Genomic DNA, 72,089 nt, shown 5'->3' with positions numbered 1-72,089 from the left:
TTTGAAATTTTCCATATGTGAAAAACATCTATATTATTTATAAAATAAATACAATTCCTGTCCTCGAGAGTGATCATGGTTTTGTTTAGTACATAAATATTAATGCATTTGGAGACAATAATTTAAAAAAATATATACTGCTAAAACGTCCAATATTTTTTAAAATCTACTAGAAGAAAGAGAGTAATGATGATTAGCGCGCTAAAATAGCGATAACTTAGAGGCGTTTATTTTTAAAAGTAAGCCTTTAAGGGTTTGGACAGAACAGCTCTGAAAATTGGATTTGTTTATAAAATTATTATCCACAATATAATCAAAATTTATAACATCTTTATTTTTCTCCAAAGAAGAAGAAGGGTTGTGAAAGTGATTATATAGTATATTCATATGGAATAAAAGAAATAATCGGATATGTTTTTAGAAAAATTTTATAACTACTTGAATCATTTACGGCGCATTTTTTTTTAAACGTATATAAAAACATGACTTTGCCCAAAATCGTATTATAACATATCTTGTAAATTTCAGAGAATTTTTCTAGCCAACTAGCTTTAAATTATTCTTTTTTATTATAAATTCGCAAAAATAAATGACGTGATTGTCAAAAAAATTTCAACCTTGCTAGGCCCATTCAAAAAAGAATAACGAATCGAATGATGAACCTTTCTATCGTCGACGTAACTTCCTGTAATCGAATCACATTTTACTATTAGTTAGGAATACGAATAGCCGATTATTCTTTTATTACAAAAGAAACAAATACGAATAATTTATTATTGTGTTCATATCCGTTTTTGATTAGATGTGCTCTTTGCCTGCTCGAACCAGATTTCGGCAAAATGCTCCTTTTAAAATTTTTTTAAAAAAAGGCTTACTAGAAATGGTTTAGGTCATAAGGATCTTCACTGTTTTCCAGAAGAAAAAAAAATTTCTCTAAGTCATTCATTCAAAGAAATTTCTTTCCTGTATAGTATTGTTATACGGCACGATTTGAGCCGATTTTTAAAAATGGCTAACACAATATTTTGCCTATGCTTCGAGATTTAACTAATAGATGTCCAACCCTTTGTGTCATATATGAGCAAAATCTTTTAGGCCAGCATAATATTTATCTGCATAAAATATTGAACACTCTATCTATCGTTATTTTTATGGTAATTTAAAAAAAATTATATTAACGTTGATGTTTTAAATACATATTTATTTTTTCTCCTTAATCAATGATTTATGGGAAATGACGATAATAATTCAGTTTACGATTAGTTTTCTCATATAAAAATATATTAAATATTAAAAAAAAACTTGGAGCAAAACATTTTAATAAATATAAGTGCTGCAAAGTAACGTCGATAAATACTCTTTTTTGAGGAAAAGGATCGCCATTCGTTACTTATTTCAAAAGGTAATAAGTTACTAGTTTCTTTATTTTTGGGTAGCGGTAACGCAAAAAATGTTACTCGTTAACTTTAAATTGTTTCTTAAAAAAAATATGGAAAAAATTTATTTTATTTTATCATTAATATTACATTTTTTTTTAAATTTTATACATAAAGTAAGCTTACTTTTTAATTTCAAGATAAACCAATCTTCATTTTTAATTTATTTATTAATTTTTATAGTTGAAATTTATACAAGTCAAAGTTTGTTATTCGGATTAATATTGAATCGATCAAGATATTTTAATTTATATTCTCTAATATTGTTAAAAAATAATAATATATCACCATAGAACCTATTTCTTCAGATGGAAATGATTTAATAATGAAAAAAATTAAGGGTACTAAATTTCACTTTGTAAGTGTAGATCGTGTCCTATTCAGATTTTTTTTAAAAATTGTTGGGGATCTGAATGAAGATTCTTGTGAAGATGATCTAATAAGTTTTTTTTTAAAAAGTAAAGATCATTATTTAAATATTTTTAATAAATTCCCTCAATTAATTTATATTAAATATAAAACAACCCTCCCATTCTCTCCGCATGTTGAACGCGAGTTTAGCACAGAACGCTGCATTGAGAATCAAGCGTTCTTGTTTATCGGATCAAAATTTTGAAATTCAATTGCGTATTTTATTTTTGAATAATTTTATTATAATTATCTATGGGGAAGAATTTAACTAGAGAATAACGCGTTCCTGTTTTTCCACATTGTAGCGAGTAATGGTAACGCTTTCTCAAATGTAACGAATAACGTGTTTCTTTTTTGAAGAAGTAACATTTACAGCACTAGTAAATATCATACACGAAAATAAATCGTTTATTTTCAAATTATGGCTAAAGTTCTTTATTTATTATATTTTTATCGTAAAAAATGAAGAGTTTGAAAAATAAAAATCTTTCTTTTTTTTTATATTGATTTCATAAGATTTTTTATGCGTGAAAATTACAAAAGATATATTTATAAAAAGATATATTTAAAAAAGATTTTGGCATTTTTAGTTAAAATTTAATCAAAAAAAAAACTGTTCTTCAAAAAAAATCTTCAAATTTTTTTTTTTTTCAAACTCGGTATCTTAACTATATATATATACATCGATATTTTTAAGATTTTTATCGCATAAAAAAATAAATCATCAACTTCGGCGATGGATTGATTTTATAAGATGGAAACAGTGAGATATACTTACTTATTTCATAAATAAATTTATTTTTTATAAACATAAGTACAAATTATTTCATAAATAATTAATTGTGTAATATAGTGTGTAATTCTTAATTTTAATATCTTTTTTTTCGGTCTTGCCAAATTATGCTCTCTTATCAACTGTATTCCCTAAACCTATTTTTTTTGTCAAAATCTAATCATCTACCATATAAAGGTATCTAATATTTAATTGTTATTTATCTGGAGTGCTATCTTTATTTAAAATGCATAATTGATGTTGATATGATTAATAACTAAAAAATAATAAGAAGAAGAAAAAAAAATCATCCCTTTCCCGTCAATTAATGACATTTATATCTAGATAATTTAATTATCAAATTTTGCGAAAAGATTTTTTAATTTTTTATTACCGCGTCAACCTCTAGTATCTTTAATAGTCTCCCTAAAAAACCTTTGTCATTCAGAATTTCGCTAAAATTTATCGGGGTTGCTCTATTTCACGATTTCGTGATCCTGACTTTGATGCCTCATTTTTGCCTTTCTCGAGTTTTTTTTTCACACCTCACTCTCTTCCCACCTTTTTACAAAAAAAAAATTGATAAAGTAAACATTTTTTTTAATATCTGAAAACATTTTTTCTCAAAAATACAAATAATAATTTTTAATTATTTTATGTAAAAAAAAAGTAATAAATTTTAATAAAATTTCTAAATATTTTATAGAAATTTGTTACCTAACAACTAATCAAAAAATCACTAATCACATTTAAATTATTTAAAGGGTAAAGGGGGAGGGTGTGAGGGAAGTATTTAATACACCTAAAATCTTTTTATTTTTGACCATTTTTTTAAAGATTAGACCAATTCAAAATCGCTAAAACATTTATTACCACTTGTTAATCATAACAAAAATGATTTTTAAAAAACTTAGCTTTTAAGTAGAAGCATAATAGGACTACCTCACAATTCCTTTTGCAGAAGGGTAGGTGCCATGAGAATTAAAATTTTGTATTTTGCCTTTACTTTTGTAAACTAATAAATTAAGATTTTAACTAATGACACCCGTGATTTATATTACAAAAAATGTACCAATACTGATATAAATATTTTTATTGCGCCGGTTAAATTACTTATATAAGAATCTATAAAATATATATATTTTTAATAGCTGAAAGAAAATTGTTTATATAAAATGGTAAAGATTTTTTGATAAGTTTAAATTTTTTGATATAAACAAATCGAACAAGATATTATTTTGATTGGTAAAAAGAATTTCAAGAAAAATCTCAATTATCGGTAGCGTCACTAGAGAGAGAGGGCGCACAGGAGCGCGAGCCTCCTGAAAGGTTAGGGTTTTAAAAAATTATACCAAAAAAAGGGTCAATTTAAAAATATTTTTTAAAAATTTTTGAGCCCCCTGAGATTGTAAAGACTAGTGGTACCCCTGTCAATTATGATATTGAACTAATGTATTTAAATATAATTACTAATCTGAAAATATATAATGTTTAAGGACATACCCCTGACCGAAAGGTCGCATGTGGTAGAGGTCTGCAACATTTCGTAATATTGCATTGCATACTTTATAAGTTCAAAATTCGAATACAATACGTAAAAGTCGAACAAACCAAATCATTTTTAAGCATTGGGTGAGTTGGGCTAGTGGGTCAAACAAAACTTTTAATAGGGCGGGTTTTTTTAATAAAAATTTAATTTCAGACCTATAATATTGAAGCCTTCTATAAATAAATTTACTTTTTGAATTAAAAACATTTAGACAAGCCTAATTGATACTCCTTTTTGATGAACGGAGAATTATTTATTTCATTCTTCATTTTCTTTATTCTTCCCTTTCTTTCTTTCTCTTCTTTCTTTCTTTCTTTCTTTCTTTCTTTCTTTCTTTCTTTCTTTCTTTCTTTCTTTCTTTCTTTCTTTCTTTCTTTCTTTCTTTCTTTCTTTCTTTCTTTCTTTCTTTCTTTCTTTCTTTCTTTCTTTCTTTCTTTCTTTCTAAAACTTTTAAATTTTAAATTCTAATTTAAAATATTTTAAGTAAAATATATTGTATCATAATCATATATCTGCTGACTTTCTATATGCACAGATTGATATCTAGCTCGATCCAAAGAATTAATGAATTATTTAGAATTGTAATATTTTGAAAAATGTTGAATTTCTTAGAAATTCTTTTTTTTTTAATTAAAATATAAATTAGGCTTTAACAAGAATTATATAGAAATTTATATAAATATGACATTTATAAAAAAAAATTATTGTTATCGTTTTAATAAAAAATAATAATTTTTAAATATTTAAAAAATATATATAAAATATAAAATACAAAAATTCATAATTTTTTATTGGATTTTTAATTTTTCCATAAATTTTTATTTTGTTATTTATTTATTTTTTGTATAATATATATTTTTTAAATAAATTTAATTTAATATAACAATAAAAAGATAATTTGGCAATTATAATAATTATAAATCTGAAAATCAAAACTTTTTAATAACTTCAAAAAAAAAACTTTTAATGATTGTGGATGAAAGGTGATTCTTTAAGCTTTAAAAGGGGAGAGAGGGGGGGGGGGGGGAGTGAGATTTTTAAAAGCAATAATTTCTTTGCCTATAGAAATTGGGGCAACGAGATAAGATATCTTCTTTGGTTATCAGCATAAGATAATATAATAATCTCTAAAATAAATTTTTAGTCATGACAATCAATATTTTTTTTAATTGCAAATACTTTTTAATTACAATACTTTTTAATTAGTAATTTTGGGAGATAATTTTTTTAAAATTCTTCTAAATAATAGTAATTTCTAAGTCGTTTTATATATAATAAATGTTCGAAGAATAAGTTAAAGACAAATGGGGAAAAAAGTAAACCATTTTTCATTTTAAAACATCATTTCTTAATATTTTTTTAAAAAAAATAAATTTAAGTGTAAAGTTTAAGAGTATATTTTATTCATCTATGAAATAAAGTAAAAAAATTGTAATGTTTTTTATAATAAAAAGGGGGGGGGGGGGGGGGGGGGTATTTTTGATTAATAAATTTAAATTAAATATTATAACAAAATAAAATAAATTAGCAAAATGTTATTATTAAAATTCCCTATTTATAAAGTTTTATAAATTTAAATAATTACAACTTACGAATTACAAACAAGTCTCCAATTTGTCACATATTTTCTTAAAAGGTTTCCCCATCCATTTATATAGGAAAAAATAAAATTTGAAAGAAAGAAATAAAAATTATGAATAAAATATAAACGTTTTAATTCTAAAGGCGTTTAAAAAAAATAACTTTACTCTTGGGAATAAATCGATAAGTTAGCAGCAGTACTACTAATATAACAAATCATAATTTTTAAATATTATAATATAATTTCAGGATAGTACACTTTTGGGTGGCTTTTTCCTCCATAAACTTTATCGGTTTTAAAATTATATTTTTATGACTTTCCATCTCAATCCCATTATAAATAAATTACAATTGCTGTATTATCAAAAAATAATTAAATCGTAATAACGTGTTTTTCATTCAATGCTTTTTTTTTTAAATTTTCCGCTGCATTTTATAAGTTAATAATTTCAATTCAAAATACTTTTCAATTTGAATGTCAATATTCAATCTCTTAATCTAGCCCTTTGAAGGTCAGGATCGTTTTTTTTTACATATTCTATATTTTATAAAAATTTCTTTCATCAAGATATAGTATTTTAAAATATAAATAACAACCAAAAATATTTTTAATTTAATGTAATTTAGTGTATGTTTCAACATTAAAATGTTTTAGCATGGATAAGCTTAAGTTATCAGTATCGGTACATCTCTGACTGACACTGCGTTCATAGTTAGTGCGAATTTCGCAGCGAAGTACTCGTGCCAACCCGTTTCAGCTCATCAATAATTTTTTACAAAATTCCCAGATCCGGCCAGGCTTGTTAAATTTTTTTTTTCCTTTACCCGGTAGGGTCCGTTAAAATTTTTAAAAAGTTGTACAAATTTTCCGGCCATCACAATTTTAACATCTATATATCTAAATTTTTTTCTAATGACAATTAAGACTTTTATATCTCTTCCCTCTAAGACTATCGATCTCTTTTAACAACCTTACTTTTTATAAATAAGAATATATCATAAATAATTTGTTTAATTTTTTAAGAATTTACTATAATATTTATAAATTTCGTATTTTAGATTAGCTGTTAAAACACAAAAATTCTAACAACCGGCTCTAAAGTTAGGCACATTCAAAGTTAAGCAGACATAATTCGAACCTTATAACATGTAAAAATTCATATTTTATTTTCTATTAAACTTTACATTCAAGCAGCGATTATTTTTAAAAAAAATTGTAATCAGCAAAGATAATCTGAGGTTAATTAAAATCTTAAGACAATAAAAATATTACAGAGAAAGGTTTTTGAAGGAATTTCTTAACTTACCAGAAACTGGTAAATCGCATCTTGAATCTATTGATTGCAAAAATTGATGTTTCCGGATCAGCAGAAAAGCGGTATGATGGTGAGCGTACTATGGAAAGTGTTAATTCTGTTGAAATAGTCTTATTGAGCAAAGAAGGCCGACTTGGCACCCACAGAACAATTAGTAAAATATCTCGAGAAATTAGTATTTTGTAAACTTCAATTGCTTTCGGATTATCCACAAAGGTCTTCAGCTGACGTGTTTAAGAAGGAAACAAGCCCAGAACCTAATCGATGCCAATAAGATTGCTCATCTGGTGCTAACAAACTACTTCTATGAAAATATCCTCAGTTTTAGTTCCTTTCATATAACTCACGAATGTAAGGCTGTTTACAGTAACTCCACTGGTAAATCTGCAAAACGATATATATGTTGCAGTTTTAATGAGTTAAGTTGCAGCCAATCGATTGGTATACAACATTTGACTCAATTAATTTTAACTGTTGATGGTTTCATGTATTTGTAGAATTGTCAAGTTTAAAAAAAAAAAATTTTTTTAAATGAATTATTTTGGAAAGTTCCAATTTTGTTTATCCAACCTAGAATGAGCATAACCTAGGACCCTGTTAATAGAATTCAATGAAATTTGCAGAACATTAATAATTTATCTAACTCTCAATCTATAGAATTTTATTTAATTATTTTTAGAATTGACAGACATATTGCTAAAACAAAAATAATATCCGTTCAATTAGAACTCTGTGTATAAACATGTATAACGAAAAATTTTTGTATACTAAAAATAAAATAATGGTGAAATATATAAAATATCGTTAAATATAATATACATGCCCATACTTCCTTATCTTAAAACTCTTCCCATAAATTCAAAGTTTTATAGCGAGAAGTTAAAGATACCTAAATACTGAAGTATTATTGCATAAGAGTGGATAAACCTTATATGAATATTTATGTTACATCATTGAAGAATATTTTAAAAAGATTTAAAAAAATTTTAAAGAGGCAAATCTGTTTTGGCATGCCAAAAGTAACAAAATTAAAGGGCAAACTTTATTGATTAATAATAAATAAAGCTTTAAAAAACCCAATAAGGGATTTTAAAAAAGTTCAAAATTTTTTTAATCTGACATTTTTTAAAAATTATAAAACAAAAATTATTATTGATACAAATGGCATTTATAAAATTAGAAGGAATGTTGATGGTAGGTCCCGAAGTAAGATGATTCTATTAATTCATATTTATATCTTATTTTGATTATAACAAACATGCAAATAATTTTAAATGAATATATTTATCAATTTAAAATTTTTTTATATTCCTAAATTTAAATTAATGATTTATTTAAATTGGAGCAATCTAATCTTTCCAGCATATATAGAGTACTTATCTGTAAAATTTCTCGTGAAATTTTGAGCTAATCATAATTTATATTAATTTTTATATTATAGATCTTTCATCTAAATTTATAAAAAAAAACTTAGGCAAAATAATACTGTGTAGACATGCTGGAATTTATTTTTGGTAAAATCAGATTTTTCCAAAATTTATAAATTGCCTTCAAGTAAATTAAAAATGAGATTCCAAATCACAACGGGAGATTTCCTTATTAGTATAAACCTATTCCAGATCAATGATGCATATATCCTACTAGATAGGGCGATTCATTAATTAAAAGTGTCTAAGTACAGGAGTCAGCTGTAGCGCCATTTTGTGGTTTACACTTCGATTATTGTCTTTATTTATAATTAAATGAATGCCCATAGTGTAATTTAATCGACACACAAACCATAAAATGGCGCTACAGCTTACTTTCTATGTATGGACATTTTTAAAGGCATTTAATAAATGAATAGCCAATCTAGTAATATATACACCATTGTTCCAGATTAACTTGCCACATATCTATCCCTCAAACCTGGAATAATCGCGGTTAGTAAAGTTATATATCCATTGAGATCCTATATTGACCCCTGTAATATTTTTATAATATAGTTAGTTTTTAAACAAATAAGAATAGTAAGTCATATCGGTAGAAAATGTCTGAACAGATATATATAACTATATAATATAAATATAAAATAATTAGAATTTTAATTTTAATTAAAATATTCCTTCTTTTTTTTCATTGCTATCATTTTGAATCTCCCTATGAAAATTAATAAGACACTTCCTAGAAGGAATTTATAATTCGGTAAGATAATGTCTAGACTGTAGATACATAACCTATATATTCCTTAAAAACTCAATCCCGGATAGTAAAGTCATCTAACCATTGAGATCCAATATTGATACCTGTAAAATTTTTTATGATATACTTATAGATTTTACTTGTTTTAAAAAATAAGAATCTGAAGCCGTATTGGTCAAAAATGTCTGAGCAAATATATACTAAGAGGTCTGCATTGTGCCGATCTTTAGCCCGCCCGCCTACTCCCGCCCATACTTTGGGTGAGCGTAGTCGGGTTTTCTAAAATATTTTTAACAATGGGCGGGTGACGGGGGGGGGGTTAGAAAAATTTTAGGTAGTGGGCGGGCTTGGGCAGGTAAATTTTTAATAATTTTCAGGCGAAATGAGCAGAACAGACTTCAATTTATTAAAAATAATAGTTTCATTTCATGTTATTGCATATAATATATGTTTAATTAAAACATTAATATAAATAAATAAAGAGTTGCCAGCCATTAAAATAAGTTTTAAACATTGGGCGGAAGGGTTAAAAAAAATTTTCTAACAACGAGTGGGCGGGCTTTTTAGCTAAAAATCCCCCCATTGCAGTATATACTATAACATATAAATAAAAAATAATTATAATTAAAATGTTCTTCCTTTTTTTCCATTTCTATCATTTTTAATCTCCCAAATAATAATTTTTCTAAAAGGAATTTAATTCGGTAAGATAATGTCTAGACTCTATATGTATATATAAATTAAATTTAACAAAAAAAAGGCGATTAATCTTAGAATTGGGTAGAAATATTTTGAACCATTTAGCTTCTTATTTTATTCTTCATCTGAATAGTTTCCTATCATAATTGTTTCTCCATCTACTTTCCTTTATCTTACGAGGCACATAGATAGAAATACTATATTAACTAATTGATCATTTTTTTAAAAAATTGAATTTATTTTTTATTATTATTTTATCTATTATACAAAAAATTTTTTAAAGGATTATAAGTCTCATGGATACTAGAAAAATAAAGTATTAACAATAGGAATAAGACCTAGTAAAATCTAATACTTTGATATTAGATGCAAACAAAATAAGAATATTATATTTAATTATTTTTAAATAATATTTAAATCAAATTATTCGAAAATAATGATAAATTTAATATATCCATATTAATTTATAAATAATTTCGTAACATCTTTAATTTTGAAAGGAAATTTTATAGATTTATAATTAATTAGCAAGCTTTATTGTTTAGATTTATAAATCTAACTTTAAAAATCCCTAAATAATTTGTAGGAAAGTTGTAACCTTATTTTTTTTAATCTAACAATTTTTCAGAATTATAAAACATTAATTAATTTGATTGCAGACGCGTACGCAGGAATTCGCTATAGAGAAGGTAAAGGAGGGGGGGGGGAATAATTAAATTTTTTAGAATTAATCAGAAGTTATTTAAGAATATCTTAAGTTTCAGAAATTTATTGAGAGTAACTATAAAATATTCACAATTTCTAATACACAAATTCCAATATAAATTTATGATAAATAGGGGAGACTGGTGATAATGTAATTAGGGGCAGGTAATTTATTCTCAAATAATTTTAAAACGAATAATTATTGATATTTGAAATTGCTCATAAAGTTTTAAACGCACATTTAAATTTTAACACGTTTAAAGTAACTTTTTTCTTTACCTTTTTACAAATATATATTTTTACATTAATTTTACTCAGCTAAATATTAATTTTAAATGATAAAATAAATCTATTTTCTTTTCATCATGGGTATGTTAAATTTTAATATATTGTGAAAATCTGAGGCATGTTTTGGAAAGGTACTTATTAAATTTTTAAGCAGAGATAATTTTGAATAAAAAAAATCAACTAAATTTATAAGAATATAAGAAGTCACTAGTTTGTCTCGGGACACCAATGATAATATGAAGATGATTGACTTGACAATTTATTTACTCAGAATTAAAATTTATATATATATATATAATTAAATATAGAAATAAAGAAGCGCTATGACACGCAATGCGAAAGGATAATAGGTACCCCGATTTTTTTCATAATTCTTAATTTTCTTTTTTAAATTTTACATTACAAAGAATAAACCTAGCAATTCAAATTTTATAGACAATATAATTCCAGTCTCCCCTATATATAATCGACGTATGAATCACTATAAAATAAATGCTTCGAAAAATAAGTTTCTATAAAAATATAAATTTTTTTAAGTATTATAAATATATATAAAATAAATATAAATTATATTTTAAAAATAAATGTTTAAAATATAAATTAATGCACAAAAATATTCTTATTAATTATTGCATGTTACAAAGTATTCATGAAAAAAATATGGTGTATAAAAAAATTGGAAAAAATATAATTAAAAAACATTAAAAATTTATAATGTGAAATAAATTTATCTTCTTTAGGATTAAGCTAATTTTTTAATAATTCAGTACTTGGTGTCAACCAACTCCCTATGTATATTAAGAAAAGCTATCAATCTATTTTCAGAGGTAGAACTTAACTCAGTCGTGATGTTAGGTTCTATTTGAGCCTATTTTGAAAAACGGCTAATTCAATATTTTATTCAGAAAAGTGTTACGCAAGCCTGAAGATTTTGCTCATAGATAGCACAATTTTGGACACTTATTAGCAAAATTTCACTAGCAAAAATGTTGAGGCATTTTTTTTAAGTTAGCTTAAATCTAGCAATTTAATAACATTACTTCTCAATGATGTTTTTACTCTTGTTAATGAAGGAATTCTTTCATTGGTAGAAATATGATTGCCAAAATTATGATACTTTTAATATATTAGGGAAATAGTCTAAAATATGTTTAAAATTATGCGAAGCATCTATAGCATTTTATGGAACTATCAACCATATTTAACCTTTTATACTATAGGTTACTTTTAACTATAAATGCTCTTGGGATATTTTACTATAAATATCTGCCAAATATTTATTTTTTCTATATCAAAATTTGAAATAGATAAGTTGCGGTTTTAATTTTGCAGATATCTATGTGCTGCCTGATTAATCACAAGAGGGGAATAAAGAGATTTATTTCATAGTGTTTTACGACTGACCCTATATTAATATTGGAATGATGGTGTTGCCTTGCTGCGGGTCGAGGTAGGCAAATATTAAATTCATATAAATCTGCCAACAATAACGTAATATTTATGAAATTTATCATCTACTACATTTGCCCTAATTTCCATAAGTTCAATATGATGCGTTCAGTTTTTCTCATAGTCTCAATCAAAATCGATGTTTTTTCGAAATATTTTACTTTAATTTTTGCAGTAAAAAAAATAATTTCAAATGATTTCTGGGAAAATTTTAAAAATGGTAGATAAATATGATCCAAGGAAAATTTGAAATCGATATTAATCCATAGAATAAATTAGCAGAGTATTCTGCTGTGAATGTGAGGAATAAATGAAAAATTGGAATATATATGCGATAAGCGATAGGAATTTATAAATTATTAATCATAACACAGTAATATTTTTAAAAAATATTTAAACGGCATCTGATTTTCTAAAAACCTATAAATTAAATGTCATCTACTTAATTAATGTGTATCATGATATTACTATAAAGCTTCTAGTCTTATAACATAATAGATCAAATAAAATATTTAATTTTATGTTAGAACCACTTACCACGCTATGAGATACGTTTGTTCAAAAAATCTAAATATATATATATATTAACTATTTTAATGAATTCAGAATATCTTATATTTATCCAGATTGGTTTAATAGTATGGAACTTATATCGTGTGATTGAATAGTATCCACCTTTCCCAGGTCTCCCCTATATTATTATTAATATTGGGGAGAAAAGGGAAATCAAACAATTCAAATATTCGTTACTATTCCTTACTTACTTCCTTCTTCTCTAACAAAAGGTCGCTTTAAAGAAATTAAACAATAATAAAATATATAGCAATAAACCGCCTTAAGGTGAGTAATATAATAAGGTTAAAAAGGGAATTATATCGTTCAAACTTCCACAAAATATATCTTTTTGAAATTTTTCACTAAAATTTAAAAATACCGAAATACGATTCCTTCTGGCAAAATAAGATCTTTCGTACGCGCGCTATATAAATGATTTATATTTTAAAGAGATTTTCAAATAATCATGGTCATTGATTCAATCAAACTCCCTAACTCAACAAAGAATATTTAATATATTTATATTTGAATTATTCTTCTTTTTATCAACACCCATTTTCTTTAATTATCCCATAAAGACGTAAATTTCAAAAAAGAAATGACAATTTAATTGAAATTATTTTTACAGTTAGATTTATTTGAAAAATATGAGTTACGACAAAAAAAATTGACAAAAAAATACTTTTGTTTGAAAATAATTTTTTTTAAAAAAAAATCTGACGTGCTTAATTTCAAATGTATATTTGTTTTCTTTTCCCAAATAAGGGTTCACATTGCATCATTATTACCCTGCATTCCTAGTTAGCGCTAATTCGCGCCGAAGTATATAAAATCTACGCGGAATAGTAAGTATACATGAAATACGCTAACTGTGAATATGCAGATTAATACATCCTTAGAACCCATAACGTGATAAATTGTTTAAATAAAATTATATGTCAATAGTATTGGAGCATTATTTATACAGTTAAGGGGAATAAACACTACTCAAACATTAGGTCTAAAATATATATCAACTATGTTCCAATTAAATTGATACCCTTTCTGTTTTATAATAAATCTAATTATTTTAAAAATAATTTCAACAAAATTTTATAGATTGAGAGAAGGATAAATTATAAATTTTTTCTGCAAATTTTATCAAATTCTATCAACAGGGTCTAAGGTTACGCTGCTTTTATAGTAAACGCCTTATCTAAGCATAGCGTTATTACAGCTGATTCAGTTTTAACTAATTTAAGATAAAGTTAAAATAGAGATAATTATTTTATATAAAAGAAAAATTATATATACATTTTATTCGTATTATTTATATAAACGTATCGCTTATTTTTATCAACGCATCCCAACATATGTTTTTTAAATTTTATCATAGCCTTATCTTTAAAACGCTAACGCTCCTTATTTAAAATTTATACCTATTTGTTACTTAATTTTGTAATAACGCAATGCTTGAACAAAACGCGTTTACTATAAATGTGGCCTATGCACATTCAAAGTTGGATAAACAAAATTTAAACTTTCTAACATGTAAAAATTATTTTTTATTAATTTTACATTTAAGCAGACGATATACTATTTGTAAATTTATCGTCTGCTTTATCTGTAATTAATATACTTCTCTTTATAATAACTAATACTCCCAATTTCTTTAATTTTAATATCAGTGACGCATTTTTTATATAACTTAAAATAGAAGTAATAACTTTAATGGAACCCCGCTATATATCTATGTTCTAGCAGTCTATGCTGATTCACAAGAAAGATCTCAAATAACATATATGTGAATCGACATGAAAAAGGATGGTTCAAAATGTATTTAATGAACTATTGAATAATGACATAAAATTCTATAAATATAGGAAGATGATTATTTCACCTGAATGCATTATTTATGCAATAAATCTATACTCTATGCAATCAAGAAAGTCTAGATATTACTCGGTATTTTTAATGTAAATTAGTGTAATTTTTCTTTAGATATTTAGGTACAGGATTATTCTTCCATTACATATCGCAAAATTTTCATGCATCATGCAATATAATTTGGCAAGAGGCAAAAAATACATTTAAAGATGCCAACTTTGCATGTTTTCTAATCTAAATATAATTTAAATAAAATAAAATATTTACCTCGTATTCTATATTGTATTGTAAAATTTTATTTAAAAATTAAACGAGTAGCATGCTTAAAATCTTAATTGCCTTTTACCCTTTTGGCTGTCTAGTAGATAGTAAAAAGCCGGTTAAACTGCGGATGTTTAGTAGGGCCAGGACACAGCCTTATTATTTAACACTCATACTAGATATATTGCAGCCTGCCCAAAAATTGGTGAATGATTCTTCATATTTCAACTCTTTAAAATTTTACCCAGTTTGATGGACATGAGAGGAGTCAAGGGTAGCTCTGTTGTTTTTAACAACAGAGCGAAGCGCTTAAAAAATGACGACTTTAAAAACTCTTTTTATTACGATTTTAAATGATAAAAAGCGTACAACTGCTTAACTATTGTCTGAATTTAGTGTTGTTAAACAGCTCGATTTGAGCCTATTTTTAACGAAGAGCTCAATATTTTATCCAGAAAAATATTAGCAAACCTGAAGATTTTGCTCATAGATGGCACAAAGGTCAACATCTATTAGCAAAATCTCAAAGCTTATATTTCGTAATACTTTTCTGGCTATGATATTGAATTAGCCGTTTTTGAAAATTGGCTCAAAACGAGCCGTTTAATAACATTATCTGAAACAAAATAATTCGAAAATTTTTGCGCCTATACAAATATTTTTTTGTTTATAAATGGAATTAAATATGTTATCATAAAACTTAAAATCATATGTTAAAAATACAATTTTTTATTTTTGTAATTCCTTATTTTCTAGTTTATATAATTTGGTTATAAAAATCATATAATTATTTAAAAACACATTTATTAAAATCTGATCTCAAAATTATGAATTCTATAATGCTGGACTATTTTTTGATTTTGATCCCCCTCCCCCACCCTTCACTATTGAATATTAATATTACTGTTTATAATATAGGATGCCAATTGTATGCATCATTTTAAAAATATTCTCAAAATTCTTGCATCATTTGCCTTTCTGCATAATCATCAGCCATTGAATTCACAAGCTAACGTTTCCATAATTGGATTAAGTTAAGTAGATCTATATTAATTTTTTTTGAGTTAAAATAATTGGGGTCATAGGGAGATATTATTTTAAAGCAGAAAAAATTTGCAATTATTACCGAAAAAAAAATGTTTTAAAAAAAAGTGTTTTAAATAGAAAAAAATCAATAATTTTATAAAAGCCTACTTCTTAGGGTTTTTCAATCAAATATAATCTTACTGAAGATAATTTTAGAGTAGATCAGTCGTAAATAAATTATAATCTCTAAAATAATTTTGAAAAATTATATAAATTAATTGCACTTGAATAAAAGTCTAAAACTAGAAGCTTACACTGAGTAAATTACAATAAAATATCAACCAAAAAATTATCAAGAATCGGAGATGTTTTCTAGAAGAACCGGTTTTATCTCTGATCTGAATCGAGTAAGTGAGTTAGTTACTGGTCTAATTTCTGGTCATGTTAAATAGTCGAAAAAAAAGTGCATAACGTGTTAGCAAAATTAAAAAAGCCAAGAACTACAAGTAGGAAGAAGGGGGGAAGTGGCATAACTGTCCATGATTTACCATTTGTTAAAAATAATGGTTAATAATTGGGTTTAATAGAACATATTTAATATCAATAGTAACATCCAATCCTAATAAAAATTAGATTTGAATCATAACTAAAGAGCTTTTGCAAGAGTTTGCGTGAAGGTTTTGTTTGGGATAGTTAAAACCTGGCATGCTTTGATTGGCCATATACCCTATATTAACTGGTTATCATATCTAAATGTGAAATATTACAATATAGAATTATGTGTATAAGAAGCTAACGTTATTCAAATATTCAAAAATTATTATATACTCATCTATTATTATAAAATCTCAGTTTATGATCAGATCCTGTTATTTATAGTTACTTAGATACCTGTTAAATTTGCATAGTTTAATATAAATTTAACCTGACATCTATTTACCGATAATTTTTTATGATCATTTTGAACCGGCCAGATAATAATTACTTATGTATATTGTTATGTATATAATGCTAAACAAGATTTGTAAGTTCTCATTTTATTTGTGTGAATTATGTTTAAAAAATCCTAACTATAATATGCATAAAAAAAAGACAGGGTTTAACAAATTTAATTTCATTTATTCTTCATTATTTAGATAGACCACATTTGGTTATAATATATATTTAAAATATCGTAATTTTAGGAAAGTGTCTGTGACCTAGTCTATAAGAGATGGCCTGCCAATCCGATAGTTGTGGGTTCAAATCCAACAAGGATCTTATCTTTCTCTGAAGCCAACTTGGTAGCTCTGTCACATATCATAAATATACACAGTTTGAGCAATTTTAAAAATAATTGGTACATAGCTAAAAGTTTAAAGGGGGTGGCCAGTCTATGCCCATGACCGTTTAAGGGGCATCTCCCTTAAATTTTTAGGATGATTTTAAATAGAACGCAACTTTTAATTAAAGCCAAAGTGTCAAAGAGACCTAATTAAAATTTCAAAAACAGGATGTATATGTCGAGGAAACTTTTTTATCTATTAGTTATCAGGAGAGGACTAGGAGTACTGGGTCTCGTGGGCAATTTTATTATTACTGCCTCATTTACAAGAGGGTTACCCCCATACTTATCATATTGCAAGCCTACAATCCGCCTTTACCGGGTTTTCTACCGAGTTTCCTTTGAAGGCTTATTCTTATTAAATGATTTTTATATTTCTTATATTTTTGACAAAAACTTGGCCAAAAAGATAGGTTTTTACATTTATATTGCATCTATTATCTTTTTAATAAAATGAAAAAGACTAGTATAACACGATATATCAGATATATTATTTCAAGATAATGTTGCACATATAAAATAATACTTTACTTATTATCAGAACCAATTATTCAGTGCCTCAATAATTTAAGCATAATGCTAATTTTTTCTTATTTTGCCGATAATGTATTTTTTAAAAATTTTCCAAATAGGTCACCGCCCTAAAATGCAATAAAATAGACACTATTTATTGGTATATGTTTTAATACTTAATGTTTGGTGTGTCACCATGGTATTTTCCTTATAATTTTGTCCTTTTTGTGGTTAGCTCTATTGACTTTGGAATTGATAAGTACGAATCAGACGTATTAACACAAACCAGATATTTTATGCTTTTATTTCCGTACTTGTATGATGCCAATTTTAGTTTTTTTCTAAAAGTTTTCTATAGATAAGGTTTCCAATCGTCCTGTCAACTTCATGAAATTTTATATTTAAAAAAGAATAAAATAAAAAAAATAAAAATTATAACAACTCCTTTATCCAATTTTGGATATTATGAATATGATAAATGAATTTAAAAAATGGATTTTGCCAATAAAACGAAAGTATGTTACTAAGTGCTTTACATCCCTCCTTCTTCTTTTTTTAAATTCTAATTTCATTAAACCATTTACCTTACATTATAAATCTTACAAATATACAATGGAGGAATGGACAATTTTAAAAGTTCATATTTTAACTTACAATCACACATGGACCGAATTGTAAATCATAATGGGGCTAGGGGAGGGGGCTATAATTTGTTTTTAGTTAAGTGTCTTGAGATGGTGTAGGCCAGTGATTCCACTTCATCTGATTAAATTAATATAATTTTAACCTGGGGCTGTATATGAAAATATCATCTTTCATGAACATTTACCCTAACTCACAAAATTTTCGCCCTGAGTAAATTTGAATAAAAATATATTATTTTAATAAAATTAGCCACTTTAAAAATGTAGTCAAATGTAGCGTGATCATGTGCCACGAAATCAAGTATCACGTTAGCACGTGTCATGTGACGAAATGTCTATAACTTTATATATATTAGCATCAATGTGTTTTTGGTCAATATGTTATTTTTCCAATTTTAAATCATTTTTAAGACAATTTAGAGTTAAAATTATCATATTGACTAAAAAAAAGGAATTGAAGCTAACATACACAAAATAATTAGGAAATGAACAATAGATTTAAATTATAAGTATCCGATTTTGTACACAATGAATCAAAATGTGAACCTCTCCTAGTCAAGATTTTACTAGGGGGAAGGTACTATTTCCCCAAAATTTTTATTGGAGTCCACATATGCAGACATTTGGCCAGATTACATTAAAGAAATAAGATCTTTGGCTTTATTAGCCTTATTTTCCTAAAAATTTTGAATTATAGACAAGACATTCTTTTAGAAATTTACTAATTTATTCATCTTCTAAAGTATTCTTTATAGCGACATATTGGGCATCTTTTTGAAAAAAAGAGCGTACGAGGAAAGGGTAATTTTAAACAGACAAACTCTTTATTTCGTTTTGAAACCTTTATCTATAGTGACCCCCAAATTCTTCTCCCATAGTTACGTCTCTGGGTAAGTAGAGAGATTTGCAATTATATATAATATATCTTATATTTTAGTTTAAAATATATTATAATTATAAAAATTAATTATATAATAAATCACTATTTCAGAATAATTTTATTTTACGTAAATATAATTATAAAGAAGTCGTTTTTATATTATTTATATAATTAATTAGAGTAAAATAAAGGTTTGTGCATATTTATATATGTAATTCTATAATCAGAAGATTGTGGTAAAAATGGTGGACGCGTTATAATTATTTTTGTCATTAATTTGACTCAATTTTTTTTAAGACAATTTTTGTGTCAAATGAATTGACTTTCTAAGCTAGTAAAATAAATATATAATAAAATTTCCAATAAAATAAGGTATTTTCTTTAATATTTTTACTTTAAGAAAAAATTATGGTAATTATACAAAAAAAAAATATAGTAATGGATGAAGATTAATAAAAAAGGTTTTGAAAAAATTTATTTCGTTTATACAATTTGATTCTGAAAGCGCTCTAGATTTAAAAACAATTCGTGTCTAAATTTATTTTATTTTTTAATTATATTTTGTCTCCCAGTTGTCACCAATACTCTTGGTGTTTCTGGTGAGTAATTTCTAAAATTCATCCCATTATTAGGTAGAAAATTAAGCGAGAAAAGCGATGATCGTAAACTTTTTTAGCGGGATAAAAATGGGTTGGAATGGATAAAAATGGGGAATTTCTTTCCACTATCCCCTTATTCATAAATAATTGATTTGAAACATTTAGGAATAGAAAGAGAAACGCTAAAAAACGGTAATAAAATTCCTTACCTTGAATTCACAGCTAGCGCCAATTCCCATCGAAGTATACAATTAATATAAAATTATATTATATATTTATATCAAATTTTGTATACTCCCCCGCAAATTCGCGCTATGAATTCAGGGTTACTCGCCAAATAAATATATAAAAAAAATTAGGCTCCTCAATAATAGATTCAAATATTTTTAAAAAAATAGATTCATCATTTAAAAAATAAAATGGCTTGTTTTTTAAAAAAAACTGCCGATTTCAAAAAAATTTATTCCTAATTTAAACTTCTTTTTATGAATAAATTTCTCTCGATGATGTATAAATAAATATGAAAATTGAAGTTTTGATAAACATTATATATTTTATTTTTTATTAATAATTTTGTCATATAATAAAAAAATAATCTTAGGATGAAAATTGAAATAAATTATATAGATAAAGACCTAGGCCACGAAAATAATACTATATAGTCAAATACGACACATGAGCTTAAAAATAAAAAGCCTGGCTTTATTTTTTACCTGCAGAGATCACCCGTTGTATTAAATCTAGATTTGAGGGAGGGGTTCAACCCGAACCTGAAGAGACCGGTAGCCGTTATTATTTACCGATTCTGAACTATTTAAAGTCACCCGAACCTGAATTGAACCTTTAAAAATTCAAGTGAGCAGGATTAAATCTTTTGATCTTTTAACTCTTTTAAAGGTGATTAATAATCAATTTTAACTGATAAGTATTAATAATTATATTTAGATATTTTTCTATATTGCTTTTTTGACAATGCTGAATTTTGCCAGTAACAATATATATTATTAATTTTTCAATATTTAAAAAATCATTTATTTTATGTGGAATTGATATTTATTAAAGAAATAAATTTAAATCATGTGCGAACAGCTCCAGGAGGACAAATTTTAAAGGGATCATTATAAAATTAATATAATCTTTTACAAAAAAAAGGGGGAAAGAGTGGCATCTAATATCAAGTCCTTTTAGCAAGAAAAAATTATTCTTAAGTTTTGGATCAAACTAGCAGTTAAATGTGGCCCTCTTTGAGCCACCGTATCCAAAAAAAAGTGAATGTGTATATGTCGTAACGGGATGATTCGGTCTCTCAATTTTAAGTAGAGTATTTAAGGCAAATTTTAAATTATCTGATTTGACCGGACGGTACATTTTCAATTATTTTGCGAGCTTTTGACTCCTCCTAATTTATATCTGGGAGAATTTCCGAGCTCTGGTTTTAATTTCAAACTTTAGGAACCGCCAAATCGCGCCAACTCTAAGAACCGACATAACCCAGAATTTCATTTTTAGGAACCGGAAAAAAAACCGGCATCTTAAAAATATTCGGGACTAAAACATTTTTTTATTCCAAATTCCAAACGTCCTATTTATATTTATTTAAAATCAACCAAAGAAGATTATTTACAAGTTGTAAGTTGACAAATCTAAACAAATTTAAATATTTTTTTTTAAAGGAAGTAAGGAAGAGTTTAATATGATAATTTTCAAAATTGAAAATTAAAACTATATTTTACTTCCTAAACAAAGATTTAAATTACATTAGTTATGTCCAAAAAAAAATAATAATATAATATACTAATGAATAAAATATACGTTGGTGATATTTCTTTTCTCTTCAAAAAATCGATATGACTGAATAATTAATTCTTAAAGTGAGAAGAAGAAAAAAGTTTAAATAATAATAATTTAAATATTTTATTTTTTTTCAAGAAAAATAAGATATTATTTTAATAAAAATTTATTAAAAATTCTCTTTTTAATCGGAAATTTCAAAATTACTTTTATAGTATTAAAAATAATATCTTAAATCCTTTTTGTTGCTCTTTACTCCTTATAAAATATTTAAAAAATATATATATTAAAAAATCCTTTTAAAATAATATATTTAGGGGAAAAATATATAAAATTAAAAAATAAAAATTACAAAATCCCCGCGAAATTGACATGTCATTTTTGTTTCTAATTTTTTTTTGACTGGTGGTTGGTTTCTTTATTTGAATTATTGCTGATCACTAAGTAATGGCGTATGATTATTATTTTTTTAAGTTAAAATTATAGAAGGTGAAAAATATAAAAAATAAAATTTAGGAGAAAGGATAAGGTATTAGCGGATGTCTAAAAAAGAAAATAGTGAATAAAAACTAGGAAGATAAGGAAAGAAAGATAGCATAGTGATGGAAGATTATTCGATGGAAGAGATAAAACTTAGATAGCTAAAGCGAATGGTGAAGCAAGTCTTTCCTGTAAGAAAATGGATTCCATAGACTGATTAGTTTTTCACGAATCCGTCTCTCAATTCTTTGAAAAAGCATTGAGCTTTGCTACCGAAGGTGGTGAGAATGAAGCAGGCTATGGGATGAAGAAAATAGAACCTTAATTATTTTTAAATTGCTTTACTATAAAATTACAAAAAGTGAAAATGGAATAATTTAATTCTCAGACGATGACATTCTGAAATTGACCAAAATTAAAATACGAGCGAAATGATTAAAGTTCAACTCGGATCAGTGAAGCCTAGTCCTGAATTTATTAAACCCCTACGACCATTTAGCTTAATTATCTCGAGGTACAATAATGTTAGAATAATGATTTAAGTTTATTTAGTTACATAAATTTTAGAAGGAAATAAATTAATTTAAAACAAAAATCCGGAAGTAGAAAAACAAAGTGTTTACAAAACTGAAAATGGTGCATTACATTTGTATTAAATCGTAGACGGGAGTGAGCATGAGAAAGGATGCCCTAGGCATTGGAAATGGTTAAAATCTCAAATTTAACATAAAAATCATTCATTTTTTATTTTTAGATATATTGCATTTTTTAGTTTGATTTATAGATCTGAAAACGTAGATATATGCCCTAAAATATCATTTTTAGTTTCTGGTCGTCCGCTTGTTCGTACTCGTGGATACAAAAATAACCTTCAAAATGGTCAATAATTTTTTATGAATGATTTTATTAGGTTATAAAAATCCAAAATGGGACTCAGTTCAATATTTGATAAATTTACACTAACAATATTAACTCCCATCAAATTTTAATTGTAAAAAATTTATTTCAATATTCAGAATTTTTAATATGATGAAATTTCTAAATAAAAAATTGTACTAACAATATGATATCATATTACATGTGTATAGATATATCTAAACCATTGATTTAAACACACTTAAAATATTTTCTTAAAAAATACATCAATTAAAATATTATTTAACATTTTTAGCTTTTTTTTCTTTCATAGTTATTTAATATGATGATCGATATAATACACTAACTTAAGCTTAGACATATAATAAAGTAATTAATATCCGAATTTTTAAAATGGTTACACATTATTAGTGGTGTTGAAAACATAAACGTATTTAAAAGCCATAATAATGATAGTAAAAATATTATACATTCAATTAAAATTGACTTATGTTTAAAGTATAATATATATGTCTTTTTGTAAAACTTTTGAATTATTTTTATACATTTTATATTTATAAGAAGTTATATTTCGTGGAAATGAACAATTATTGATTAATTATATCATTTATATTTATATAGTATAGTAGCAACTGAACATACAAAATTTGTTTTATATTTCTACCAAAGAGTTTAAAATATATTTTTATAAAATTGAAATTTGATGTATTATTGGTTTAGGTGTGATATACACATACAATACCCAATAAAGTGTATTAAAAATATAAATAATATATTTTTAAAATAAAGTAAAAACTAACTAGTAGATCTAGATCCAATTAATTATTACGATATCAAGAGAATTTTAAAGAATTACATCATGCGAATAAAGAGTTATCTTTAGGTTTGTTTATAGTTTCAATCATCGTTTCTTAAAATTAATATAGTTATCCATTTTTATATAATAGAATTTTTATAATTATTATCTTTCATACAGAATTTGTGATCTCACGAAGTGGAGAAAGCAGTGTTGTTATATAAAGCCCGATTTGGGTCGATTTTTTAAAACGGCCCGATTGAGATTTTAGCTAAAATAATAATATGTAAGCATCGAGATTTGGCAAATAAATGTCCAAGCATTTCTGCCAACTGTGAGCAAAATTTTAAGTCATATTTTTTAGTCGGACCGTTTTTTTAAAATCGACCCGAATCAAGCTCTTTAGCAGCACTAAGAAAAAGGTTTTAATTTCAAAATTAGGTTATAGTAGTTCTAAGATATCTTCGAATAGAGAGACAAAAATAAATAAGTAGAGACTAAAATATATATGTAAAGACATTTAATCTCTGGATGAGAAATGGCAATACGAAAAAGAATTTAATTTTTCGATGGAAGGAACAACTCTTATATATAATTATATAAATGTAAGATGCATTGTGTAGGAAACCTTTCCATCAACAAGGTAGTCGATTTGAAACTCACTTTGTTCACTCCATATATAAATATATACTAATATTTACAAGATGAATATAATAATATAAAAACAGGATGTAAAGTTATATTTTAAAAGCGTTTCATTGCTTCATTATTAATTTAGGGTTAGTTAAATAAAAAAAATAAGCAATTAAGAAGTGATAGACAGGTTCAATCAATGTTACATTCTTTCTTTCTTTCTTTCTTTCTTTCTTTCTTTCTTTCTTTCTTTGGGGTTCAGACCCGGGGTCCAGACCCGGGGTAATAAAATTATAGGTTTCTTATTAAGGCATTTTAAATTATTTTTTAAAAAGTGGTGGGGAAGGGGACATTTGTATCGTATATTTTTACACATAAGACTAATCGTTTATATGAATAAAATATTTGAGAATCCTTGTATATCTTGTTTTGATATTTTCAGTTTCATATAAATAAAATTGAAAACTATCTCAAGAAGGCAAATTAAATTTTATAAAATTAAATGCTATCTGAGGGTTTAAAAATCAATTAAAATTTATCATATTTTTTAGACTTAAATTTTTCATAAACTTTAATAATTATTGCATCAAATTTCTTATTGCATATGGTATATTTGATTTTATAACACACATACAATTTATGATTAGGTATAAATTGGATATTTTGAGTTGATCGTATTGCTAATTGAAAATGAAGAGACTAGGTAACTTGTAGCTAGTTAATGTAACTAGGTGACTTGGAGCTAATTAATATAATTAGTTAACTTATAAAACTAGTTAACCTGTAATTATTCTTTTTCTTTGTTTTATATTAAAACATATATTTGTTTTAAATTAAAATAATCATAGCATTAAAATACTAATATATAATTGCGACTAATAGAATATATAAATGAATATATATTAAATATTAATTTTTTTAATTATCAGTCGATAAGGAGATTTTTTTTAAAAAAAAGCAATGTCATTCAAGTTTTCGTCCTTATAAGGCAATGGCCATGAATCTTGAATAATTTAAAAAAGAGATTGCCTCAAAGCTTTTTTTTTGTTTAATTTTAAGTGATCCTGAAACAGTGGATATAGGGCTCATTGACTTATAACTTTTAAAATGCATTTGGCCACATTTCCTAAAGAACGACAAGTTGATAAACTAATCCGCTTTTATTAAACTTTACATCCTCTTTAATTTATAAATTCACAAGGTTGTTAATTATATGAACGCTTGCTGAAATTATAATTGATGCTATGGGTGTTAGGTAGTTAACCTCACCCAATATTATATTAATCATAAATATATATAATCATTATAACCATATCTAATTAACGAATATAATGATTCATGATGTATAAATAGCATATTACAATATATTCCTACATCACTACAATTGATACTGCTAATGGGATGAATATTTTATTAACAGGTATGTTGGAATATTTTAGGTTTCTTCTCTCAACAATTTCAAGTGGATCTTAATTACTATGAGGAGAGGCATAAATATATATAAAAGAAAAGCCCAATATATATGGTTGTCTCGTTGTAGAGTAATTTGATTCTTCTGTTACATAAGCTCATCATCTAAACCAGAGAAAAGTTACTTGAGGCAAACCCCTCTCCAAAACCTATATCTATCTGCTTAAAATTAATTATTGAACTTTTAATTATAATAGCTTAAATATCAACCTCCTAACTGCATTTAGGCAAATACTATATATTAATATCAACATAGGGATTATTATAATTATAATATATATTAATCAGAGAATTATTATAATAGTTGTTGGTCTTGTAGTATAAAGGTTTATAAGTAATTTGATATTAATTTTATTAATTTATATGTTTGGCGGGAAATTTTTTATTTTAAATGGATATGATTGTATGTATGCAATATATAAACTTGTTCAATGTTTAATAATCTATATATATTGATCAGTGAACTATTATAAAGAATAGTTGATGGTCTTGTAGTATAATTAGTTTTGGAAATATTTTAATATTAATTTTATTAAAATATTGATCTATACGTTTGGCGGAAAGCTTTTTATTATAAATGGCTATGATTGTATACATGCAATATATAGAGCTTGTTTAATAATTAGTAACCCATATATATTATAATAGATCTATTTAAATAAATTTTTATAGCAATATATTTTGCCTTATTTCATCCAAAAATGTAAATGGTAACCCCAATAAATTTAAACCATTAAATGTCTACCCCCCTTTAAAAAAATTTATAACAACTGCTCCTAATCCCCCCCCTACACAATTTTTGACGCTGCTTATTAATAGAAAATGATAAGAATAATGGGTTATCCATAATTATGGCTTGATTTTAATTTCGTTATTTTGGAGAATTTCTGGAAATACGTATAAAATCTTGGGAATATTTAGTAAGTTTTAAATCATATAATAGGCTTAATATGAAGGCAACAGCCTAAGTATATTTTACTATGTATTATGATTATTAAGGTTCCTTTCTAAGAATGTTTGGATAATGGTTTGGTCATTTAAAGTTAATTTGTAACTAGTTAATTTATAACTAGTTAACTTAAGGTTAATTTGTAACTAGTTAACTTGTATTGAATACTGGGGTAGTTAATTTGAAGCTAGTTAATTTGTAACTAGTTAATATATAACTAGTTAACTTGCAGCTAATTAACTTATAGCTAGTTAACTTTTAACTAGTTCACTTATAACTAGTTAACTTGTAACTAGTTAACTCATAACTAGTTAACTTGTAACTAGTTAACTTATAACTAGTTAACTTATAACAGGTTAAATTGTAACTAGTTAACTTGTATTGTAACTAGTTAACTTGTATTGTAACTAGTTAACTTGTATTGTAACTAGTTAACTTGTATTGTAACTAGTTAACTTGTATTGTAACTAGTTAACTTGTATTGTAACTAGTTAACTTGTATTGTAACTAGCAGCGTCTACATGAGCGGGAGGGGTAGGAACAGTTTGCATCCTATTTTTTTGAGGGGGTAGGGGGTAAGCTGCTTTAATGGGGGAGAATAAATTTGGGGGGGGGGGGGGTTATCTATTAAATTTCGAGATGAAATAGGACAAAATTTATTGCTGTAAAAATTAATACTTTTATTATAGAATTATTATAATACAATTATCGACCATATCTATATATTGCAAACAATCATACACATTGTTTTCCAAATAAAACTTTCATTTAAAAGGTATAGATATATCATCAAGCTCATAATGCCATAATAATTAATTCATTGTAATTAATGGAGGTTTCGATTGAATTTATTATCTAAAATATATATTCTTTATAATCACAAAATATCGATAGTTGGTAGTAGAGCTAGAGATAGATTAATTTAAGTTATCTTTATAAATTCTCTGAAAAGAGTATCAATATAATTATAAAGGTCAAAATGCGGGGATTTTTTAGGGGGGTAGGCAAAGGTTTTTGAAGGGGGTTTGCATCCAATGAAAATCCTGTCTTGTAGACACTGGTATCTAAACTTGTATTGTAACTAGTTAACTTGTAACTAGTTAACTTGTAACTAACTAGTTAACTTGTAACTAGTTAACTTGTAACTAACTAGTTAACTTGTAACTAGTTAACTTGTAACTAACTAGTTAACTTGTAACTAACTAGTTAACTTGTAACTAGTTAACTTGTAACTAGTTAACCTTCTAACTAGTTCACTTATAACAACTTATAACTAATTAAGGTGTTATCTTGTAATTAGTTCACCGTTACATAGGCATGTCCAATTATAAAAATATAATATAATCAAAATCCTAAAATAAATCCTAAAGACCTCCAAAAATTTATGGCGAACTCCGTCTCATAGTGCTCTTCTCTATAGGAAAATCTTGGATATTTGGGGGAGGGGGGGGGGGGGGTAAGGGGTTTATTTGCTTAAAATGATATAAGTAAGCAGGCAAATTTGCGATGGGAGAGGAAATCCCCCCCCTTCCCATGGTTACGCCTCTGTTCTTGTAGCTAGTTAACTTAGTATCTTGTAACTATGTAATTTTATCTCTAACTAATTGTTACTTATAACTATTTAATTAATTACTTATCAATATATAATTATTTACCAGTAACTATCTAATGAGTTACCACTAACTATCTAATTAGACCAGGCGCCCAGGTTGGCCAGTCCTATAGAAAAAGAATCTAGATACAGATACAAATTCTTTATATATCAAAAAGATACATGTATCTTTTGCTTAATGCAAATTTCCTCTAACTAATCTTATAACTATTTAATTAATTACTTATCAATATATAATTATTTACCAGTAACTATCTAATAAGTTACCATTAACTATGTAATTAGACCAGGCGCCCAGGTTGGCCAGTCCTACAGAAAAAGAATCTAGATACAGATACAAATTCTTTATATATCAAAAAGAAAGATACATGTATCTTTTGCTTAATGAAAGTATTTCAAATACAAGATCCTTTTATAACATTATAACTAGAAATTAGAATAGTTTTTAAAATACTAAGCCCTTTGATCTTGGACAACTTCTAATACAGGTAGACAATCAAACTTGAATTTTTAAGTGTACTTAAGTCCCATTTAACTACAAATAATAAGGACACTGATTCAGCATAAAATGTACTACTCTGCCTTTGTAGTTTGTCTAATGCAATTGCTACAGGGTTTAAAACCTTACAATATTCCTCAATATAAACAATATCCGCTTATTTAAAAATGGGACAATCAATTGTTTAAAATAATACATTTAAATCTACTTACATTTTAGCAGTAAAGATACTATCGTTAGGCTACCTGGTTCCATAATTTTCTACATTTTCCCATTACTTACTTCTGAGTTTGATATAATAGAAAGAATAACTTTGTGACAATAAAGAAAGAAAGAAAGAAAGTAAGAAAGAAAGTAAGAAAGAAAGTAAGAAAGAAAGAAAGAAAGAAAGAAAGAAAGAAAGAAAGAAAGAAAGAAAGAAAGAAAGAAAGAAAGAAAGAAAGAAAGAAAGAAAGAAAGAAAGAAAGAAAGAAAGAAAGAAAGAAAGAAAGAAAGAAAGAAAGAAAGAAAGAAAGAAAGAAAGAAAGAAAGAAAGAAAGAAAGAAAGAAAGAAAGAAAGAAAGAAAGAAAGAAAGGATAAAGTGTGGCACGCAAGCATGATGTATCTGGGTAATATTATTTGGTTTATTTAGTCTATAGATAAACATTTAGAAAAATTTTGTATTAACGATCATTGATTTCATTAAATTCTAATGGTTATCCTCAAAATATTTGTTAAGATCATTTAATTTTACTATATTATATTTAGTAAATGACTTGAGAAAATTGGATGCATTATCCTTAACAGTAGCAATTAATTTATTAGAAATCCCATACTCTATAGACTTCCTCCAATAACTCTGCAATTTTATCAAATAAATGTATTCCTGCCAAGGTTCTTGATTGCCTTTCAATGATTTCTCGTGTAATCTTTAAAAATTATTTTAAAAAGATATATTACTAGTGAGCTGTTATTCACATAAAATTACGCGATTTTATATGGATCACAAATCAGCCCTGGTGCAGATATATGATTGAGCCATTAATTTTTTTAAAGTATCTACTTGATTCTCATAAATTTTCTCTATTCTTTTTTGCAAATACCTCATTGAAATTTTCTTAAATGATTCAACATAAAAATGTCTAGAATATCATTATCCATATATAAATTATAAATCCTTCCATTATTATAATAAATTCAGGCTGTTCAACTAGGCTCAAAGGGTGTAAACTCTTGACAATAAATAGGCATCTCAACTTATCAATTATATTTTGTTTAATTATTGGTTTAATTTTATTAATGGTAATAATGAAGCTGATATTACCGGGTTGAATCATTTTTTTAAGTTTGCTGGTTTTCTATGTTCTTTTGGATATAAATATTGGGCCTAAATACCTAAATGGCATCCCTAATTTTTAAAAAAATATATATATAATTACATTATAACATAAATAATATAATTAATAGGATTAACAAAAAAATGTAGAAGAGTTTGCTGAACATTTATCATTTTTTTGTTTGTGTACGTTTGATATTCAACCTGCACTGCACATTGTATTTTTTGACTTAAATTATTTTAAAAAAAATTCCATCTAAAATTTATAGATTGGAATTTGATTCAGGGAAATTCATTTCTATAATTTCATTTTCACTCTTGCTTCTTCATTACCATTAGTGTTAATCATCCTACAAATTAAAAAATATTATATAAAATTGGTATTCTATCGAGTTACATTTATATATAAAATATAATCTTTACGTATTTCGTGTTGTTGTTGTATTTTTTAATCTTAATGTGAGTTATTAATTTTCCAGCTAATTCTGGTTGTCAATATATTTAAAATATGGCGGCAAATAAGTAAATTAATACAACACGAAGAAAACAAGGTTATATTCAGTGACATGTAAATTTTTTTTTTATACATGAATATTAAAGAATCTGTATGTGCATCTTTTGTCAGGAAAATGAAAAAGATATATAAGATTTTTTTCAGAATAAAGAATCTTAGATACAGATACTAGTATCTTATTTAAGATGTCAAAAAGATGCTGAGTACAAGATACAAAAGGATCATATAATGTTAGATACAAGTATTCGCAGTACTACCCAACTCTGACACGGGCGTAGCCAAGAATTTTCTATGGGGGGGGGGGGGGGGGTAATTTTTTTTGGAGCATTAAAAATTTATAAGAACTAATCATCATATAAAATTTATTAGACCAATCATATTTGAAACTATGATAATTTCTAATATAAATAATAAAATATTGGAAAAAATATTAAAAGCGAATATAATACGGTTAAAAAATATTATAGCTATATAAACCGGAATGTAGATCACAAAAAAATATAAAATTAAATATTTTATAATGATTTAAAAAGTTAGTCAAATATCGTCCATAACTGAAAATTTATTCTTCTTTGCGATTGCGCCAATTTTTTAACAATTTGTTTTATGTTGGGGAATCTCGATAAGTAAAGCTAGTCTATTCAATTAATTTTAAGATGTTATACTTTTGATATAGGTTTTTATTCTCTGTAATGAAGAAAAGGTCCACTCATTTATCTTTGTGCTAATGGTATCATTGACAAAATATATAGTAATTTTGATATATTTAAAAAAAAATTGCAATGCTTCCACTTTATTTCTTGGAAGATTATCTATTAAAATGAATCTTTCATACCTTTTAAATTCTGAAAATAATTAACCTTCAGATACATTGATACCTTCTGAATAAAATTTAGCTAAATATTTTATTTTTCAATATCAAAATTTGATTATCCTCAGATCAGAAGGAGTTATGAGATATTGTATTTGTAAATTGGATAGAGCCATTAGATAAATCACAAATCTTTCTGGATTCGAGTCAAAATTAAATTCAAAAGTGGAATAAAAACGATTTTATAATGATCCTCTCAATTGAGTCAACAGTAATATTGGAAACGATTTGCTTGTCGGTAAAGTCGAAGCTTGTGAATCTCAGATATATATATATTGCGCTTTCACCTCAATAATCACCTAAACTTATTTTTAAGGATATGTCAAATTCCTCTTGTAACTAGTCACTTGTGACTAGGAATGGGCACAATTTCTTTAAAATACAATTAATTTCCTTGTTTAAAACAGCTAGTTTCAATTCCAATATGAAAGAGTTACTGATTAAATTTTTCAAAACTCTAATTATATTATCTATCCGGGTTGTCAAAGGAGTGGGTTCAAAGGATTCGCGATCCTAGACGAACCCAATATTCCCTGGATCAACGTCGATAAAATATGAATCATATTAATAAATGATGTTACCTCCTTTAAAAAAGAGCATATCCTTTTACATAAGAAGAATCTTTTTTCAAAAAAATCAAAGTGAAATGTTATTTAAAATTTTAAAACAAAATCTGAGAACTGTTTAATAAATTAATATTATATTTTATCAATTGCTTATTTTTTGGGATCAGAAATTGAGATCGGTTTTCAATACTCAAAATTTTATTTAGACTTTTAGAAAGCTTCATTGAAAAAAATATATATGGGTTTATTCCGTTAATTCAATATTTAAAAAACAACAAATTTACTGACGAACCCTTTCATTTCCGATAAAAATATATAAAGATAATATATGGGTTATACATAAAATATATATAAAATTTGAGCTTTATCACTTTTTTATATACCATAGTGGTTAAAAGTGCAAAAAATACGCCATTTTTACCTCTTCCGCGTATTGAATAATTAGTTATTAATTAAAACTATAACAATTTTCGTTAAACTAATTCTCTTATGCCCATTAGAAAATTGAAACTTTTGTTTTCAAAATGACAATGACCACCATTTTTTTTTTTTAAATTGATTGCTTATATTAAAAAATTACCGAATATTTTCTTTAATGATTTAAGCCGAAAACGAATGACAACAAAAAATAAGGCAAATAATATGTCCAAAAAAAATAAACTTATTTTCAATGCAATAGAGTATTTTTAAACAATTTTACCAATTTAATCAATTGCTAATAAATATCATTAAGTATACTGATAAAAAAAGTTATTAGTACAGAACAAATTAATTATATAATTTATCAATTGCATAGCATACCTTGTTTCTAAACAATGCAATCACTGCCCTTGAAACCATTAAATATAAATGCCATATATTTTTTATACATCTTAATTGCGTAAATTTTGGTTTATCGCGAAAATTATTGAAGGAAACCTTAGGTAACAATTAATAAACAATTATAAAATTGTAAGACATTGTTCTTTTAATATTTTTTTTAATGGAAATGACTGGTAAATTTGGATATTTAGATCCAAACACCCCCTCCCCAATTATTAATCCGTTTTTAAAATAAAATTCTAAATATCTAAATATTCCTAGGTAATATAAACTAGAGTTCCAATTTAAACTATGTTCTACTAATTACATATATAAATCTTCACACGAATTTTTATCCGAATTAAAAGGAATGTGTCTGTTTTGTATGTAGTACCATAAAAGTATCGGGATCCTATTTTCAAACAACATTTTGATCCTGCGATCCTTTTTAAAAAGATTGATTAATAAGCCTCTGTTATTTATTGACCTTCAAATGATTAGAAATAATATTTTTGATTGAATAAATTCATTTAATTTCGCATTTTCGCCATAAAAATAAATATCACAAAAAAACAAGGTAAAAAATAGCTCAAGGTGAAGAAAAACAAAAAAAAAAAATTTATTTTCTTCTTAATATTTTAAAATTTTTTCATTAAGTAAAAAATAATATTTATTAATTAACGACAAAGGTAAAATTTAAAATTACAGATATCAACTTTTTCTTTTTATTTCTTTCAAATTTTAGTGTATAAATAGTAGTATATGTAATATATTACATACAAACAACTAAAATTACAATAGAGTTTATATAAGCGAAGCGAAAAATTTACTTCACTTTACATATAGTTTTGTACATAATTATGTAGATTTGTGTCATCAATATAATACTTAATTTGTTATTCTTAAATTTATTAGTGTAAAGTGTATAATAAATTTTTATTTTTTTAAAAAAAAAACAATTTTAATGATCTTTAAATTAATGAATATTAAATTATAATTTTTAATATTCTTTTAATAAATAAATATACGACATTAATATTTTGTAAAAAAAATTAATTAAAAAAACTATTAAAAAAATGCATCATTATTTTTTTTTATAAAGTGATGGAAAAAGATATATTAATGAATTTTACATTTTCTGACTCAATCATATGACTCACCTGTGATAGGGTTGTACATACCTGTCGTATTTTAATTTTTAAAAAAAATATAGATATATATAAATGTTTAAAATTAAAATATAATAAAGATTCTTGAATGTAATGTTTTAAATTAAATACGACTTTTAAAAACGGCTAACCCCAATATTTTAGCCCAAAAAAATATTATCCAACTCTGGAGATTTTGCTCATAGATGACAACAAAAGATTTGAACATATATTATCAAAATCTCGCGACCTGCGTAATACTATTTTGGTTAAAATCTTAATTCAAAATTGGCTAATTCTAGAACACTCAATACCCCTTCCCAAAACTATATAATGCATTTTTCTATACTGTTTCTTCTCAATCTTATATGGATCATGGCATATAAATATACCTCTTTGGTTTCTCTTGTAGTTGCGTTCGGAGTCAGCACCGCCCCTGTTCACATATTTTGTCGGAAAATTTTCTTCTTCCCTCTCACCCGAATAAAAGATCGAAGATTCGTGCTTATAGTGGTGATTTATTTCCTCGGTAATAGTTGAATCTGTTTCATCATCAGCCGAATCACTTACCCCTACTGCATGATAGCCGTTTTGCATTTCGTGAGGTCCACCGTTGACTTTTATATAATTGATAAATTCAAAAAATTTATGGTACTTGAATTTGGAACGCACAACTGTTATAAATTTATAAATATTTTGATCCAGTTTATAACGGTTTTTAAAAATAGTTTTAAATTATTAACCTAACCTAAATTTGAAATATTAATTTTCCTAGGGAGAAATTTAAATTCGTGATTTCGTTTCAAATTAAAAAAAATTTTACAATTAAATTGCCACTATCTTCCAATCAATCAATATCAATTACTGTTTTCACTTTATATACTAATTTAATTGAGATTAGGCAAATTACTAATTAATCAGATAATAAATAATCTTCATAGTTAAATTAAATAAGGAAAAATAAAAATATAAATTAAAAATATTTTTCTCTAAGATCGATTATATATATAGTTTATGATTAATTTTTTTAAAAAATCAAATTTATAAAACCGGAATAAACCGAAAAGAACTAAATTCTAAACCAAACCGATATAAATTTCTTCAAAAAAAAACGAAATGGAACATAACCTTTATAAAATTTTAAACTAGCAACCGAACCGCTATACTTAACGACTTGAAGCCCTGCTTTGTAAATTTTTTTCAACCAAAAAACAATAGTGAGACGATGTATAAATTTGATTTATAGGGCTTCAAAATATGAGCCCTAATAATTAATGTAAATTAGAGACCTACGACCCAACTCTAAGGGAAATCTCAGCCCGGAAATGTAACTATTTTACCACCGTGGACCAAGCCTGTAAATGGGGCATAATGTAAGTTTCTAATGTATATAATATTTAGTATTTGCCTTATACCTACACTAGCCTTTTGAAAGATTTCATGGGATCTAGCAGAATCTTTTTAAATTTCTATTAAAATCTATTGTTGATATTTTGACTTGATCAAGTCATTATTTTAAACCAAACCTACATTTCGCAAAGTTTCTAGATTATATTAAAGAATTTTAAAATTATAAACATTTTTTTTTGGAAACATAATAGGACATTATAAGTTTTAAATCTTATAAAAAATTTTAAAAAATACATAATTTTGTTGTATTTTTGGCACTTTTTACAAAATTATTATAAAATTTTTATTAATTAAAAAAAATTTTTAAAGATTTAATATTTAGACATGCGTTTTAAAATTGGTTTTAATTAAAACATTACATTCACATCATTGGTTGATGCCATTAGCCAAAACTCTCAAAATATTTCTTTTATATGTGTACTTATAATAAAATTAAAATAATTTAAACTTTTTTATTTTCGAAAATTCTAATTTTCTTTAATAGAATATTATATTAAAAATTATCTCTTATCTATATAAAGCGAATAATACAACCCTCCTCCTCGCAAGCCAATGGCGGTTTTGCTTTCTGCCCCACCACCTCAAAATTAGCAGAAACCAAGGCCCTGTCAACCTATACAAACATAAATAAGATACCTATTGGATTAGAAATATTATCCTTATCGAAGCCATTCGTAATTTCCACATTATCATCACCTGACCCGAATTGTGGTGGAATCAATTTACCGTTAATTTCATGATAATTTTTTTGTAATTTTTCTTCGCGCTTTTTTTTTTGTAAACAGTAATTATGTGTTATTTGTAAAAAATTATAACATTATTTATTATGATATAATTGTGATATTTATCAGGTGTATTCTTTTATAAGGATTAGTTCTTTGGTTATTAGAATACAAGTTTATATCAAAAAAAGGTAGCCTCCTTTCATACTTTAAAAAAAGGTAGCCTCCTTTCATACTTTATAGTGTAAAGAAAAATGATTTAAAAGTTCTGATGGAGGTTGGCGAATTCCAATTTTAAATATAGATATTATATATCCATTTTTATTTTTAACATAATCGTATTGATTTATTATTTATTATTTTTCCACTATCTCAAGTTTAAAAAAAAAAATAAACATAAGTGAGTATTCTTTGTTGGCGAAAGATCCAAATTCTTCGCAAATGGTTTATAATTTAAGAACTATACTAATATTTTTAAAAAATGGCTAGCTCAAAACTTCAGCCAAAAAATAATGCGCACCCCTGGAGATTTTACTTTATAGATGATAGAAAGAGTTGGACATCTATCATTGTAATCTCAAGATTTACGAAATATTCTAAAATCTTAATTCAAAGTCGGCTAGCATTTTTTTTCAAGTGTAATATTTAACCTTAACATCATGGTTAAACTCAAAAAAATATAAAATAAAAAAATTTTCAATATTGTTTACATCGTTTAAGGATCTTGGCATGAGGGGGCTGACAGAAGAATCCCCAAAGATATTGAATCCTGAATTATCCCCGCTCCTGGTTGGTCTTTGATGGTAAATATAATTTTCATCATTTTCGGAATCGAATAACTATTAAAGAATAAAAAAAATATATGGGTTTTCAATTTATATAATTAATTAATTATATACACTTTTTTCAAAGTGTAATAAATCTAGACTTTCCGCTTGAAGGGGCTTATTGGGTGCTCAAGATCTAAAATAAAATAATAATTAAATCCAATATTTTTTAAAAAATTTATGTGGAACTAATTGGGGAAGGAAGTGGTCTCTACGAATTTTGATGGGGTTCGAGCTCCCAATAACCCCTCCTTAGTGATAACGGACCAGGCAAAAGCAAAAACTCTAAATTTCTAAAAATGAAGTCTTAAAAAGTAACGATAAGAAGTTATTAATTATAATTACATCATTTATAATAGAAACTGTAACCATATTTTTCAAACTAAATTAATTAAGGGTAAATAAAACAAACATATTAGCTCACACTTAAATAAAATCTATAATCCATAGAAACATTTAAAATAAGTGGAAAAAAAAATTTAGTTTTACTTTCGACGAATATTTAGAAGACATGGTTTCCAAAGAATTTGTTTAAATTTACGATGATAAGTTTCTAAAAATCAAAAAAAAAATTTTTTTTTGTTCAATTTGATAGTATAATAGTCATCTTCTTCTAAATTCTAAAAATGAAGAAATTCATAAAAATTTATTTTCTATATTATTTTAATCTAATTTTTTCTATTGCGAATTATTATAATGTAATTTAATTATAAAATAGAATTTTTTTAAAAAAAAACTAAATCATTTATAATATTTAATATAGGAAATTGCCAATTCAGAAAAATAAATAAATATGTTTTCAGTTAGGCATGAAGATTACAATTATTTTGGTTAATAAAGATAATGCTTTTATTTTCTATTTTTTTTAAGGGGATAATTCAATCTTTTTCTACTATCGTTTTTTTTCTTTTAGAAATTTTTTTAAATCAATAAATAATAAATTTTAAAAATATTATGAGAAAATATCACAAAAAAAGAATAGAAATTATTTGTTTTTTTATATTGTAAATGAAATAAAAAGTTAATAAAAATTTTTTTTATCATATATTAATAAAAATATAAATATGCATAAATAATTAAGCATTAATATTGTTAAATGATTATTATTAATAAGCGTCATCATTTTCTAAAATATAATAATTAAATAGTTATAAATTCTATTTTATATAATGGTTCAAAAATCTATTTTGTCTGCATAATTCTTATCGATTTAATTTAAATAATGAACCTCGCTAATGAGAAGAAAAGGTACAATATTATCAATTTCCAATTGTGTATAAAATCAATCATCAATTAAGTGCCTCTACCCCTAAGTAATTTTTTTTTAAACTATAATAACATTAGTTTCAATAAAAACTCTTGAAAATTTAAGATAACGTTATCAAACTATACAAGCCCGTAGCAAAGAATTTTAAGTTGGAGGAGAGCAATATTTTTTTTTGAAATAAAACAAATAGTCAGACACTCATCGAAAGTTTTTTGCCATTTTTTATTGAAAATTTTTAAACACAAATAATTATGAATATACAAAATAATATATAATACGGAGAATTTTTATTTTTAAAATTTTAACATAAATAAATTAAAAGCTAAATTTTGGGTTACTCTTTACAGTAAACCATTAGAACTAAATTTTATTTTCGTGTATCTTTCATCGATTTCTTTGATGCTCGATCAAATCATCTTGACGGTATAGAATGAGGCCTCACAAGAAGCTGTTGATACCCTAATGATAATAGCTACTGAATAGCATTTACATATTTTCGAGCCGCTAATATCCTATGCGATTTTCATCGCATTGTAATGTTTCAATATTAAAGTTTAATAAGAACGTATTGGAGGCAACCTCTGATCTAAGGGTCTTTTAAGAGTATGGCCTATATATTTATAGGATGCTTTAAAATCCTAAATTGTACAATTTTTTGCCAAATTGAAAAATTACCGAAATATTGTTATAACACTTATTAACAACTAGATGCAACTTGTGATTGAAACAAAGTATATATGGCACTTTTTTATTAATTTATTTTGGAGCAAAGTTTGCATATCTTTCTATTTCAACCAGACAGAGCACCATTCTCCTGGCTTATTATATTAGATGAATTAATCTTTAAATCATTAAGTTGTTCCAAAATGCGATTTATAATTCATTCGGCGAAAGACTTTCTCAATCATTCCTGTTAAATTCTCTTGCATTTACCCACAAAAAAATACCGAAAACTACACAAAGGCGAGTCACGCCATAATAATATTATAAGCACGGTAAAAAGTTCATTCTTTTTTTTATCACGGTGTGCTGTGTTCATTAAATTTAGGCATTCCGAACATGTTCGTGCCTCTCCTTAACGAGGCAATTGAGCTGGTTTGATTGTAAAATCAGCTTTCAAATATGGCGCTAATCTTTGGCAAACATTTTAGGATTTGTGTTTTTTAATAACACAAATAAGGATTTTTATCATATTTTACAAAAAAAAAGATTCGTGGTTCATAAATCATAATCTTTTGTTTATAAGCAAATATCCCAAAAACAGTACTTTGCGGACAAAACAATTTAATGAAATATATTATTAGTGTACTTTCTAAAAAGCTAAACAAACTAGATATTGAATTTGCAACAGCGATCTTTATGCCAAATTATCCATTTTCCATAACTCAATATTTGTATTGGAAGAAATTAATTGAATCTTTAATACCTTCATTTAAAATGCCTTCATTTTAATCAGGAAAAAAAATTTTAACAGTGAAATGAACGGATTAAAGATATGATAACCGAAAGATTAAATAAAAATAAAAATTTGACCTTCATTAGCGATGAATGGACAAATAAAAGAGAGAATGCATAAATTTCCTTTAATCCTAGCCCTAAACTTTAAAAAAATTATTCCAAGCTGAGATGGAACCAGTATATGGTGCCGTTTCTCAGTTAAAGTATTTATTCTCTGAATCACACCTACTATTCTAAACAATGATTTTTTTGTAAAGAAGAATTTACGACGTTATCAAATAACGTATTAAAAAATACATTTAAATAACCAATAAAGTCCGTGTCATATATATATTTTTAAATATGTTTGTGAATGTATTAAATGTTTAAAAGAATTATCAACACAGGAAGAAATAACCCGATATCGGTCGATTTTTAAAAACGACCCGGTAATTATTTTAGCCAAAATAATATTATGAAAACCTGGAAATTAGGTTCATAAGCAGAAAGGTTTGGACCTCCATTTGCATCTCGAGTCTCACATAATATTATTTTGCTATAATCTTTGGGCCGTTTTTTTAAAAAGAATCCAAATTCGGGCCATTTAACAACACTTAATACCTTAATATTTTTATAGATTATATATGAAATGGGTAAAAGTTTAATTTATTTAAAAAGTGGCTCACTTTTCCTCAGTAATTTTGTTTTTTATTAAATGTCAAATTTTCTTATATTTTTAATTCATTCCCTCTTTTTTCTCTTTAAATCCCCAAAGAACAACTCTTAATTCGTTGTTTCACATCAATACTACCACATAGTATTTAAGTATTATTTATAAAATAACAGAGGAGAAAACATTTTATTTTTTAAAAAAGAAAATAATCGTTTGTATAAAATTGATAAAAATAAATAAGAAATCAGGCCAAGGAAAATTATATTTAACATGATTTCATAAAAAAAAAATTATGTAAGTATAATAAAAGGGATTTACATCTTTATTTGTTAAAATAAAAAATTAAAATTAATTGGATTCTATCCCACCCGCCCCCACCCTTCCCCACCTTTATTTTATACCTTTCAACAAGATATAAATGAGAAAATAAGGAAAAGCTGAAATGGAATATCGAAATTTATGGAAACGAAAATGGAAGAAATGGTGTTTTGTTCTAGAATGTTCCTGAAATATTGGTAAAAATAAACCTATTTATGATTTATTAAACATGTTATAGTTAAATAATTATAGCTATACACAATTAACATTTATTATGTTGAGAAGGGATAACTCAATATTTTAGCCAGATAAATATTGACGACGAGATTTATCTAATAGGTGTCCAGACCTTTGTACGTATGAGCAAAATCTTCAGGCTAATGTTAGCCATTTTTAAAAATCGGCTCAAATCGTGCCTTTAAACATTTCTAGACCCTTCAATAGCAGGCATACAGAACTTGCCCGAAGCGTGGTCTTAAATGGAAATATAATGTTAAAAATAGGGGTTCTGGCTTAAATAACTAGGGTTTGGGCATAAAAAATATTTTTTCCTTCCGGCCCTATTTTCGAAAAATAAATAAAAATTATATCAATTAAATAGTTTTTATAAAAAAAAATTGGGAAATAATATATCGTCGACTGAGTATTAATTATAGTTCAATGGTCGTGTCAGAGGTCGACTTATTCAAAAAAAAACGAAAAAAATAAAATATGAAAAATAACCATGCCACCATCTATTTAAAGTACAAAATAGGGTGTTCTTTTGGCCTATACTAAAAATGATTAAGTATCAAAATTATGCCGACCCAGGCCACGGCCTATATACTTTTTCTGTAAAATGCATTTTTTTTAATGATAAAAGTGTTCGTTTTATTATGTATCCACAATCAAAATGATAAAATATAATTTAGAATGATACTTTATTTGTAAGATTACATTGTGATATCCAACCAGGCGCGTAACCAGGGGGAAAAGGGATTATTTTCATACTCGAAAAGATTATTTTAGCATTTAGAACTAATATTTACTCTGAGTAAATTTTATAACAAAGATTTATTAGTAAATGAAAATGTAAAAAATTAATAAATTTACTTTTGACGGTTTAAAACTTAAATTTGAATTTAAAACTTTTCGTGAGCGTATTTCTTGGAAATTTTATTAGAATCATTGAGGCATCTTATTAAAATACATTTATGGTTTAAATTTCAAATATCAAAGTTAATTAGTTATAAAATTATTTCAGAACCCATCCAGTGATAACATTATTCCCGGTCTCCCCTAATACCTACTGCGAAATAATAATTCTGGCAATATCAAGTCTTTAAAAAATTTACGCTATAAAAAATTAAAATATCAAAGATTCCAGCATATTTTGAATTACAGTATACCCTGCATACTTTATACCCCCAATTTTATAATCTGATTCTATTCTAAAAGAATAAATTTATCAGACGATGGTATAAGAGGATTATTAAAGGGGTGTAATCAAGGGAGGGGGGATGGGGTTATAAATATCATTTTTAAATAAAAAATTTCCCCTACACCCCCCTTCTTTACCCCCACCCCATCATTCCTATTCCTCAAAAATGTATACAATATATCACCATAAAAAATAATTTATTAGTAAATTTCAATAACCTTTTAAAATAACGACTATAATTCAAAATTTAACCCAAAATTATTTTTATAAAAATATAATATAGTCAAATGGCCACAATAAGTGGACCTAAAGACTTCCAATACAATTTATGTCGGAAAATGTGGCCCTATAGTGCCCCCCCATAGGAAAATCCTGGATATACTTATGAATTGTTATTAATAAACGATAATTTTTCATTTTTTTTGCAATTTTTCAGTTGTTAAAGTATTTCGATACAAAGATGTGGGATCTCTACCTAGTTATATTTTTATAAAAGTATCAGTATTTGTATCTATATACTATTTAATCTGTATTAGATATATTTAGATATAAATTTATTTTGCATTTTCAAATATAATATTTAAATCAATTTCATTTAAATTTATTTCATTACAAAAACTAACTAGAAAAATTTTATTTTGCAATGATTGATCAAAATGTTAAATTTTATATTTAAAAAAATCACATATCATAATTTTTGGACCTATAGATCTAGACAATCTCTGAAAAGAAATCAAATAATTAATATTAGATATCTAATTCCTGGGTTTTAAAGAAGAGTTTAAATGTACCTTTTTGTTTTTAAAAAAAAAAAATTAATAATTTCGTGATTTATCAACAAATTAACATCAAATCAACCAATAACCTATATATATTTTTAAATAAATATTTTAATTTACTTTACTGTATGTAGTTGTGTTTTTATAAGAATTTCAGAATCTGCGTTCTTCGTATCAATAAAATTTTTCATTATTCGTGAATATTTATTTTTAAATATTAATGGCATTATAAATGCAAATAATAATATTTTAATATTTTTTTAAAAAAAAAATACTACGTATGCCTTTAAAGGTAAATTTAAACATTTGGTTGTAAATAGAATTTTAATATTTTTTTTTAGAGGTTTTTAAAAATTTACTCTTTCTTATTTATCCTCTAAAAAAAGTATTTTTTTAAAAAGGTATATTTAAAATTAAATCAAAACTTTGGTAGTATTATTATTTTGAATATTATATAATAAAGGTATTAAAAATGTAAGATAAATGTAAGAATATCATCCAATAACATTTATTTTGCAAACGTTATCAAGGTAATATTTTATATAGATATATAATGATACTATCTCCCTTCGTATATGATTATTTATTTAAATGATTAATAATTTGCGGTTCAGTTTATAATGAAAAATTGAAATGTATCTGTTTAAAAAGTCTTATTTATAAACTAAAAGTTAAAATAAAAGAAAAATAATCTAAATTACGCTGAATTTATAGTAAACGCTCGTGGCGTTATTACATCTGATTCAGTTTTAAAAATTAATTTAAGATAAAATTAAAATAGTGATTCATCTACATTTTTATAGAATTCGCTATTATTTTTATAATCGTATCACATGTTTTTTATCAACGCCAACATATGTTTTTCAAATTTTATCATAGAGTTATCATAACGCTTCATATTTATAAATCTATACATATTTATTGGCTTTATTTTGTAATAACACTGCGTTAAATAAGGCAACGCTTGAACAAAAGGCGTTTACTATAAAGCGGACTTGATATAAATCCTTGGCTAGATCGGGCAACGCTTGAAAAATTTTTTTATTTGAGCAGGGCCTTAAAAAAAATAACGATCCGGGCGAACAAATAGTAGAAATTGGCTGACGCGCTTAATAAGGAATAGATAAAAAAATTATTATAAGTAATTTTGTTAAATTAAATACATTATATCTTTGCTTATAATTTTAAGGATTAAATGACGTACTATAATCAGTTTATTCATAAATACGATTTCCTTATCCTACGATAAAAAAATCATAAAAAATTTTGCCATTTGAAGACCTACCTAAATCGAATGTAAAGCAAATAAATATTTTATATTATTATTAAATGAGTTAAGTTAATTTGGAATTAAGAATTAATCCCAAATCTTCCTGTGGTTATGAATTCATTAAGGGAGATTTTTATATTTAAAAATTTTTATAATAATTCCAGCATGTACTAGAGAATATCTACTACCCTGCAAATTCCAAAAAAATTTGCCCTTTAATTTTTGAATAAATTAAAATTTTTATATATAAGGCGAAATTATCTGAGATTAATAAGATAGATTTACTCTATATAGTGGTTGCTAAATGGTTCGGTTTGAGTCGATTTTTTAAAAACTGCTAACTCAATATTTTAACCAGAAAAATATTGCATAAACCTCATGATTTCAATAATAGATGTCCAACCGTTGTACCATCTAAAAGCAGAATCTTTAGGGTTTGCGTAATATTTTTCTGGATAAAATATTAGCCGTTTTTTAAAATATGCTGGAATTCATTTCCAGTAAAATAAAAAAAAAATTTTAAAATTAATTATATTATCCTTAGTAAATTTTGTTTAAAATTGAGATATTCCGAATAAGCCTATCAAAAATTATTCAATATTCGGTTAGTTATTCGATTGACATTGATATTTAAATGAGACTATAAGTAAGGAAATTAGTAGTGCAAGACGAATTTCATAAATTATATGTCATCGTTGAGTCAAAAACATAGCTTTATGAATATTTATCTACCTCGACTAGCACCAAGACAGGCCCATCGTTCCCATTTTAATGTAAAGTCAGTAGAAGAACACTATAAAGTAAATATCTTTATCCCTCTCGTGTAAATAAGAAAGGTTCCTAATCCATCGGGCAGCACTTACAAATCTGCATATATCATTACCGCAGAATCTTTCCGAAACTATTTCAAAATCTTGGCAGAATAAAAAATTAAATTGGCAGATATTGCAAGGATGAAGTATCCTATAATGCTTTACTAGCTGAAAGGAAACTATAGTGTAAAAGTTAATAACTATAGTTTGATAATAATCCAAAAAATGATATGAATGCTTTTGCATAATTTCAAACAAATTATTGACTCTTTTACCAATACCTCTTAACATTATTATATTTTGGCTACTATTACCCCATTAATACTTTTACCAATTAATTTTCTTATTTAAGAAAGATAAAAAAAACATACATGAGAATTACTACCTCTGATAATAGATTAAATGAGTTAGCTTTTCTTAATATACAGGATTTGACAGGAAGCACAAATGAAATCATTGAAAAATTAGCTTAATCCCAAAGAAGATTGAATTTCATATAATAAATTTGTAATATGCTTTTTAATTAATATTTTCGTGCAATTCCATTCTTTTTATACACCATATTTTTTTTATTAAAATTTTGTAAGTCTATATACATCAAAAAGACCTACATGCCCTGACGTATTCAGGCAATTCCTCATAGTTTTCTTTTTATTTAATCGTTAGTACTTTAACTAGTTTGTGCCAAAAAAATTTATGGTTATAATATATATATAATTGTAGGTTTCAGTAAGCTCTTTTGGCCTAGTAATACATATGTCCCTTACCATATATATACATATATGTATATTTGGGATCGATTTAAGCAAGATTGAGTTTTTTTATGAGGCTAATTAGGTGGTTGTGTGTGTAGGATGTATGATAGTATATCGAAAATTATAGCATTATTCCATCTATTTATATTGAGTCTTATTGTATTTTAAAAAAAAAATAGTAGTTGTTTAACAAATTGCTAAATTTTCACTTGGTTCAGTTTTACATTAATCAAAATAATGTTTTAAATGCACAAATGTTTTTAAAAAAAACTACAGTAGATTGTTAAAATGTGGCCCAGACCAAAATTCGGTTTAATTTTTGTTTTAGAATAAAATCCCGGGTCTAAAGTAAATTATTTCTTATCAGCCTAGGCCTGGTTCAGTTTTCTTAAAACAGAAACGGTCCAAAAATTATAAAACCCGGGCCAGGGAATTCTAAAACTAAATTATTATATTTTTAGATTTAAAAAAAAAATTTCTATGTCAAATGATAATATATAGTTGGAGTGAGGTTGTGTTATGTGCTGTGTTAATCTGGAATGGATCTAAGGTAATTAATACCCAAAGCAAATGTGATGAAAAATTCTTTACGTTGAGGTGTTCAACATGATACTTAGTAAAGCCATTGTTATTATTTATTTCACCATTATCTTTAATACTTATATTTATTTCAATGGTTATTATTAATATACTTTTAATGATTAGTTTGTTTGTATAAATTGATTTTGTTATTTTTATATGCTTAAAGTTATGATTTTGTATTAATCTGAATTGTTTTTCAAACATATATATATAAACGATTATAGAAAGCGAACAATTGTTAAATTTCTGATTTGATAAAAAGATAAATAAATTCCTATATTCTATTCTTGAAACGCTTAACAATTTATCCATGAAAATCATACCAGATTTTTATTTATAAATATTTTTTACAAAAATCTTTTCGAACTTTGGGAAAAATTTGATCAAAAATCCTGATTCAACCAAATAAATCTTCATTTTTTTTAATATGTTTTCGACCTTAAATTTAAAAATAAGGAATTATTTACTAACTAATAAAAATATAATTTATATATTAAAAATTTAAACAATTTATTGCAAATTTTTTATTTATAAATCCAATTCCTATATTTTTTTTTTAATTTAATCGCCAAGCAGTAGTCATTAGACTGAATATTCTCTCTGATGACGCATTTGAATGAGGAATAGAAAAAGAAAATTGCATATTTTCTCTATCAAAGGTGAGTTTTTATTAGAAAGGAAATCCATTTATTTTTCTTGCGCATTCAGATCTTTTTTCAATTGATTTTCATAATAGGAATAGAAATGTGAATATTTTTCAAAGAGAATATCTGTATCTATATTTGATATTTTATAATTAATAATAATTTTTGAAATTGTTAAAATGCTGGACATTTTTTTAATTTCATAGGGCTAAGATATTTCCCTATATTATCTATATTATCATACCGTTTTTCTATATATTCTATAATATTTTTTATAAACATCTTTGTCTTATTTTTGAAATTTAAAGCCTTTTCTTCGTCATTATTATGTTGTAAAATATTTTGGAAATGCTCCCATATAAATTTTGTTGAAATTTGAAATTTAACGAATTCTCTGAAGAATAATATATTAACGTGTTTTCGACGTTAAATAAAAATAACTTAGGCATTTAATTAACTAATAAAAACATGATTATTATTAAAAATTTGCTTTCCAGATATAATATATCATTAAGTACCGTATTTATAACCCTATTCTTCCTTTTATATTTAATATGTATATGAAGCATATTTAAACTGAAGAATTTCAAGCCATGAATTGATTTTTATCAATTTTAGAAAGATACATACAACGTGAATGAAATCATCACGAAGACTGAATGGCCAGCTCTTGTTGGTGTACCCAATTAAAAATATATATATATAATTTTGATCCTAAAGCGATCAAATCCCAAATGGGCTATAAAAGGAAGCGTGGAAAAATGGCAAAAGCTAATAAGGTCTTAGTCCTACAATAAATTATAATTATCATTTTAAATCATTTATCCATGCTTAAAATAAATTATACAAGATATTTTACCAAAATATTTCTAAATATGCCATCAACTATTTAGTAGGGGAAAAATGTAGCAATGCTACTTTATTCTATGTTTGGAATTTTTACTTGAATGTTCAAATTTGATATTTTTCACACAAAATATAAAATTACTACTTGAAAAATAACAATTGACTGTTTATTCAAATATTATTACATATATATTTTTTTAAATAAGCAATTAATAATTCATTTTAATTTGAACGGTAAAAAAAATATAAATGTCGTATATGAATACGGGGATACGGAATCTCTTAATTTTAAATCATTTATTGAGGTAAATTTTTAAATTTTTAAAATCTAATTTAAGAGGGGTCTGAAGGTCATGACTTACGGAAGGGAAAGCCAAAATCGAATTACAAATATCCAAACATAAATTTAAATATATATTTGTTTCCTACATATTATTTAATGGCCATTCTAGGTTTCTCAGTCATAGCCATGAAACCCTCTCTGACTACCGCCCAGTTAGAAAAAGATATGTGAGCACTGCATATTTTTTAACACTATTGAAATACATGTGAATCTAATCTAAGATTTTTAAAACATATATCCGTTCTTTTATCGATTGGCAATTGAACAATGATATATAATCGATGACAATAACACCAAATATAAGCTTCTCTTTTGGCACCCTAAGCTTTAATCAAAGCTTGTACTCCATTGATACTTTCACTCATGTTTAATGCACCATCATCGCTTTGTCAAACTAAGAATTCGAGGGGTAAGTTCATGAACCTAAATATCTATTTATCTATCAATTCGTTTAGGCGTTTATTTTCAATATATCTTATTAAAGCTATTGGTTGTAATTTCATATAACTGGAAACCATCTGTTAAATTCAATTTCTTATGGGTTTTTTATAACCATATTTTTCATGGTTCTAAGAAGTGTATTTATATTAGTATATAAGATAAAGAATGGAATATAGTTTGGATTTTAATTCATTTTATTTTTTTTATCCCTTCTTTTTTCTTCATTTATTTTGTATATATAATTTATGTTAATAATCTGGAATAAGTTTTATAAGGCCTATCATCTTGTTTTTTTGTTGCGTTTCCTTTAGAAAACTTGATTATTAGAAATCAAATAACCAAGATATATTATTATTCTTCTTATAATAGTGTGATTATTATTAACACATTCTTTTTATATTAGATATATTTAATATCGAATTTTTGATGGGCTTTCAAAATCAGTCTACATATATGTCGTCTGGGAAATATATAATAATATAGCTATTGATATTTTGCTTATCTGTGTCTTCACTGTTAAGAAAATTAAAATTAATTTTTTTTAAAAAATTTTATAAATAAAGATACTTTAAAAAAGGTAACTCTTTCATCTTTGGGAGTCCAATATTTTACCTTCAAATTTTAAGAAGTAGTTGCTTCATATCTCCTACCCGTTGTAGGGGACACTACTTTCACTCTAGGTAACTTATTGAAGCATCACTTTTCCTGAAAAACTCTTTTATATCTCAGGCGATCCCAAAGAAAACATTTATCTCAGACAAATAATATCTCTTGAAATATTATATTTACATTTCTAGATTTTAAATCATATTTTTTTAAATTTTTCATATTTTTTATATTTTTGACATATTATTTTTTATATATTGTTATTTTAAATAATTTTACTTTTTACATAAATTTTTTTAAAATGTTTTGACTTTTAAAAAGGATAATAATAAATACATATTTTAAAAATGATCAAGTACATCACGATAAAGTGTTGTTGCGTTATCAAATGACTGGGTGATAAAGTATTATCGTAATAAAATGACGTGGTGATAAAGTGTCGTCGTGGTAAAGTGTCGTCGTGGTAAAGTGGCATTGCGATAAAGTTTCGCATGATAAAATGTAACTAAATCGTTATTTATATATCAAATACATAATATCTCTTCTTATTTAGGATATACAATCCTGGAACTGGAAAGATTATAAACTCGATGATTTAATTTTTTTTAAATATTTATAATATACTAGAATTTAATTTATTAATAATAAAAGAATGCAGAAGAATTTTGCTCGTTGTTAAAATTAAATTTTTCTGATAGCTCTCTGTTTTAAAAAAAAAAATATTTGTGATTCTACAGCATCCTTTCTTGTTAATTTTTTAAAACTAATAATATTTTGTTGGCACCGATAAATAGCGTCTAACATGATAGGATATTTACTGGATGCAAACCCCTCTTAAAAAACTAAAGAAAATGTATGCGAATTAGTTGGATATCATTTATTCGAATAATATAAAGTCAAAATATATTAAATCTTTACATGAAGAAAATCGCGTTTCTATTAGTTTGTATACTGATTAAAATTCAAATTAATTCAATTAATAAAAATATATTTTATTTTAAAAAAATAAAAGTTATATTTAAGTTAATAGATTATTCTGTAAAAACAAAAGTCATAAAATGTTTTAAAAAAAAAAATAATAAAAAATCAATCTTTAAAGTTAATGAATACTTTATGATAAAATTAAATTTTGAAACAATTAAAAATCACGTTAAATCATTTAACAAAATATACAAATTTTGGAACTTTAATATATCTTAAGGATATAAAAAGAACAAAAACTAATTGATGAACAAAAAGTCGATCACTTAAGAAACCACGCCTAAGTTCTCCTTGGAGGTGTTGAATTGACTTTTTAAAGAAAGAAAGAAAGAAAGAAAGAAAGAAAGAAAGAGCGTTTAAAATCGTTATCAATTCTGCCATCGTCAGCACCATAATGGAAATACACATCAAATTTCGCTCTTGGGCTTTCAAAGTTGGGTACATCCTGCACTGCTAAATCATTTTCGTAGCTTTGCTTAAGTTTGGCTATGATCATAATTTGAGCGTTGATAACTTTATCTACAAGTCACTAATTGTAGTGGTATATCTAGGCATCATCGTAGAGTGTGCATCTGGATTGACTTTTCCTAACACATAGATCTTTTGCATGACTTGGTTGAGCAATAGTAAATAGTATTTCTGTTTCTACCAATTATAGCTCCTACCATTTCATTAGGAACTAATATCTTTAGAGGAAATTCAGAAACTTTAGGCTTAATGTATCTAGCATTTTGACCATTAGGTTTGTTGCAGGAAGATCTCCCTTTTTGGTACATTTATTATTACTGGTGAAATTGGAATTTGCCTAATAATTTCTTACCATAGGTACTCTAGGGGGAATCATATGAGGTGACGTCCCACAATAAATGTAGCGTGTAGCCATCAGTGGCATCACTAGTAGGGCGCAGGGGCTCGAGAGCCCCCCGAAAAATTTGAATAGCCCCCTGAAGCAAAATTTTTTTTTTAATGGCTCCTTAATATTCCCATGAATTAAAAATAAACTTTTTTGATTGCCCCCTGAATGATTATAATTCCATTAAGTAATATATAGATTTAATTTTATTATTAAGAAATTAATAAGACTATTTAAATTTTTATAAATAAATACTATTTTAATTATTAGATTAGATTAATACATATATATTTTCACTATGTCAGCTTGCAATCAAATTCTGTATTAAAATATAATATCAATAACTCACTAAATATTAATTTAGCTTTAACAGTTGAAGTTTAATTGACTTTTATTATTTAAATTTTTATCTATCCCTTATTAAATAATTATAATCATATATTATTTGAAAATTAAAAATTTTATTATTGTAATTAGCCGAGTTCAAAAGCTAATCAACTGTATATTTATTTTTAAATTTTATTATCAACCTATTCTTAAAAATATTTTCAAGGTCCAAATAAATATATAGATTTCTTTATAAAAAGTAAATAGACATATAGTTTATAATCCTTTACTATATACAGTTGTTAATATTAGATAAAATGCCACTTTTATAGACGTATATGACAGTTATATAATATATTATAGTTAATATTATAATAAATTTTACTAATAAATGGTTTTGATAATAAATATAGTAACCATAAGCGTAGCCAGGATTTTCCTAAGAGGGGGGGGGGGGGGGGTAGTTTATATACAATAAAAATATAATAAATTACTTGTATTATATATACCTTAATATAAAAGCATGGTAATGATTTATTCCGAACAATTATAAGAAATTTATTTATAAAAAGTAAGTAGACATATAGTTGATTTTACTCTATTATATAGAATTAGTTATAAAATACTAGATAAAATTCCACTTTTACATACATATTTGACAGTTAGAGAATATATTACAGCTAATAATTTAACAAATTTTAATAATCAATGCTCTTGATATTAAATATAGCAACAATTTGCATTCAATTATTTAACGCCATCTATTTATTTTATGTTAAAATGATGTTTAAATTTAATCTTCATATTATTCATTCCACAATGTCTTTAAAAGATAATTTCTGATGTCCTTATCAATATTTTATAGTTTTCTGTAAAATATATAATTCGCTTTATTGGTAAAAATCACTTGATTGTCATTTGATAATTAGATATACTGTAAATCTACGACATATAATATTCCACTGTTTGTATTGTGCTTTAATATTTTTTTAATTTATGATTTAATTTTATCAATAGGTTTATAATTATATTTTACTTTTATTAAGATAAATAAATTAAAATTACCTACTTTATAAAAAATTATATTTGATATATTATATTATTTAGTAATTTTATAGATCTATTATTAATAATTATAATACATTTCACTTCTGTCTTAAGACTTATCTTTGGCTTATATTCCATTTATTAAAAAACATTTTTAGTTCATTTTACATATTTATAAATTTATTTTCCCAAAAATCTATAAATTATGATGAATAGTTTTATAAAAAAATATCAACTTTTACATTCTTTCTTTTAAATTATTATTTAGATATATGCATACATATTTGAGGGTCAGGGAGTGGGGGAAGGACTAAGGGAGATATTTTTTACGAGCTAAAAATGATATTTACAAAAAGTGATAAATGGGGATTTCCCCTTGCCCCTCCCCTCTGGCTACGCCTATGATAGTAACAATTTGCATTCAAGCATTTAACGCCTATTTAGTTATAAATAATTTTTAAAATTAAACATTTTATTAATCATCCTGCAATAGATGTAATAAATTTGATCTTTTCTTCTCTTTTTACATGTTTTTAGGAAAGCTATTTTTTTTTCGTAAACATTTTTGAGTTAAATTCTTAATACAAGTATATTTTTGATATTATTACATACTACTATTATTTAAAGATAGCGACAATATATAAAATCTTAATTCAACATATCAATCTGGTCCTTTTTTATAGTTAGAAAATATTTCATTTCTAATATGGCATGCCATGTAAATAACTCCAGGCTTCAATATATTTGCATAATTATTTCTTCCAAAGATTTTTAGTGTTTTTATTTTATCAATTTATCCAACATAATAAATTCTGATATTAGTTTATTACATCGCTGCAAATTAACCAGCATCTATTATTTGTGTTGCTATGCAATTTAAGATTATTACTACAACGGCTGAGAGCATATGATTGCATAATTTAGATAAACAATAATGGTCAACCGTGTAGTAGTTTATATATCATTAAAATGGAAGAAAATCTTTTAGAAATTTAATATATCATAATAATTTTCTCGATTACTTATCTAGCTTCCATCATGTCATCTAAAAGGAAGCTCTAACCACAATATAGTTTTATGATTTGATTGATTTGGTTTAGGCCTATAAATTTTTCCTTATTAGTCCATTCTATAAAACATTGTCTGGTAACAGAGAATTATATTTAGTATTATGTGGTTTTTAAAAACCATTATCAATTGTGGCTGTTTGAATTAATTAATTTTTTTATCACTTGTAATTCTTTAATCGCAAATTTTTTTTATATCAGCAATCGAAAATATTTTATACTGTAATAAATAGATTTGTATTAAAAAAAATAATTTTAAAAATGTCTTGTATTGTTTTAATTATTTATATGCCATTTAATTTGTATGCATAATATAAAAAATGACAAAATATGAAATTCAGAATAATTATTAAAAGTTAACAAATTTTAAAAAAGTATAAAATATTAATAAAAAACCAGGCCGAAGGCGGGGCAAAAGCGAACCGAAGGCCCGCAAATTGGAGGGTATGTGGGGGCGAAGCCGACCATAAAAATTTTTTTAGTTGAGCCCCCTGAGATTGTAAAATCTAGCGACGCCCCTGGTAGCCATATACGTCCTAGCAAAGGGTACATATCGCTATACATCACTATGACCTCCAGAATTTGGATGTTGTCTTCATACATCACGCTGACTTTAGCTATGACTGTAATTTTAATGGCGCTGCCATCATACCCCCTAAATTTCACATCGGTCTTACGTGTCGTGGTTATCTCTATAGCCTTGTATAATTAAAAATTATTTTTTAGAACATGAATTCAATTTAAAACTCCCTCATTTATAATAAATGCATTATTATAGTATATTGTTTGGCATGAATATAAGTTTACTGATAGAACGTCTAACCCTTTTAAATTACTTTTGGAATGATGTTAAAAAATTATCCAAGTTTTATTTAGAAATAATGTCTATTGCAATATAAATTTTTGAAAGATTTATAAGTCTATAATAAATGTTACATCAATACCTTTTGCCCTATTTCATCTAAAAATTTAATATCCAACCCTTAAATAAATTTATTCTATTCCTAATCTACCACCCTTAAATGCCTACCCTCCCCCGCCCTTAAAAAGTGGAAGCAAACTGTTTTTATACTCCATCCTCCTTCCCGCTCATGTCCAAACTTATCTGCCATCTATGAGCGAACTCCAGGCTTACATAGTATTATTTTGACTTAAATCATCGGGCCATTTAAAAAAATCTACTTAAATCGGGCCGTTTAACAATACTAATTCATCATATTATCTTATTGTAAAATTCTTAATATCGCTTGACCTCTTGTAATTTGCTATTCTTTTTTATCAAAATTAATATCCTGAAATAAAATTATTTAATGCTAAGACTTTATATAAAAATAATATAATCTAACTTTATAGTATTAATAAAAAATGAAATAAAAAATTATGCAAAATAAAATAATATCTTAAATAAAACAAAATATAACTTATCTCAAATTATAATGACTAATTTTTCGACTACGCTAACCAACAATTTATTATTTACGTAATATCATAATAACAAATAAGTTTTTGTTACGTGACGATTAATGATATATCATTGGTGATGATAAATTAAATTTATTTTAATAAATATCAATGTTTTTCATTCAAATAACGTATTATTCTCGACACTAATTTATTATCAATTTATATTTTTTTTTCTTGTTATTCATAATTTATTATATTTTATATTTCAATTTTGTGTTAAGACTAAAACCTTAATAAATTTTTATTATATTAACATTTTAGGTATTTTTTATTGACCTTATTTGTTTGAATAAAATTCCTTTTGAAAATGCATATAATTAGTGTTGTTAAACGACTGAATCGAGTCGACTGAGTCGAAAACTGAGCCAAGTTTTGGGTCAAAAAAATGTTGCCAACTTGAGTCGACTAGAGGATGAATATTTTATGAACTTGAGTCGACTAGAGGACGAATATTTCAAAGATCTGTTTTTTACATTACTTCTCATTTGAATCGTGAAAACAAATGATTGACTTGAGGACAAATAACATTAGTTATTATTAAATATTTTTTGTTTTTACATTTTTTTACTTTAGACTTCCAACTTGAGTCTTGACCAGGGTTGCCATGTCAAAATTTTCAAATTGCTGGAGAAAATCGGTATTTTGCGGGAGAAATATAAAAATTGCGGGAGAAATATGAAAATTGCGATAGAAATAAAAAATTTGCTAAAAAAGGCCCGCAAAATTCCGGCCGGGCCGGGATTTTGAATTGACTTAATTATCAGCCTATTATTTTTTATAATTAGTTTATATAAATACAAATTCGGTAACTATTTTTCAAAATAAAATAACATCTTGATTTATTAAAATATATTAATTTATAAAAAAGAATGTAAACAAGATAAAATTTTATAAAAAAACAAACGATTTTAATTTACAATGTAAAAAATATATTTTATGCGAATGTCCCGCAAAACATCCGCAATTGGAAATCTACCTTGTGTGTGTGTGTATAACATTATAGGGATAGGCGCCTAATTATCACGTATCACGTTTAAATATATAATAAGGTAATATTTTACTCATTTTAATGATAATTATTTTATTTATTATTGTTCAATCACATTATTATAATCAGTGCAGGAGAGTGTATCTACATCCATTGCAAAACAAAAATATTCTCCAAAAATAAGAAATAATACAGATGCAACTATGATTGCAGTTAATGTAATCACTTATCTTGTACTACAACATTCACAGAGCTACTTATCATTACAATGTAGGTAGAATCTTTCCCCATAATATTTAACGACTCCAAGATAAATGAAAACTTTAGTTGTAGAACAAAAATGAGCAAGGATATCATCAATGTTTTAGAACCTGAATTCATGAGGTCAATTCTTGACGATGGGCATACATATGCAATTTTAACAGATGCATCTAATAAGGGAAATATTAAAATATTTCTTTTGATCCTACTCTATTTCAACAAAATCAACGACGTTTCAAGAAAACTATTAATTTTTTTCCCCTCAAATAGTGAAAAATCCAAAGACATAGCTAACCATAATGGTAAATATAGCAGATTCGGGATTATCAATAAATTACATGTCAACTTTCTGATCTGTTAATGCTTCAGTGAATTTGGAAAAGACCAGAGTGTATTTACAAAATTGAGTCAGCACAAAGTTGGTTGCGATATGTTCCTAATACCATCTATAGAATTTTAAAATTTTATAAACCTTTAAATATTTCTTAAATAAAGATTATAAAAGCTGCCCTAACATTTTGAAAGTTTTTTTCAGTAATTAATGGCAGGGGTATATTTAGGAATGATTTCACACGTAGGAAATCTACTACATACTGTTAATATGCAGTTGCAAGCAGAAGAATCTTAACAAAGATTCACAAAATTATGGTGCAGATGCAGAGTTGTACAAAAGATCTTCTTTGAAGATTTTTGAGCGAGATCTAGCTCAAAAATTTGAGCAAGATCTTTGAAGATCGTAATTTGAAGATCTTTTATTTTTTAAAAATTTTGTGTAACGATCTTCAAAGATCTTCATGATATTTATTTTTTTACCCCTTTATTAAAAGCCCAGATGTTTTTCAATTTTCATCAAGGCAGGAGGAGAGGTATAAAACATAAAAGAAATATTATATTAATAAAATTGAAAAACATCTGGGCTTTTAATAAAGGGGTAAAAAAATAAATATCATGAAGATCTTTGAAGATCGTTATACAAAATTTTTAAAAAATAAAAGATCTTCAAATTTTACGATCATTGACAATAAATTTTATGGTGCCATTGATAAAACTATATTAAAATGTTTAAATATTTTAAAAATACCGATAGAGATAGACATTGATGTCTTGTTTGAGGATATTGTAATGCTCTCTATTTTTGATTTACAATGTAATAAATATATTATTTTATGCGAATGTATAAATAAAAATATATGGAAAATTAAATATAATGTTAATTATATATTAATTGAGATTTAAATAATGGAACTAAACATTTACCGTCGTTATTGAGATATTTATAAAATTCCTGGCATGACATTTTATAAATTTGTTTAACTATTAGCTCGGCCCCTAATGTTGTTAAAGTAATCCTTTTTCCAGGCAGTCCTCATCAGGCTAAAAATGCTCGGATAAGGCATTAAAATGAGGTAAAGAAGACATACTCGCAATTTTTTTTCCAAGCATGGGGATTTATTGTTATAATTCTACCCATTTCTCCTCGCTTTTAGACAATTTAACTTTAAGTATTCTGGCGAATCATAAAAAATAGAGAGAATTACAATCTCCTCAAACAAGACATCAATGTCTTTTGTATTTTTAATATATTTATTAAATTACAAAAACCATCAATTGACAGTTTCTATTCCAAGGTCATAATATTTATACATTTGTAAATAGAGTTATTAAAATCAAATTTTGATCGTAAATATTCTAAAATTGTCTTAATAAAAATATCTGCTTCATTTAAAGATGTATTAATTAGAGTATTATTTGAACATTTAATATTTTTAGCAAGAGTGTCATAAAATTTATTATCAATTTTTAACTGTAGAGATGAACAGAGCTGTAGCATGATTTTGTGAATCTTTATTAATAAAGAATATTCTGATTGCAACTGAATATTAACTGCATGAAGTTAATTTCCTACATGTGAAACCAATCCCAAATATGCTTCTGCCATTTCATACTTGAAAAAAATTTTCAAAATTTTAGGACAGCTTTTTTTGAGGGTTAAAATTCTATCGATGGCAAGTATTAACGATAAGCACCTACAACTCACACCATTCCAAGTCAGACCACTCCATCCACTCTTTTAATTCATTAACTCTTTTAGTTGATGAATTAAATTCGTTAAAATATCTCATCATAATTATTTCTACATCCACAGATAGTCATTGCCTTCTTGCAAGAATCATGTAGTATATGGCATATACAGTTAATTGGTATTAATTCATTATTGTGCTGCCTCAATTAGGTAAATACACTTTGGTTTTTGCCAAAATTTACAGACATTATCAGCACAGAAAGCTGACATGCAATTCATTGATAACCCTGAATCAGCTATATTTACATTATGTGGTTAGCTACATCGTTGAATTTTTCACTATCCGAGGAAAAAAATTTAACAGTTTTATTGAAATGTTCTTATGTTGAAATAGCAAAAGATCAAGGGAAATGTTTTAATATTTCCCTTAGATGCATCTGTCAGAATTGCATATGGATGCCCATCTTTCAAATCGTCTAGAATTGACCTCTAGGATTCGGGTACTAAAACACTTGTGATAGCCTTGTTCCTTTTTGTTCTACCACAAGTAAGGTTTGCACTTATATTGGAGTCGTTAAATATCATAAGAAAAAGATTCGACCCACATTGTGATGATATAGCTCTGTGAATGTTGAACTACATGATAAATGTATACGATTTCCGCAACTGTAGTTGCATCTGTATTATTTATTATTTTTGGATAATATTTTTGTTTGCAATCGATGTTGAAATACTCCTCTGTAATGATGAAGGAAATGATATTGATTTATTTTTGGATAAAAATAAAACAGGATAGAAAGAAATTTACAAACTAGACATGTTTTTCGAATAAATATTTAAAATTTATTTTAAAAATATAAAGATAATCAATTACTGTCTCTCAAAATTATTATTTATATATTAAAAACGTTAAAAACTTTTAAAAAAAATTGCCGTAGATTTTTGTGGGAGATTTCCAATTTCGGTAGTTTTGCGGGAGAGAAATGTCTGCGTGTAAACTAAAAAATTGCGGGAGTCTCCCGCTGATGGGGGTGACAACCCTGTTCATAACTTGAATTCACAACTTGAATTCACAACTTGAGTTTGAGTTAGTCGACATATTCGACTAACGACTCGAGACTCTGATTCGGAGTCGGATGAACTCGACTTTTTAACAACACTAATCGAAAGTAAATGAACAAATGAGTATCCACGGACTTCATAAAGAGAAATTATATCACGCAATATAATTTTGAATCCATCGTTTTTATGCTAAAATTGTTATAAATTTTTAGAGATAGAGCCAAATATATAAATTAAAATATCTGCAAATGACAGGATTTTCATTGGATGCAAACCCCCTTCAAAAACTTTTGCCTACCCCCCCCCTAAAAAATTTTCGCCGCCTTCGGCGGCGGTGTCTTTTTATTTTGAAGAATTTATAAAGATAACTTAAATTTATCTATCTCTACCAACTAATTTTTTGATTATAATTAATTTATTTTTTTGATTATAAAGAATTTATTTTTTTGATTATAAAGAATTTATTATTTTGATTATAAAGAATTTATTTTTTTGATTATAAAAATTTATTTTTTTGATTATAAAGAATTTATTTTTTAGATAAAAATTCAATCAAAATCTCCATTATTTACAATGAATTAATTATTATGGCATTATGAGCTTGCTGATATATCTAAACCTTTTAAATGTAATTTAAAAGGATAGCAGAAAGTTTTATTTGGAAAACAATATGTATGATTGTTTGCAATATATAGATTTGGTCGATAATTGTATTATAATAATTCTATAATAAAAGTATTAATTTTTACAGCAATTAATTTTGTCCTATTTCATCTCAAAATTTAATAGATAACCCCCCAAAAATTGATCCGACCCCCATTAAAGCAGCTTACCCCCTACACCCTCAAAAAAATAGGATGCAAACTGTTCCTACCCCTCCCGCTCATGTAGACGATGAGTTATATACACATTCTGTTAGATTTTAATTATTTAAAATTATTGATATATAAATGCAATAAAAATAAGCGATTTTTTATAAATCAATAAAATTTTCTTAACTCGTTTAAATTTCCTACTGGTAACCCTATTTTAATGTAATTTTATTGATTGTGGACCTCTCTAATTTTACTCGCATCATCTAAATTAAAACAATGATTGGGCCTAGATTCACTTTCTATCACCATATTTTTTATCCCTGACACGCTTTGTTAAAAATAGTGTTGCTAAACGGCTTGTTATGAGCCGATTTTTTAAAACGGCTAACTCAATATTTTAGCCAGAAAAATTTTGCATAAGCCTCGAGATTTCGTTAATATATGTCTACACCATTGTTCCTTCTATGAGCAAAATCTTCAGGCTTATATAGTTTTTTTCTGGATGAAATATTGAGTTAGCCGTTTTAAAAATCGGCTCAAAACGAGCCGTTTAACAACACTAATTGAAAAGAAATATATATAATCAAATGGTTTACATAAGCACTAGACTTTCATTGTTACGGACCTATAAATTTAAAAAAAATGTTTTGTTCAATCATAAAATATATTATTTAAAACCATATGATTATATAAATTCTAATAAACATGTTAAAATAACATTATTTGATATGTATTTTATACATATTAGATATTTCAGAAATAATATAAATAAAGTTATTATACAAAAATTACCTCTGTTAATTTATAATTTATTTACATTATATATTATATAATTCTTAAATTTATTTTATATTTTAACAGTATTTAAACGTATATTTTTATAGCCGAGTTATATTTAAACGGAATTGATTTTTAACCAAATTCGCCATATTTGTTAAATTGAATTGATAGTTTCGAGAAAGGTTGCAGATTGATATAATGAGTTCTTGTTATAATTGTGGAAAAAGTGGCCATATGTCACGGGAATGCACAAAACCAAAAGTTTCTAAGAGACCTGAAGGTGGTAGTGGTGGTACTGGAAGGAGCGGAAATTTTAAAGGTTCATCGGCAGGAGGAGGTTCGTGAGTGATGTTTAAATTATATAATAAAATTAATTCATAGAGAAATGTTACAAATGTAATAAATCTGGGCACTTCGCCAGAGAATGTAAAGAAGGCGACAAGTGCTATAAGTGTAATAAAGTAGGGCACATAGCTCGTAATTGCACTGAAGCTTCGGATGACTCCCCAAGAGGCGAAAGAAATAATTCATGTAAATATTCTTTTATAAAAAAGTTTTAAAATGATCTTAGCTTGTTTCAATTGTGGAAAACCTGGACATGTGCAACGTGACTGTACTGAAAGCAGCAATAATAGTAAGACATGTTATATATGCAATCAACCAGGCCATTTGTCTAGAGATTGCCAAGAGAAAAACAATAGAAATGAGAAATCAGTATGCATTAACATCTAAATACCTAATTTTGTTTTTAAGTGTTTTAGTTGCAAGAAACCAGGGCATTTTAGCAGAGATTGCCCAAATTCTTTTGATGAGGAAAAATGCAGAAATTGTGGAAAATCTGACCATATAAGTAGAAATTGCACAGAGCCTAGATGGGAACAGGGAGGAAGCCGAAATAGGCGTAGAAACTTTAATCAAGATAATTTTGATAGGGACAATAATGACAATGGTTTTGATAATAATCAAGGTATTTTTCAATAATATGAATATATATAATTTTGTATTTTAGATTCTTTTGGGGGAAGAAATGGTAGATTTCAAAAAAGTATGGATGATCAAAAATGCTTTAAATGTGGAGAGGCTGGTCATTTTGCAAGAGACTGCACCTCAAGTACCCCAAGATCTAATGACAGAGAGGATAACAGAGAATGTTATCAATGTGGTAATCATGGACATATTGCTAGAGATTGCCCAGACAAGGGTTCTTCTAATAATGGAGGAGGTAGGAGAGAAGATAATAGAACTTGTTACACATGCAAAAAAACTGGCCATATAAGCAAGGATTGTACTGAATCTAATGCAAGCAATGGTAGATCATGCTACAATTGTGGCAAAAGTGGACATATCAATCGAAATTGCCCTGAAGGGAATGTAAGAAGTTCATCAAATCAGGATTGCTATAAATGTGGTCAAATTGGACATATTGCAAGAGACTGTAAAGAAAATGATGATCAGATATGTGACAAGTATATAATGATATAAATGTTATGTATTTTTAATATTTGAAAGGTGCTCGATACCTGGTCACAGTAGTGATTCATGTAAAAAATGCTTCAAGTGCCAGAAATTTGGTCATATATCTGTGAACTGTGAGGAATTGGTGTCAGAAGCTTGAATTACCAAATTATAATGACCAATTTACAAGAAGAATAGATTGTTTTCAATTTACAATTTTTTTGGGTTAGAATATCATTTATAATGGATTAAATGTTTATATCCAAAATTTGTAAAAAGTTTTGTATTTTTTGGACATTTCTTATTATATACATGAGTTATTTTGAAGTTTCCTTTATATTATAGTTATAGCGTACCAAATTGATATCTTTGATTTACTTTACCCCACTTTATACTATATTCCTAAATAGATAATTTTCTTTGTGTTGCTTAATTTGTTCACAGATAAAAAGTTTTATAAATAGAAAATATGAGATTTGTGTTTTCTGTAAATATATGTATTTTGGTGAATTCACAAATAATATAAGCCCTTTCACCAGGATCAGTAAACTATTAGGCGATATTCATTATCCCCTGTAGGTTTCTCATACTCATCGCCCCAAGAGTAATATATATCAATGTTTTAAAATTCTCTTAAATTGACATTAGCCAAAAATTTAACAATATCATTAACTCACCGTTATTTTACAAATCATAATCAGCTCCAAGCTACTTCTGTTTTTTATAAGCCCCTTCCAACATAATTTTATACCCACCCATGAACACTCATGTATTTTTTTTTACAAATTATTGCAAATTTATTATTTTTTTATTTCAAAAATTTATATAAGATTGATGTCATATATTTTTTGATATTCATATATATATATATATTATAAAAACCTATATTATAATAAATGATCTTTATCAATATCTGTTGTAATTATTTTAAATTAGTTAAATGAAATTTGAATTGCAAGTAAAGAATGGGAACCATCCTGAGCAAATCTTTTTCTTTATTGGTGTGGGTGCACTAAAAAACACCATTTTGCGGAATGCTTATTGGGTAGGACTATATGGTTGATTGCCTCAAATTGAGCCACTTTTAATGGTTAATTTAATATTTTACTATGATTTTGCTCAGATGGCACAAAGGTTCATAAATCTCAAGGCTTAGGCAAAAATTATCTGACTAAAGCATCTAGTTTGCCTTTTTAAAAAATTGTTTAACATTAGGTAGAACTAGATAACAAATTTTTTAATAAAAAGATCAAATTAATATATTATATCTAATCAGTATTAAAAAATTTGATTTTTTTAAAGTTAGAATACAATGCCAAGCAAGATATTATCTTAAAATTTTATCAGAATTTTCCTACCCTTGGAAAATTATAATTTTTGTTGTATTAAAAGTTCTAGAATTTTAAGTTTACACTAATTTAATTTTATAACAAACTCATTTTAGACTTAAAATATATTTGGTAGGTCATAAATAGTAGAGTATTTTTCCATACAACATTGTTAAAGCTTTAAAATACAATAATATCAACAGCCATCCACCTGACCCAAATTGAAGTTTAGATAAGTTTTGTTTTGTAAATCAAGAATCTTTCAATATAAAGCTATAATCATTTATAAAAATTTTGCATAATAGTGTTATGTCCCACATTCAACAGCAATGTATCCCTAATAAAAGGGAGTAAAATTATTTGTTATGGTAAACATGCCAACAGATGTCCTTCATCAGGCACTTTCTTTAACAATAACAAACTTGTTATGGCACCATCTTATTATCATGCCCTTATAATAGCATCAATATGGAAATAATTCCTACAATTTCAAGTTTTAACAATACCTTCAATACAAAAACAATCCCTAAATCAAGCCCATATAATAATATTAATTCAACCTCTATTGTTTAAGCACAAAAATGGGTATATAAATTTATGAAGGAAAATCTCACCCACAGCTTGCATTCTAAAAGTTGCTCGAAACCTATATTCACAAAAACTATTACCTATTTTAACCTTGTTAAATAATATCAAAGGTTTAGATCTCTTATCATTTATTTAACTACAACTTCCAATATCAAAATCAAATTTAACACAAAATTTCAAAATAATTGAATTCAAATCATACTAGCTATTTTGATATACACAAACAACCTATACATTCTTTCAATAAGCTTCTGACAGATAAAAATAGGCTAAGCTTATTGATAATAAAATCAATTTATGCAATGTAAATTCAACTATCTATCAACATATCTTTTCCAGTGATACTATGCCCCCCAATGATGAAAAAACTATATGTCCATACACTAAACATCTGGTTCCCGTTCTAAATTGCTAAAAATTGGGACTCTGGCTTATATCTCCTAGAAAATTTTTAAAGGAAATTTGAAATTAATATTAATAGATGCTAGGGGAATAAACACTTGTATTTAAATCGAAAATTTAAAAAAAAAGTTGCTAAAATGGATGATATCCAAAATCCCAGTTTTGGGAATCATAGAAGTTTTCTAGGAGATAACTAGATTCCCAATTTTTAACGATTTAGAACCTATTTCTAACATCCTCAGACTTTTTATTTACTTAAAATTTTTTTTATTCATTCATAAAATTGTACATGCCATTCGTTCATCAACAATTTTCATGTCCCCTAGATCTTGAAGTTCATTTAAAAAAATACTCTTAAATCTATTTTAAATATCAAATTCTTATCACTCCTGGATTCAAGCTACCCTTCCACCAAAGCTAGGTGATATAGGTATCCATTTCCCCATATCCTTAAGCATTTCAACCTTTTTATCCTCAGTTGCTAAATTTCGTTACACACTTGGAGACTTGTATACTATCGATCCACATCATATAGCAGCATTAGACCTTTGGAACAAAATTGCTTCAAGCCGAAAATTTTCATTGCTCTATCTTCACCTAAACCCAACCCATATAGAGAATGGCAACAATACGACTCTTGCCAGATCAAATAATTCCAGCCTCAGCCATATGCCATCTTGGTTACGAATTGAAAACTATACCTAATTCTTATTTAGGCTTTACTAACCAAACGACTTTTAATAGCTATTAGTCTTCGTTTAGGCTCTGAAATCGTAACGCCGACATCATGTGTCCTATGTGAAACTAATATCGATACCCTTGGACATTACCCCCTTCACTGTGATTTTTCAAAAGGCATATCCAGACACTATGCCTTCAATTCGATCATCAATAGAATCTTGAAATCCACAAATATTCCTTCTACGCTGGAACCTCTGGCCTCAGCCCTGATAATCAAACCAGACCTGATAGAATGATGCTAGTCCCTTGGAACCAAGATATACCCCTCGCTTGGGATTATACATGTCTAAATCATTTTGCCAGATTTTTTTCTGTCAACTCCATCCTTTATATATACATAAATTTTTTTTAATTGGTTTAACGACACATTAAATTTTAATTAGTCGCATGCACACTTTTACACTTTTCTCATTCATTTGTGAGAAAAAATTGGCAGAAAAAATTAATACCATTATTTACTACACTAGGTAAAACTTGATTTAAAAAAATATCATCCAAAATATAGCCACCTTAATAATCTTTTGTTTGTTCCGGCTCAGACACATGTGGATCAAATGGACCCCAAGCCCTAAAATTATTCAAAACAATAGGACAAAGGTTACTTTTAATTACAGATGATCCAAAAGAAGGCTTCTACCTACGACAAAGAATATTAATCGAAATTTATCGATCCAACTGTATATCTATACATGGGTCATTAAGCCCCGTCGACCAAATCTATATATTTTTTTTTAATTTCTCTTCTTTTGATTATATATTTTTATATAGAATATAGACATAGTATGTTAATTATGATTTTAATATTTTATTGAACTAATTGATATAAATGAATTGAATAATTAATTTGTTTATAAGCTTTTTAATTATATAACACTATATCTAAGTATAGAATATAAAAAATTATTAAAGAAACAGGTAGAAATTGATATTAAACAATTTTCTCTTAATACAATGTTAAAATAATTATGGAATACAGCTTTAAAATATAAATGATTTCCTAAAATTGAGATTTTGTTAGAAATGTCTTAGATTAGAAGGAAATTACAAATTAGAATGTAAATATTATGTAAAGAATTAAAATACTCTTCTATATCCATTAATATAAAGGAAATACAATAATATAACATAATAAAAAGCATTAGTTTAATTTATATTATTTGTCTATTTCATAATAAAAAAAAAGATTTCTTTTGATGCTTTTTTTTTGTTTTACAGGCATATTTAATGTGAAGGAAGGGCTGTTTTTTAAAACCAAATTTAAAGGGCATGACATGTCCAAAGAGACTTCTCTCTGAGATTGTAAAGGCGATGACACCCCTGCAGCTAATCCGTTTGGACAAAGGAATACATGTAAATGTATGTAATGTAGTGTTGTTAAACGCCTGTTTGGATTGATTTTTATAAATGGCCTGATAATTATTTTAGCCAAAAAAATATTATGTTAGCCTAGGGGTTTTACTTAGGTGGAAAATAGGTTTGATCTATTTGCCAAATTTTTGGGCTTACATAATATTACTTTCGCTAAAATTTTAATTGGATCATTTTTAAAAATCTACCCAGATTGAATCACTAAATAACACTTAAATGTATGCAATTAAATTTGAATAAGTCTTGAAATTGAGTACCTGATTTGTAACATGCTAAAGTGACATTCCATTCCATTAGATTTTATTTTATATCTATTTCTAACCCCGGAACTGCTGATTTTCAAATATTTAAGAGATCCAATTTTTTTAGTGGATTTTAGTCCTGAATACTGTACTTCACCGAACTACCCATTGATTCAAAGATTTAAAGAATAATTGGGTGTCATTTCTATTCAAATCATAAATTAATCAAGATTTGTTTGATATAATATTTTGAAAGTTATGATATTTTAATTAGAATGTGTTGATATTGAATTAAACAGATACATAGGCACCTAAAGTTTTTACCTATCACAATTATAAAAATATCCTGTAAACACTCAAAATTATATGGAAATTTCTTACTGATTTATCTATCATTTATTTTAGTTCAAATTGGTTATCCTGAAATTAATATAATTAACAAATTTATGGGTAATTTTTCATTAAAAATATAATTTTAGATGGCACCTTTTAGGTTATTTTGACCAGTTTTCACTTTTAAAATATGGGCTTTTAATATTGATGCATCTATAAAATTGAATTACCTATCTCTTAAAATCCATTTTATGCAGGAATCCAAAGAGCCTTTCAAATTGCACTGAAGTTGGGCTCAAAAATTTTAATATTCCTGGCTATGCTTGGGCATAAATTTTTTAAATACTTCGGGCTGCGCGCAGGCTGAAAAATATGTCGGTATGAGCTGATACTAACGGGGAGGGCCTCGTAAGAAAAAAAGAAATCGAAGTTTTGTAGTTTTTAAATTAATTTTTTGTATTTTTGTCTTGTTTAACTTGGATAATGTATTTACATATTTTTTTGTTTATAGTTTTCTCCTGTTTTTTAAATATATTTAATTTTTTTTAAAAATATTTACTTAATTATATTCAGAGTTTGGAACTTCAGAATTCTAGGAACTGGAACTCTTTTAAGACTGAATTTATAGTGCGATCCAATCAGTCAGGATATAACAGCTGATCGATTTTAAAAATCTTTAAAAGAAATTCTTCGATTATTATAATGGAATTAAAGTTAAATTAATATAAATAAATGGATCTCACTAGCAAATTTTAAAAATAGATCAGCTGTTAAATTGTACTAGTTCAAATCACACTATGGTCTAAAATTTAGGGATTGGAACAAAAATTTATGATAAATCCTTGAACCAGTTCTAACAAAGTGTAAATATGATATTGTTCAAAATGCTTGTCAATATTTTAGAGGGCTTTATTGTATAAATTTTGGAAATATTTTTCCACTGCTTTGAACAGTTTGAAGAAACTGTCAAATCTTAAAACCATGAACATATTTTTCAAATGGGTCTCTTTATTTAAGCATTTAGAACCATAATTCAGAAATTCTAATTTTTATTAACTTCTTTTCAAAATAAAATATGCTTTTTATTAAATTTAACATAAATATGAGAGCCAAAGAACTATAAGATAAGTATTTTATATTTTTGCAGAAAGTGCAAATTAAAATGTTAATATAAAGGAATCACCTATAAATACACCAAAGTTTTTGGAAATTAAGATATAAGAAAGGCTTATTTTTCAGAAAACTTAAGAAACTATTTGCATTTTTAGATTTCTATTTTAAACTCATTCACTGATAAAATTTTGCATAATCATATAAATACTTAAAATTTTTTTAAAATTTGAATTAATAAATTTATGATAAATTTGATTTTAAACTTCAATTATCTAATTTTATATTGTGAAAAGCTATTTTATTGTATAAGTACTATATTAATAAATTAAATAAAGTGGATATAAATTAATATTATTCAGAGTTGTTAAAAAGATATTTTCAAAAAGACCTAAATACAGATGCATAGCCTAAAAATGTATCTTGATTTAGATACAAATTTTAATATACTTATATCCTGGGTTTGCCGTTGTTTTCGAACAGAATATAAGAGCACAAAATACGTAAACACATTTGAATATTTTGCTCACTTCGAACATCATATTTTAAATGTCAATACCCCTATTTTTATCGTTCTTTCCAACAAATTCTCATTTAAAATGAGCATTTATTAAAAAAAAAATTTACATTTTAATTTATAATTCATTAAAAGTCAGCGGAATATCTATATTATTTTAAAAGATATTAAATAAATTTATTTGTTTTAAATAATTTCGTGCATCAATGATATTGTTTTTAATAATTAGTGGGCATCATGGCTAAGCAAGGATTTATATATTCATTTACATCTTAAAAATATCCTTCACATCTTGAACTGATATCTATTGATTCAAAAGGAAAAAAAATTAGTTAATGAATATTTATGATTATATTGTATTTTTTTCTTCCTTTTTAGTTTTCCCTTTCGGGTGGTGATCTCCTTCAATATCTCTTTCCATTTTATATTATTTAAACAATCCCTTTTATTCAATTTATATTTAGTGATATTGGCTTTAACATGATGGATCCATTGGAGTTTTATTGGTCTTCCTTTTTTTCGTTTACCCATCACTTCCAAATTTTGACCTTATTCCTATATAGTTTAGAGGCCTTCTTACTCTCAGCTTATATCCATACGACATGTCAGTTCACCATGATCTTTGTTTTAATGGGTACTACCTTTAAACTTCCCAGTATATTTGTATTTTTTTATCTTATCCTTTTTTGCCCTGCTAGCACTCTCAGTAGTGTTGTTAAATGGCTTGATTAGAGCCGATTTTTAAAAAACTAACTCAAGATTTTATCCAAAAAAATATTGCCAAAGCCTTGAGATTTCGTTAATAGATATCTAAACCTTTATACCATCTATGAGCAAAATTTTCTTTTGGATAAAATATTGAATTAGCCGTTTTTAAAAATCGGCTCAAATCGAGCCGTTTAACAACACTAACTCTCAGCAATCTCATCTCCGTTATCTGTAGACTTCTCCCGTCTAATTTTTTGCTTGGCCATGTTTCCGAGTTATATAGGATAGTTGGTTGTATTATGAAACTGTATATCTTCCCTTTTAATTTTGGAGGAATTCTTTTGTCAAGGAGATAAATTTCTCATTTTATTTTTTATTCCTCTTTCGATTGTCCCATTGCTTTGTAAAGGGAATCCCAAATTTGTAAGTTTCAATCAATTGCCGATACCTACCATTCATTTATGTTGATGTTGTCTGTTTCATCACCACCTATTACCATATAATTTGTTTTTTCCTTGTTAACTTTTAGCCATGCTTTTCTAATATATCTACCCAACTTATAAATCTTTCCATCATTCCACCTTCAGAAAGTATTACTATATCATATTCCATGGAGTTGTTTCTGATCTAGTCTGCGATAATATATCCATCGCCGTTATGAACGGTAGTGGGCTAAGAACAGACTCTTGATGAACTCCCTCAGCTATGTGGAAGCCGATTGATGTGCCCGGTGTACTTTGGATAATTGTCGGCGTGTGGTTCATGTATCTTGTATTATTCTTATATATTTTTCCGGTATATTTTTGTGGCGTAGCAAAGGGTGACCTAATGCGACGATGTTGCCATAGTATACGAAGGTTCCAGTCAAACCTCGAAGTTGACAATAAAAAATTTCCTTTGATGCTGATGAGCAGTTATGTGTGAAATGATGATTTATCGAGCTTGGAAGTACCCCGGTCACTGATGGGCAGCCGGCCCGGGTGCTAGGATATTTGTCCGATCAACAAAAATGGATTATAAAGATATATTTTTTTTATATAAGTTTTAGGTTTATATTTTTTTTAAATTATATTAGCCTTAATATTTTGTAATATAAAATGAATTTTGCATCTAATTTTTATTTTTAATATTAAAAAGCGTCAAATAAAAATATAAGAATATGTCTAAAAACCTATACAAATATCTCTAAAATAGTTTATAGATAATATAACATTTTTGTATCTAGATACTTACTTAAACAACTCCGCTTGTTTTCAAATATAAGAAATTTATCGATGTGGGATTTCAATCGATAGAAGTGGCTAATACTCAAAATTGAGGCCGAAAATACACTAACGCCAAAGACAAACATGGTCTGTATTGACAATCCTGCAAAGACCTTTCACGACATTCTATATGCAATGAAACCATCAAACGTACTTTAGTTTATGCGAGAATTTCTACCAGAGCCTTCTGGACTCCCCTGGACCGACGGAAAGTATAATCATAACATGGACTACAGAACAGATCACTTATGAGATTTTTTGTGTATCGACGCTATTTCTTTATCTAACATAAATAAAGACGCACTCTTCCCAACAGAGGTCTCAAAAATCAATAAATACATTGATTTATCTAGGTCATTTTGTCTCTATCATTCCTTCTACTCACTTGACGTTTAGTACCAAAGTCCTTAAACTAATTAAATAAATTGACAAGCGCATCACCGATAAAAGATATAAACTCCATCAGGGTTACTACCTTAGACAAAAGTTTGCCATAAACATCATTAGATCTAATTGCCTATATTTCATCTCTATTCGAGATAGAGTAGATCAATAGTGAGGTGATTGCGCGAACCTATTTAATGGCTTATTTTTGTTATTGTTTAATTTATTTTAAATTTTTTTTATATAAAATTTGAATACAATATTCCCCAATCTCGCAATAAATTATCCTAGCCAAACTCTTAATTAGGAAATAGGTATCAGTGGATAAGAATAAATAGTATTTTGGTGATTAGATTTTTTAAAAAATTTCCAGCCAATAAAGTTCCATAATGGAGGGTGGGGGGTATATGCCCGAATGATTGGCTTACCCTTTATCCTTGTATTATTGAAA

The 72,089-nt window shown here is 26.0% G+C and overlaps 3 protein-coding genes across 3 annotated transcripts in view; 1 reads left to right on the top strand and 2 right to left on the bottom strand.

Moving 5' to 3' along the window:
* The window catches only part of LOC135923457 (uncharacterized), a 30,268-nt gene extending 25,442 nt beyond the window's left edge, over positions 1-4,826 (bottom strand). The window contains exon 1 of the mRNA XM_065458208.1: positions 4,689-4,826. The gene's annotated coding sequence lies outside the window, so the exon portion shown is untranslated. The remainder of the gene's footprint in view (positions 1-4,688) is intronic.
* Positions 4,827-34,313: 29,487 nt separating this feature from the next.
* On the bottom strand, positions 34,314-43,437 carry LOC135923458 (uncharacterized). The gene is made up of 6 exons (XM_065458209.1): positions 43,351-43,437; positions 37,826-37,889; positions 37,220-37,348; positions 36,424-36,553; positions 34,770-34,994; positions 34,314-34,410 (listed from the first exon to the last, which is right to left on the bottom strand). The coding sequence occupies exons 2-6, from the start codon at positions 37,847-37,849 to the stop codon at positions 34,373-34,375; spliced, it is 546 nt and encodes a 181-aa protein (XP_065314281.1). The 5' UTR covers positions 37,850-37,889; positions 43,351-43,437; the 3' UTR covers positions 34,314-34,372.
* A 17,875-nt stretch (positions 43,438-61,312) lies between these two features.
* LOC135923778 (DNA-binding protein HEXBP-like) lies at positions 61,313-63,564 on the top strand. The gene is made up of 6 exons (XM_065458714.1): positions 61,313-61,534; positions 61,579-61,728; positions 61,769-61,911; positions 61,951-62,164; positions 62,207-62,663; positions 62,707-63,564. The coding sequence occupies exons 1-6, from the start codon at positions 61,396-61,398 to the stop codon at positions 62,810-62,812; spliced, it is 1,209 nt and encodes a 402-aa protein (XP_065314786.1). The 5' UTR covers positions 61,313-61,395; the 3' UTR covers positions 62,813-63,564.
* The last annotated feature ends 8,525 nt before the right edge of the window (positions 63,565-72,089 follow it).

The sequence above is a fragment of the Gordionus sp. m RMFG-2023 genome, chromosome 2 (genome assembly GCF_954871325.1).
Source record: "Gordionus sp. m RMFG-2023 chromosome 2, tfGorSpeb1-WG-v2, whole genome shotgun sequence".
Classification (NCBI taxonomy): Eukaryota; Metazoa; Nematomorpha; class Gordioida; order Chordodea; family Parachordodidae; genus Gordionus; species Gordionus sp. m RMFG-2023.
The sequence above is the reverse complement of the archived record's forward strand: the minus strand, read 5'-3'. Positions and strand labels throughout refer to the sequence as shown.

Bases quoted from the DNA above. Each gene is read 5' to 3' on its own strand.
- LOC135923458 (XM_065458209.1), bottom strand. From the start codon at position 37,849: ATGTCTTCTAAATATTCGTCGAAA. The intron at 37,349-37,825 runs GTAAAACTAAAT...ATTCTTTAATAG, and splicing joins CTTCTAAATATTCGTCGAAA to TTATTCGATTCCGAAAATGA. The intron at 36,554-37,219 runs GTAAACAATATT...CAAAAAAAAAAG, and splicing joins TGCCAAGATCCTTAAACGAT to CGCGAAGAAAAATTACAAAA.
- LOC135923778 (XM_065458714.1), top strand. From the start codon at position 61,396: ATGAGTTCTTGTTATAATTGTGGAAAAAGTGGCCATATGTCACGGGAA. The intron at 61,535-61,578 runs GTTCGTGAGTGA...ATTAATTCATAG, and splicing joins AGGTTCATCGGCAGGAGGAG to AGAAATGTTACAAATGTAAT. The intron at 62,165-62,206 runs GTATTTTTCAAT...TTTGTATTTTAG, and splicing joins TGGTTTTGATAATAATCAAG to ATTCTTTTGGGGGAAGAAAT.